At 39.4% G+C, this 65863-nt stretch overlaps 2 protein-coding genes across 2 annotated transcripts; one reads left to right on the forward strand and one right to left on the reverse strand.

Annotated features, from left to right (window-relative positions):
* Positions 1 to 2837: 2837 nt before the first annotated feature.
* On the reverse strand, positions 2838 to 14377 carry LOC104070494 (putative germ cell-specific gene 1-like protein 2). Its single transcript, XM_009586343.1, has 5 exons — positions 14068 to 14377; positions 12414 to 12461; positions 9915 to 10067; positions 7134 to 7245; positions 2838 to 3093 (listed from the first exon to the last, which is right to left on the reverse strand). Exons 1-5 carry the CDS (start codon positions 14375 to 14377, stop codon positions 2838 to 2840), a joined length of 879 nt encoding a protein of 292 aa, XP_009584638.1.
* A 3912-nt stretch (positions 14378 to 18289) lies between these two features.
* GLP2R (glucagon-like peptide 2 receptor) lies at positions 18290 to 60684 on the forward strand. Its single transcript, XM_009586354.1, has 13 exons — positions 18290 to 18394; positions 25340 to 25448; positions 29907 to 30011; positions 32130 to 32251; positions 34681 to 34787; positions 35032 to 35188; positions 36117 to 36276; positions 41471 to 41531; positions 42782 to 42851; positions 49319 to 49407; positions 51500 to 51638; positions 58116 to 58157; positions 60346 to 60684. Exons 1-13 carry the CDS (start codon positions 18290 to 18292, stop codon positions 60682 to 60684), a joined length of 1605 nt encoding a protein of 534 aa, XP_009584649.1.
* Positions 60685 to 65863: the final 5179 nt, after the last annotated feature.

Consider the following 65863-nt stretch of genomic DNA (forward strand, 5'->3'; position numbering starts at 1 on the left):
TCTCTTATTCCAGTAATACTGCAGCTCATCGACTGCATGTGGAAATCTAGTTCCTCCCACTTGTTTCCCAGGCTGTTTGCATTTGTATATGTACACTTGAGGTGGGTTTTTCTTTACCCTGTTTTATCATTCCTGAGGTCTCATTTTTTCCTGTCACCTTGTACCTTTTGCTTTCCATCACTGTTGATATCTACCTTATGACAAAATCTCCCTCCTCCATTATTCCTAGTTTAAAGTATTTCTCAACAGGTTGGCCAGCCTGATCACAAAGATGCTTTTGTCCAGCTTTGCCAAATGGACGCTGTTTCTCCGCAGCAGTTCCTCATTCTCTTAGAGACACCTACGGTTGTCAAAACCAAACCCTTGTCACCAGGACCAGCTGTGCACAATCAAGTGTTGACCCACAGGATCCATGCCCTACTCCCAAGCCTTGTCCTTGCCAAGGATCAATGAGAACCCCACCTGGGCCCTCATGTCCTACACCTTCACCCCCCAGAATCATATAGTCACTCTTGACATGTTCAAGGTCACCCCAATAGTATCATTGGTGTCCACATGGATAATCAGCATGGAATCACAGTCTGAGGGCTGGACAGACTGAAACACCTCAGATCTAAGCCACCAACAATCAGCAAACCTCCCTGGATAGCAAGTGAGGTCACCAGATAGTGGCCTCCAACCCCTGAAGGACACAGTTTCCCACTACTGTCAGTTGCCATGCTCCCCTGGTTCTGCTGCATGTTTCAGGCTCAGCTGGCTCTGAATGCTCCCCAGACAGAGCCTGTAGCCTCTTGCCTGCTGACAGAGAGACCAAAATTGTTCTGCAGTTGCAGTGCTGCCAATGGAGAAACAGTTGTCCTCCTCTTACCAGAAGCCACAACATCCAGTGTTCCTGGTCCTGGGAGTCTCCAGTGAGCATAGTTTCTGGCTGCTCTTCCTTCTGTGCATTATAGGGGTTCAGGTCTCTGTGAAGATCTTGTCAATCTCTTTTTCATCATCCCTTGTGCTATGCAGCTTCTCACCTTCTCCCACAGCTCCTTAACTTCAGTAGAGCTTCTCAGTCACAGCACACCTTCTACAGGGGAGGATGCTGCCTTCACCTGCTCCAGCTTCAGCAAGTGGGCCCAGGCACTCCCTGCAGCCCCAGACCCAGAGACTTGCATCCTTCCTTGGGAGCCCAGTCTGGGCCAAGACCTCTGCTGTGCCTGGGACGGTTGCTCCAGTTGATGCTTGGGGCAATGCCCACTGACATGTCACCACCAATGCTGAGTGCTCACATACTGCCTTCAGCAGAGTTTCTGCTGCTTTGAAGAGCGACACTCTGGGCCCTAGGCTTGCAGTCCAGCAGTCACATAGCTCTCTCCCTAGCACTAGCTGCATGAGTGCTTGAAAATCCCTGATCGGGAGTCAGCTTTTCCCACCTGCAACCTGGACCTGAGGAGCCTTGAACTTTCTCCCAGAAGAACTAGAAGCAGAGCCCCCAACTGTTGCACAAACTGCAAGCACCAGCAGCCAGCAACAGTCCAAGCAGTGTCTGAGGCCCCTGCCTGCATCCAGCCTGAGGTCACAGCACTCCCAAGGGCCAGTTAGATAGCAGATGGAGGCTGGGCACACGTGCCTGCCACCCCTTGGTGGGCTTCCCACCACCTACCACCTCCCTTCTGAGGAGACTTACGTGTTGCTTTGTTATCTCACCTTATTGTCTCTCAATTTTCCTCTCTTGCCACTAATGGCTCATGGTTTCCTTCTGAGACAATTGTTTTAAATTGTGCTACTCTCTTATCAGCTCCACCTTATCACTGGCCATAAATTGACCTACTATGGATCCTGCTGGCAAAACAAGTTCAGACGATATTTATGTTAGGATTGTTTTGCCTGAAAAAAATGTATAGCAATTTTTCTAAAGCCCAGAGCTGCTCAGTAGACTGTGTAAGGCCTCTGCCACCCAGTGCTCACAAGTGCATTTCCTAGTGGGCTCATTAGCAGGAGGATTCATAAAACAATGAAGAAAAACTGGTGTCCAACAGAGTAGGCACACACGGGTCAGTTCCATGGGGAAGTTCCACATTGATCCTCAGAGTGGAACAGCTGTATATTCCTGATCTATGAGGATCATAATAATTTCTACTTTCCCATCTTTAACGTGATTGTAGATTATTCTTCATGTATAATAATCACAAATCAAATTTTGATTCTTTCTGACACTGTTGTCAGAATGATACCTAGAGAATTTCATCGGTAAGTTGTGTGCTGTCTACAGCCATGTATCTTCCAGATTTCTATTTGCCTTCCTAGCCATTTTAAATGAGTAGTATTTACATTGAAAGCCTCTTCCCTTTATTAGCCTTTCTTTCACAGCAAATCCTACCACTATGCATATGGTGAAACTCTTGAATCATAAGCTGTAATACACAAATTTTCCTGGAGAGATTGTACCTTTAATAACAAACAAATTATTCAAGCCATGCCTTATTTGCTGCCCTGCTCTTTGAGAGTTTTGGGTTTGGGATGGGATTTTTTACAGTCTTTTCAATAAAGAATTAGGGTGGAAATCCATAATGCTCTGAAATTCTAACAAACTCGCACACTTTATATTACCATTAAAGACTGCTTAAAAATCAAAGTTGTGGAGGACCTGTGTCACTGTCTTTTTCTGAACTGAGACACCTGAATCTGCTTTTCCAATACTAAGACTTCCTTGAAACATCCATGGAAATATCATTTCTTTATTAAGAAAAATAACTAATGCTACACAAATATACATTTTTATTAATTAATACTGTTTCATTCTGATATAGTATTATGATTTACAGGATGCCTTGAGATACAGTTCAAATTTACAGAACTGAAATAGTGGCCAGGTGACGCAAGCCTTTTATTGGGTGTGCAGGGTCCTCTGTACTGTTGTGAAAAGAGTTCACATACACATTGCAAACTTTCTCTGGAGCTGTATGATCAGGAAACTTGTATTTAACCTTTAAACTCCTTTCCAGCGTTTTTCTTTTGTGCTTGAATTCCAAAATAGTTTTTGTATATTTGTTAATAGTGGTGACAGCTGCAGCCATACAGCAAGCGAAGGAAGCCCATGCGAGGCTATAAACAAAAAGGTTTATCAGAAATTAGCAGAACACTTTCATATCCACATCCTTCAATTTTATTTTTGAAAATACTGCATACCTGGGATTGTATTGGTGTGTGTTAGGGAAAAAGGAGCATGGTGGGGGAGGAAGAAGATTCTTGATTAATGACCATCCACATACCTGATTTACGTAGTTGACCTCTACTTATTGGTTATAATATTCACATTTAACATTCTTGTTTAATGAAACCTACCTGCAATATCTCTACTTAGAGCATAATATCAGAAAGAGGAACTACAAAAAAATGAGGATGCATAAAAAATTAAAAGATGCAGTTATTGAGACTACAAATCTCACAAGTGACACTAAGAAAAATGTGTGCCAATTATCTAAACAGGTTAAAGAGAAAAGAGAAGGCAATTAAATAGCTGACTAAATCAGGCTCAGAGCACTGAAATGCTTTTCTGAGAAAACACAGGTCATGACTAAATAGAAAGAAAAGGACATCAACTCTGAAATGTTAAAAGTAAAACGTAAGAAGACAGAACTAAAAAATTATGTTGAGGTACAATTTGCTAAAAATGTGTGAAACTTGCAGCCTACTGAGTGGGCAATGCATGCTGGAAGTGTAAAAGTAGCATGTAAAAATATGGCCACAGTGGAATGAATTGGAGTTCACAGTGAAGGAACTTACTCATCGGAGCCTTCCTTAAAATGGCAAGGTCATGATTATCTAATGAAACATGTGCTTTGGTGGAGAAATTAGTTTAAGAAACTTCTGCTTATCTCTCCTGTCCCTCAGAACTGTTTGTTCCCACATCCTTGCTGTAGTTCAACAAACTCATTTAGGTTTTTAAATAATTCCTCTTTTTTTTTTTTTTTTTTTTTTTTGTAGCATTATTTTTAGCCAGGATTGGTTTCTGGAGTGATCAGACAACCAGATGTGTTGGCACAATTTGAGGGTGGTGGACTATGACACGTAGATGTGAAGGGCTCCTAGAAGCAGGAAGAAGGGGAGCAGCTTAAGCTATTTTTGCTCCTAAAGTCAGTCAAACTACACCCTGACTAGCTCTCAGATGTGGGCAGCTGCAGAAAAGAGGCAAGAGATAGAGACAAAGAGATAGCAAGAATAGGGGAAAATCACCAGAAGCAGATAGATTTACTTCCCCATGCAAATGGAGCAAGAATGGGACAACAGGCGTACCTATGGTGGTATGTAACCTGTGGATTAAGCTAACCATGGTAGAGAAGAGTTGAAGATTCAACCTCTGGAATGAGATAAAAGTGGCAGGTCTGCAGTAGTCCTGACTTATGTAGTAGGCATATTTGGCTGAATAACTGAAGCACGGTAGCATTAGTAGACAAATTGATAGAACTGATATTATGAAGCACAACTTTTGTTGAAGATTTTTTCCTAATTCATCTGTTGAAGCCCTTTGAAGGACTCAGTGACATAAAGGTAAGAAAATTATTTCAAGAAAGCTTCTATAAAGGCCTCCTAGCAAAGACTGAAAGAAATTAATCTCTTATGAACAGATTCTCTTGTAGACTAATACTGTGTTAAAAGAGAAAAAACAAAAGACAGAAATAAATGGTTTCCTTTGACAATACAAGAAGGATATCAGTGTGATTCTTCAAAGTTTTTGCCAGAAATTTTGCTTTTCCATAAACAATTTGGAAAAAATGGGGAGTCCCCTATCTGACTAGAGAGAACTGAGGAAGGATGTGAGCAAAGTCTTGTCACTGAGAGAGCCAGAGAATAAGGGGCAGTTTGGCTGCAGTGGAAATTCAGCTTCAAGGAGAGCATTCAATTTGAATTCTGCCCAGAGACAAATGACAAAAGGGGAAATTAAACAGGTTGACTCAACAAGGAAGCAAACTAAAGCAACCAGTCATTCATATGCATAAGAGAAATGCCGATAGAAGCTCAGCTGGATTATGGGTTTTCCCTTTACCGCATGGAGTATCCCATATGAGGTGTGTTATGGCAATTTAGCACAGGGCAGCTCTTTAGAGAGAAAATGTTGTCTCTTGATGTGAGGATGTGTCAAGCTGAGAAACACAAGGAAAGTGAGAGATTCACCAATAATAGAAACATCTTTCAACCTCCAGGAAAGCTGCTGAAGAAGAGAAAAGAAAAACATGGAGGGATTTATTGAAGAGATGTTCAGGGATACCACAGAGTGAGTCTACCCATCATTAGCAATTCCAGCACTGTAAAAGAAGAAGAAAGGTCTTCATGCTTCTTGGGCCAGGTGGAAGAAAAACCGTGCCCACAACAGCTGGATGTGAGGACAGAGGGGGAACTGTGGCAGGCAGAAGATCCATGACACAGGCTCAGTAGTTCTTGCATGATTAGCTGCTCTACTAGGTCTGGTGATTGGGATGAAAAGCTGCTGCCATGGGCCCAATTCTTTGTTTTCTTTGGCTACTAAGGAGATGATTGTAAATCCCAATGAAAAAGTAACAAAGGCCTGTGCCTCTGCCTGCCCATGCCCCTGTCATGGTCTTGGTGACATTGTTGGCCACAGGTCGGTGCTGAGGTAATTAGAAAGGGAGTGTCAGTTATAATCATTAATGCCCCTTGTTTTGGCATCTGTTCTCTTTCCTCTTGTAAAAGACAAATAGCTTCAGCATCCTTCCTCTCTTACCATCAGATGAGATTTTCTCATGCAGTCAATAGGAGAGCAGCTAAGGGAGGCCAAAGATGAGAGTTCATACAACAGGAAAGGAGGTACAAATGTAGATTATCAGAAGAGAGACAACATTATATATGAAAGGAGATAAGAGGAAAGAAACCAAGGGAGAAGGAGGAGGAGGCTGGGAGGAGGGAATGAGGCACCTGTATGTATGGCTAGCTTTATTTTTAGATTGCTATCAAACAGGGTGATGTAGCTGCCATTTAGGGTGAAAAAAGGAAAGAAGAAAGTGACTCTTGATAGAAAAATGGAGCATACAATTGATTAGAAAAAAGGCACCATGCAGACCATCCTCCTCAATGTCTTCCTGTGTGCAGGTACAGATGGCTTGGAAAGTCTTGAGTTGGTAGAAGCATTTATTTGGGCATTCAATGGCCCAGGCTGAATCATTAGAGGGTAGCCATGAAATCTTCAATTCCTGAGTGCATGCCACATGGTGAAGGTCATTAGTCCAGGTGCTCAGGATACATCTGGCTGTAGTGGCAGCAGTGATAACATCAGTGATGAACATGATGGTGGTGGCAATAATGGCTACCAATGGAGTTGTGTCAGTAACAGCAATAGTGACAGTGATTTGAGTATTTTTCTTCTCCTCCCAGTGGGATAGAAAGGAGGGAACAGGCTACTCAGTACCAGTCTGCAGTTTTCCATTTCCATTCCCACAGGAAGGGGAAAGTAACGAAGAAACACTCCCCTTTTTTCCACTGACCACTCTTCTTACTGATTTTAGAGTAAAAACAGACCTAAACCCATTCATGAAAGAAACGGAAAGAAATCAAAGAAAAGAGATCAGAGCCCCAAACCAGGGAAACCAAATTGTTATTGCAAGAACAAAAACATAAATGAATGGAAGTGAGAGTCAAAGAAGCAAAAAGTATCTAAGTCTGAAAGGAGAGAAGAAGACACTATTTGAGGATCCTGTACAGCTCCTATGATACCCATTGAGGGTATCCAAGTACCTCCACAACGTGGAACATATATCTGATAAGGAAAAATTCAGCCTTAATGGCTAAAGCTGGAAAAGTTTTAAGCAAATTATGCAAGGCAGTTGTCCTGGGAGATGAGGGTACTAAATCTGGGTCTGATGTGCATGGAGAAGAACCTCTGCTTCATGCAGAGCGGTTGGAGGCCTCTGTACCGTCTAAAGGATGACAAATGCAAAACTGACAAGCTTATACATTCTATGCAATAATCTAAGACAACTGACTTTAGAGAAAAACAGCTGGTTACTAAACTGCATCTCCAGGAGTGAAATAAGGTAAACCCATTCCTTATAAATAAGGTCTACATTCCTTGAACATAGGGTGAAGTGACTGAAATGTAATGGAAGAACCAAATATAAACCAATAGGTACCAATAGGACCAGCCATAATCCCATGTGTGAGGTCTCCAGTCTTCAGGACCGAGATTTACAGTCATTTGAAATACGGTTGTATACATCATGTGAGCAACCATGCCCAGAAGACCTAAAAAATATATTGTAAGAACATTAGAAAATGTAAATTGAGGACATTCTTCTTTGTCAACTTATTGCAGTTGCCCCTTGAGCTCCTGAAGAGTATTTTATGAAGTATCTAAACTCTATAAATCATTCAAAAATACTGGACGTTATAATCTAAGTGTATTTATGTGTCATGTATTTGCCAATACAATCACTAATACAGTTCCTTGACACCTACTCTGTACGCTAGAGGAATCTAGGAGAGCAATGGGACATGCAGCCCAGGGATTTTAAAAGGCAACAAGTTGATTGGCTCTCATCCTCTGAAAACTTCTTAGTAATTTAACCCTGAGCAGGGATCAGCCATTATAACAAAGTATCGCTCAGTTGCATTGCACAGGACATGTTTCCCACAGTTTCCTATCATTCAGTGGAAAGATTTTTTAAAGGCATGCAGTCATATGCCCTTTCCCAGTGCCTTAAATGCGGCCAGATTTATCAACATCATGTAGGTGAATGAAAAAGTGAACAAACACTTAATGGCCATTAAAAAGCACTGAAAGTCTAGATTATGAAAGGGGCTTATATTTAATAATTTAATTTTCAAAATTGCTACTAGGCTGCTGCCTAATCCTAAGGGTGTTTGTTTTCCCTTAGTATTTTATCTTCCAGTAGTGAACTTCCCTGTGAACATCTATTTTTTTTGTTTCCAGCTTCATTTACAAATCTATAAATACCCTTGCAGTGTCAACTATCCCACTGTCTAAAATGCATTAGCTTCTCAGAGCAGACAGTCCCCCACCAAACTCACAAGACCCAATTTGTTAGTTTTTCCTAAAGTAGGTCTGTTTCATGAATTCTTACAAAACTTGTTAGCTAGCACACAGTATCTCTAGGACACACGTCCTTGGGCATAACAAGTCAGGGATGACAATGACCTGGCTTCAGTAATCACTGGGAAATGGTCTTCCCTGAAATACTGGTATTGCCTGAAACACCATCAATAGGCAATTAGGAAAGCCCTTTTGTGTAGCACAGAGCCAAGAGGCTTTATGCTGTGAAACACAGCATTCGGTAGTTAGCTGGCACCCAGATAGCATATTCCTTAATAAACTGTTTGGAAAAAGTTGTTTGACTGTTGATGTGGCTATTAGAGAACGGAGACCAACTGTCCATCTCTCACCAGAGAGGTGGTATGTCATAGCCATTTTTGAGTTGCATGAATGTCTGTCCTGAATCCTCCAGTCTGGCTGCACAGAAATGCGTATAACTGGAGTGTGAACATGAGCTCCTGTGCTGGAGCTCTCCTCTTAGCTCTTGTACAAGGATTAAATTCTGAGTCAGGCTCAACATTTCAGCAGTGGCATCAGGGCAATTTGGTGCCAGAGAAAGGGTGAAAATTTAACTAATATAGATATAAAAGGCAAGCATCGTCATAGGAGTGCCTGCCAATGTTCATTTTTATCAAAGGCCACTGAGGGCAACAGGACAGTGGTATCAATGATGTGTATTTCATAGCAGTGCACATGTATTTAAGAGAATACACTCACAAATTAGAATAATAATTTCTGTAGAGTTGAGTTGCATATGGGACATTATAAACCTACATACCTATGGTCAGAAAATTTCACACTGTGATTCTTTTAAGTCACCATGTTCTGCACAAGTTAGGACATACATTTTAGGATTTTATTCAGTCTAAGCTAAAGACTGAAGGAACTGAGAAATCAAACACTAGCTTTAATGTGGTTTTTTTTTTTCAATGGTTAAATACTGTAACAGGTTTTTTAATTGTGTGTTTTCAATATAGCTAGAATTATGCAGCTACGGTTTCCAGTAGCTGAATCTTAATTTGCATTTGACTTGCAATTAGGTGCCATTCTGAAAGATATGCTTTCACTAAGTATAGATCACTTTGGACTCTAAACAATCCTGACCATACGAAGCACAGCGGCATGTGTTCCACAAGAATTTATAGTAAATAAACGGTATGATTGCTTCTGGCTCTAAAATTAATAACTCTGAAACATTGTTCATGTTACCCATAATTGCTGTTTTTACTGCAACATTCTTCAGTAATAATTCTATAATATAGACAGAATCACAGAGTACTTCAGGCTGTAAGACACCTTCAGAAGTCTCCTGGTCCAACCTCCTGCTCAACACACAGTCAACGCTGAATTCAGACCAGATTCCTCAGATTGGACTAGGGACCCTCTGAAGTTTCTTCCAAACTGAATTTGCCTAGGATCCTATGATTAAATAGCACTGGATTAAGAAGTAATACGCAGAAAATGAAAGACAATTTGAATGACGATTCTCTACTAACAATTATCCAGTTACATTTTATTCCCTCTTAAAAGTGCTCTTTTAATTTGGCTAGTGCTAATTTTATACTTAGCATGTTGGAAATAAAAAAAACAAGTGACATGGAAGAGTATGTTACTTTTTTATCTTTGACAACCAACCTGACAATGAAATTAAAAATTATAAAACTAAAATAATGAAGTTAAAAATTGTAAAAACTATAAATATAAAATATAAAAATAATCATATTACTCATAATAAATCATATTACATATACTTAAATAGGTATTGTAATAGTTTTGAAACTTGAACACTTATTAATTTTCAGCTGGAAGTCTATCAATGTTGCATTTTCTGGATGTAATAAATCAAAATCCTTAACTGTACCTGCTAATACGGTGACTACTGCAGAAAAGGCGTTGATCTTCAGCCCATCAATGACAGTACTGTAGTAGCACATTTCTACTGACATAAGAATGGCTCCAGTCAGAAGCAAAATGATGTACAGAAGCTCTGCTACAATAGACAGCCATAAAACCCCTGGAAAATCAAATCAATAACACTGATATTATAAGCAGTCATTTAGTATTTTCACCATTACTTTCTTCTTCTTCTTTCTTCTTCTTCTGTCTTTCACCATTTCTTCTTCTTCAACATTAAACAAAAGTTCAAAGGCTGTGAGGATGCTATTATAACATCTATAGGAGGACTTCAAGGTCAATGGACACCCTAAATTACAATTCCCTCTACTGATTTGGCCATTTAGTGGAAGACCACTTGCACATAAAAGCTTAGAGTACAAAGTGGAACAGTATGGTTTTATACTCAGTAGCTACCCTAAAATTACCATGAACCAAAGTTAATATAAAAAGAAGAATTACTATCCAATTATCTAGTTGTTGACATCACGGTTGCTGAGTCCAGAAAGAAGTGTACCAAAACAGAAGACTATGTTACCCAGCTAATAAACTGCAAGGCCACAGACACAGCCTCACGGCCTGAAGGTCTAATCATTAAATAAAATCTTCCCTGTGGGCTTAGTTTTCCAGCAAACAGGATCTTGATTTTTTGGACAGAGAAGCCTTGATGAGCCCAGACACTCTCCAGGTTTCACTGAGATTCATTTCTCTGGTTATCTGCTAATTCATCTCTTTGTGGATATCTGTTAATTACATCTTATGCAAGAAGTTAATCTTTCCATTAAAGTTTCTCAGCCTGCTGTTTTACTATTAGCGCGCTGATGTCCCACAGTCAGGAGCAGGAGGTCTTCTTGTGTCCAGATCATAGCAAGAACTGGCCAACAACCTTCCCAAACCTTGTTAAAAACAAATAAGTATGTCCTGAGACACCTGGTTGTAGATTCAAATAGTGATTTCAAGTGAAGGTATATACTAACAATCATAACTTAAAAACAGAAACATTGCTAAGACATGTAATTGATTACTAAACACCACATATGGCAGTAAACAATGTTTGTGTGGTAAATATCCCCTACTGCAGGCTTTGACAGTGTCTGTGGGACTTCTCTAATTCAAAGGCCATTTTGACATTAAATTCTTGGGCCAGGTTATATGTGGGTGTTCCTGGGCAAGGTTTATTTCTCCAGCAAATCTTTGTCTTAGTAAAAAATTCTGATTTTGTTCAGGAGCTTCAGATGTTATGTTGCCCAACAGTATTGGCTGCTCCAGCTACAAGAGCTTGCATCTTAACATTTCTGATAAGTGAGCCATCCTTACATATGCACTGAACAACTGTAAAAATCCCTGTGTATGATGCCTAGGGATGATAAATTCAGCAGGATGAGTTTTGTGCATGCAGCAACCATATGCACGTGCAGAACACAAACTTGCTCTTCTCCTCTGCAGGACAGCAGTTTGTTTCCACACAGGATTTCACTACCCTGGGATAGCTTCTCAGTGTGAATATCAGGTACCTAGATGCTGTGTTACATGTCTTGATCTGATCTGCAGATGCCTGTGGCTTTTGCCGATGCTGTTCACAGAGTTAGTTTCAGCACTATGTCCACCAGTGGTTTCAGGTGTGAGGAGCTCTCAGGGCAGGGCCCATAATCCACCTTTTCTTTCTGAGGACCATGTCTGTGTGACTAAGAACACATCTCATTTATATTTTTTTGTCATGCTATAAAAATCTTGTATTTGTGCACAGTGTCAAGCTGCAATAGAGGGAAGGAGGAGTAGCCTTCAGATACTGAGTCTGTCTTCTTCCCTAGGGGGCTGAAAGTACTCCAGTCCCAGTGTCCTGGATATGCAATTTCAACCCCCTGGGGAAGAAGGAAGACTTTTTTCTGCATCAGCCACTTGCGAAGTGATTGGTCTAACCACATCCGTGATAGGGTTTACATTGGAGGGGGAGCGCTTAACAGCATCTGCAGGCATGTTTTATAGGAACATGAACCATTCTTTGAAAGAAAGAGGGTAACTCTCTGCTTTCAGGAGAATGGAAATGCCTCCTTATAGCTCTGTGTAAGGTACAGGGAGAGGATTCAGACTGTAATCAAGGTTGGTTTGGTCGACAACATGACTCCCCCAAGTCACCTCAGCATACTGCCTATCCTTCACACACTGCCTGTCCCTCTGCAGGTCCCTCCTAGGCCGTATGGTGCAAGCCACAAAATTCCTGACTCTGTGAATATGGAGGTATGAGGAGAGAGGGGGCAAAAACTTACAAAACTTGACTTCCAGTACCCACATCAAAGTAATTTTAAAAAACATTTGTATTCAAATGGAATGTTTTCAAAAACTAAATAAAGGACAAAAAACTGTGTGGGGTTAAAGCAAGTATTTTTTATGTCAAAATACAGAATATTTATATTGGTAAATGCAATCAGGAAAGTTTTATTTACACAGAAAAAACATGCATATCTACCTCGATCAGCAGCTGGAGTCAGGCTGATGAAGCTTCTACATTTCTCACCTAAAAAAATAAAATTTATTTTAAAATAAAATTCAGGATTATTTTGTATTCTGTAATGATCTAAAGAAATAGATTAATAGAAAGCAGAAAATGCAAAATCTATCACAAAAGCACAAACTGAGATGATCAGGAGAAACTATTATTTCTGATGTATATTTGTACACACAGAGTCCCTGGTACATTGACCTACTCCTGGGACTTAGCTAGAGAATCCTTCCAGACTTTTTCAAGGCAGAACCAGAGTCTGGGAGACTTAGAGAAAGGCTATGAATTGATTTCCAAAAGGTTGTAGCTGTGAAAGCCAGAATGGGAAAACGATCAATTCCTTTGAAAGACTGTATACCATCTTCCCTGTGAAGGAAGACCTGCTCTCCTTACAGCAACAAGGCTGCTGCTCACGCAGATTTCTTCTAGGCTTGATTCCAATTTCTTTCTGTAAGCTTTGATTTTCAAACCCATGTGACCTCCTGACCCCCACACAGATGCTGTAAACAAAGCTCTTGGAATTAATTCTGCTCTGCTCTGAAAATACAGGGTGGGGTTTTTTTCAGCTACTAACTGCACCAAGTTGGAAAACAAGAACTGCCTTAGCAGATGCATAAATTAAACAACCCTAGTATCCATAGCAATCACCACCTGGAAGATGTCTTTCAGAGATGAATTTTGCTCTGATTTTCGACACTTACTCCCTTAAAATTGCATAACTTATAAGACCTTCTGGTAGAACTAGACTTTCAGGACAGGTGACTGTGAAAATACCTGCGTTTTATAGCACAGATGACAGCTGATTTGATTTCTCTGAAGTTTTGTTCTAGTTGTCATTTGTAAACTGATCAGGACAATAACAGGAAAAACTTAGTGTTGATTTGTATTTATAATAAATGCCCTATTTCTTGAACCAGCTAAGCAATTCCCTTATATTAAGATGCAAAATTAACTAGAAGCTTTCTTTAATCGCAAGCTAATTTCATTCTACTGACATTTACATACACAGAGTGAAACTCAATTAAATGCCAGTACTCATGACTAGTAAGTCTCCAAATTATGTTTTAGCAGGGTGAAAATAACCTTATTCTGCTTTGATTTATGAAAGGTGAGATCACAGTGAGAAAGTAGAAGTACCTGTGCTTAAGAGGAAATCCATGAAATAACTTAGATCTCACAGATTTAATTGCTCAAATGATTTTTAAAACAAAAAAAAAATCACATTGTGCTTTTTATATTACGATAGGGGATCATAGGCAATCATTTAAGGCAAATATGTTCCTTTTTGCCTAAGGGACTAAAAACATCAGAAAAATAAACCACTTTCCTGTTAAAGTAACTTAACTTGCTGCTCTGGTTAGAAGAATTTTTTTTAAAAAAAATCTTCATCTGTACTACAACCTGTCACTCTAAAGTTCTTTGCAGAATTTATTACGAATATTTTTAGGAATCAACTAGATAGTATCCTCTAAGATTCCCCTTCCCAGAGAAGAGCAACATTTTAAGGATACTTTTTCCTTTAAAATACATACACAATATTGCAGCAAAGAGGAAGGTGACACCAAATAAGTAGGAAGAACTCTGATTATTTTCTTAAGTAAATTTACATGGTTTTACTCACCTTCTTCACTTACAATTTCTTCACAGGAATACCAAATCCCAGCATGAAACTTTCGGTCAACAAACTTGTCATCTCCTGTCTCCCAAATATACTGCACAGCATTGCTGTTGTTGGCATCAGGGCTATTAAAGCGGATGCAGTGATCCCCTTTGCTCTGTCCTGTACAGAAAGGTTTGGCAACTTTTCTCATTCCTTCACACCAGTAACTGCTACTGAATGCTGTAATAGAGAAGACTAAAGAGAGAAAACTGAGAGAAAATGCTGCTGAGGCTCTCTGCCGTCTGTCTGCAGCTGGGACTGAAACTGGCATCCTCCAGGACTGCACTATCAATTATTCTAGAAAGAACCTTTTACAAAGCTGTGTATATATCTGCCTGGTGAAATACCTGCCTGTATTTAGAATCATTCTTCATTCCTCTCAGAAAATTGTACCAGCTTAGTAGTTAAGACAGAAATCAGGGATATGGACATGTGGCAGGAGAGATTAAGGATATAGGACAGTGTTGTTTGGCAGTAATGTCTTTTGAAAGAAATATGAGGAGATGGGACAATAAATTACAGTTTGCCCCATGAGTAAAGATACACGGAACACAGAAGCATTGGAAGTATACCAGTATGCGATCAAAAAAGTTTTATTTATACAAACAAAATATGCATATTTACCTTGAGTAGGTGGAGTCAGACTGATGGAACTTCTCCATTTCTCAGCTAAGAAATAAATAAAATCTTGCGGTTCCAAATGCTCCTGTTACACTGAACACTGATTAAATTGAATACAGTTGTGAATCTTACTATAAAGAAATTCTTAAGGAGATAAAACCAGTTGCTAAGTTAGAGCATTTCACAGCATTACAGCACTTCCCGAGACCACTGGGAAGGTGATTGCACCTGTTCGAAGTTCCATCAGTGACAAATGAAAGTCATAAGTTATATGTCACTGCTATTGATGGGCTTCTGGGCACTGTCCAGTCTGCCTCCATGAACACATAATAGAAGTCTTGCCCAGGTTAGGTGAAACAGTAGAGAAAAAGCTGAATTATCCTCATTTGGTCTGTCCATCTGTTCTCTCTGTGAAATAGCATTTTTTTTCCTTCATCTAAGAAACATTTCCCACCTTGACATGTTATATATATGTTGCTTTTTCTGCCTGTTTGATAATGCAAGTAAGTGATGCAAAGAACCAGAAGGAGCAGGAGTGTTAGTAAACAATTTCTTCATTTTACAACTGTAAGGTCAAAACACACGCCCTAAGGGAGAGTGATACCACAGGACAGACACTGAAGTCACATATGTATCTTTTAATGAAAATCATTCTGATTTTTAAGACAACTCTCTACCCAGAAGATGTCAGGGTTGGAGAAGCATGTGGCTAGAGCAGTCCCAGAATGAAACTCAAAGAAATGGGATAAATGCCTGCTTTAGACTGCTATGAAGATCTCAGCTTGAAGAGCTAGCCAGCAACAGAGTGAAAGACCAAGCAGGTATCTGGACTAAAAAGGCAGAGCAAATCTCACAACCTGAAAAGCAGACCGTAGATTGAGCCAGAAGTTATTTTTTCCTACAGCTTTGTGTAGCTGTATTTTCACAAGGATGTAGCACTCATGAAATCCACTTGAAGCCTCTGTGTATTGACACTGCTTCTGGACAGCGTTACCAACTGCCCAGCAAGTCTCAGAACACGATCAATAGGAGGGAAATTTTAAGGATTAAACACTTATCTATGTTCCTATTCCCAGGAGTAATCTGCATATGGCTGTATTCAAACATATTTTGAGGCCTGTGAAACCACTGACTCAAGGCAGTTGAGTTCACTTGGGAATAACACTGACACTCTTCAATATGTACAAACTTTACAGTTTTATACCCATTATAAAATTTAACCAGCATAATTGTCATAGCATTGTTGACTTCTTTGACTAAATAGATCCTGTGCTAGACTATGAATCAGTCTCTGGCGACTTCAGAAAAACTCTGTCAGTTGATATCTTCTGGTTGACAACTGCAGTCTGAGATTTTTCATTGAGCCCATTTTCTGCTTATGCTCTATCAATGCTGGTACCACAAAATTTTAAATCAATTTGCCATGTAAGAATGCACATATAATAGAAGAAATGTATTGCATGCGCATTTATTGGTTAGATCTGTCATACTGTGAAAAAAGAAAGAAAATAAAAGAAGAGCAAATAGATTAGCTGTACCTTCCTTCAAAGTGTTATATTCAGTGATTTTTGCTGGAGTAAAGTTGAGACTGATTGAGAGTGGGAAGCTGTGGCTAGCGTTCTGCATTATGACCATCCTGATTTACGTTGTTCTAGTAAAAACTCTGAATAGTAACTCAGAAATTCAAACTTCAGCTCTGCATTCTGTCTTTACCACCTAGTGCCACAATTTATTAGTGTAATTACAATATGGGGATACTTTAATGTGGATCTTCTGCACTGACCTAGTCCTGGGTAGCATTAACTCTAGAGAGGGACCACAGAGCTTGTTCAAGTATAAACTTCAGATGATTTTTAAAAGTGAGCAGATAAAAACTAACAACTTGTAGAAGTCAAAAACTGAAGACAGAGCCTCAGCTGCTGGGTGCTAGCTATCAGTGGAGAAGATGAGAGGACTGGCATGCAAATGAGCAATAGTGAGGATGTGCTGCAGGAGAGCCTGTGGATCTGTTCATCTAGGGTCTAGGCAGACCTCAGGGTTCCTTGAGCACTAGGACATTTCTTATAGTGATCTTAGAACAGCTCCAATGCTAGAGCACTATTCAGGTCTCCTGGTTTTAACCTGCTACAAGGCTGATCTTACTCATATGGCCATTAGAAAATGTGCTTTTATCCCTTGCAGCAATACACAGAGGAGTAGTTGCTACGGAGGCTTTGAAGTGCCTCTCCCTGGTCCCCAGAGTTGCCCTTAGGTGTGACAGGGAGGAATATGTATACTGACACATCCACCCAGGAGCCACAGTAGTGCAGAGCAGCCAGTGCCCTTACTGCCAGGCCTCTAGAGTGGCTAGATGCATTTCCACCCTGAAATACTTGTCCCCAGAGCACTTCCATACCCCATGCCCCAGTACTCTTTTTTTACCACATCCAAACATTTTCTATCATGCCCTTCCACCTCCTGGATTCCTCCAGAAGAAAGTTTTGGCACATGTGTAGAGAGGGAGTCAGGTCACACTGCTGTCACAACTGTCAGGTTGATGGGGTGGGCTGCAGGGTGTATCTGTCACACAGTTTGGGTTTAGCCTATGTCTGGCATTGAAAACTGTGCTAGTGCTGGCCTCCACAGTCCTAGTGTTGCAACTGTGCCTGTTCTCCAGCTTAGTTCTGGGAAGGGCCATCCTCCCATACAAATAGCTGCAAGTTTCATTTCTCCTGGAAATGGAGGAGGCAACATCTTCTTGACTCTCCATATTGCCAACTCAAAGCATGACAATCGTAAGCTAAAATTTTTATATTATAAATGGTTTTATTCCCTAAGCCTGTATAACACTTAAGATTTATTAATGTTTTCAGGCTTTCCTCTGCAACTAGAAAAGTTGCAAACAATTTTTTGAAAATTAAAGCTGAAATTCATTGGCAGTTCCTCCAACCTCACAGCTGAAGCTGTGAAAAAAACACTGAATATCACAAGAATTGTAGTTAAACTTTAACTGCTAGTAACATAATTTTTTGTACATTTAGATTCTCCCTGATCCTGCACTGACTGTGTATATTTGACAAAATATGATCAGAAAGGATAAAAACAGTTATTACTGAGCTGCTTCCTAACAGCAAGCTTTCTACACAAAGTTTTTCTGTGTTCTAGGGCATCTTTTAATGGTTTCATGAGGTGTGTATAAATATATATATGTATTTATGGAGCTGGATTGAATTCTTGCAAAACCACTGGCAAAATTCCTATGGAGTTTCAACGGAACAGGATCGGCCCTTTAATGTTTTAATAGTTTTCTGACTTCTTATTGGCTAAAGGACAAGCTACAGTAAGCAGACTTTCTGTGAAGTTTAGAGAAAATTCTCCCTGCCTTTAATCAGAAAAAACAAACATAGTTGGAGTCCAGCAAGCCTAGACACTTTAGTAGACTTCCTTACTTATTTGTAAGAAGATTCATGAAACAGTTGCACTCATAAAAGACAATGTTTTTACTTTTTTTTCACAGGACAAGGTGATATAATTGATCTATAGCGGAGTGAAATAGCAGCACATTGGGGACAAATTTATTAGAATGGACATGTTGACACTTTTTGGTCTCTGTTCCACCATGGGACTCTGGTCCAGAATATCTCCTGCACCTGCCAGCTCTGTCATTATATTGTTTCTAGTGAAACAGGTAAGCTAATTTAATAATTACTAATGGACAGTATAAAAGTGGATTCCTATCACATAACGTTTTAACCTTCACAAACAACATGTTTGTTTCAAAAATAGTTCTGACATAACAATTTATGTTTATTAAAAATTAGACTGAGAAGCTGTAGAATTTTGTATTAGAACTCACTCTGACTAGGTAATTTATTACAATTTTCTTCTATTCATGCTTGTTCATACAGTGAATAAATTGTGTTTACATCCATTTATGCAATCTCTTTTCATACCAATATTGATGAGTATTGAATTATATTTATTTTTCAGTTTTCCTACCAGATATCAATACTATTACAAATCATGTCTATTTTCTGCTGGTTTTCCCCTGTTCTAAAACCAGCTTTGCTTTGTTTCTAGCACTATCTTTTAGCTTTTGACTTGTACAAGGGGTAAGCATTGAATCTCATATTTGTGAAATCTGGTGTTTTTGGTTTAATTCTGCACCTCAGCTTCTTACTGCGATTGCTACTTTTATTTCTTGCAGAGATCTACTAAACTATTCACTTCTTTTTTTTGTAAATCTATAAAAAAGATATCTGAAAGCTTACTTCTTTGTCTATATTGTCATATAATTTGGAAGAGTTTTAGGTATTTAATGACAAAATATCTCAGTGTAATTCACTTCAAGGAAATTTTCACTTATGCTTTTAATCATTATTATTTATTAATATCAACCTTGATTTTGATAAATTTAAAAAAAATTACTAAGTTATAGTAATTTTCAATTAATCTGAATAAAATTCATATATAGATTTAGGGTACATTTCTATGAAATAAGTGTACATGAGAATAAGTGTAATTGACAGGCTTACTTTAAACTGAAAGTAATAAGGTATTTCTATGCACTTGTTCTCCATTAAGCTGGGTTACTAAGGAAGTGGGTTTGCATTTGTATGTGCTGTAGAGACTGTAATTGTGTTCCTAGCTTTTTTATGAAGAAAAAGTTACCAGGAGACACATATTCTGTTTTTTTTTAATAGAAAATATTCCCAATGCTTTTGTATAATTCAAATCTAGAGCTTCTCTCGCATAAATGAATATAGAACTGAAACAACTCTCAGGTTTGTGAGACACCTTAAATCTGTAGGACATCTCGACTAAAGCACTGGTTCCATCAATGCTAACAAAAAATCTCCCAATTACTTCTGTGAGACCAAAACTTTACAAGACTATAAATCACGGTGAATTACTTTGTCATAGTGATTCTTGTAACTTGTTTAAAGAAATATGTGTTATATTTCTTCATATTCTATTTAATAAGAAAGAAAATTTTAAAGAAATAAAAATAATAAATTACTGTATCCATATTTTCTAGCGAACACCTAATAGATATGAAAAATATCAATCAGAATAAACCAGGATCATAGCTGAAAGAATAAGTAACTATTTAAGCTTTTATTTCTAGTTTATACCTAAATTGAAGGTTTTTTTCTGTCCATAATAGTATAGTCCGAATAAACAGAAACATTTCATTTCACCGTTAGCTTAGTATAAGAAATTAAAAGGATGAAATGCTGATTATACTGTGGTCAGTTATGAAAAAAATAAATTTAAACCAGTCTGTTTGCAACCTTGGAGGTTTATTATTATAATCCATTGCCTAAGTGAGAGCTTCAGGCAGTGTTTTCTGCTGCATCCAACATATTTTTAAACAGTGGTGTCATCTTGGTGCAGTTTGTGGGCTCTGAGCAAACCAAATGAATTGAAAGACTCTTCCAGGGAAGTTTGATTAAATTTCAGTACAGGTGAACTTTGGTGAGAGCAGGGTGAGGTGATTCATTTGCTACCAGTGAAACTTCAGATAGCCTGAAGTGAAGAAATGTCCAGTGTAGGGTAAAAGGTCATGGACTTTCTGAGCTTCTGTCTTGGACGTTGGAGTTTAATTTCTTCTGAGTTGGAAGTCCTGTTTAAATGCTAGTGGCTGAAACATAAAACTGAGATCAAAAGCCATGCTGAACTGCATGTTGCCACTGCTTGAGATCACTGTAAATTTACCTGAAAGCTTGTATTTCTACCACTGAGCATGCATTGTATCTAAATTTTGATAGCACTGAGTAGGCCAAAACTTAGATCATAATAAAACCTCACTGGGATTTGTAATCACAGACCCATGTCAGATGCAGAGAGCAATTTGTCTGTTCTTCTCAGAACATACCCACAGGACTGGACCTTTTCCCACACATGCAAAAGCAAGAAAAGCCCCCGCAATCTCAGCAGCGATTGCTGTGCTCCTCACATTGAACCAGCCTGCAGACCCTCCTCTTTCTGAAAGAACCTGTGCCCCTCTCTGAAGAATAATAGCGACATGGATGTAAGATACAGAGGCAAGCTTGTCTCTGATTTTTCTGTTGAATCCTTTTCACTTAGTTAAACAGACGTACGACATCAAGGTGTCCCACTTCCTTAATTTCCCCTTCCCTTTGAAGGCTAGTGCCTTATTGCCAGCCCACACAGTTTGCCTTCTCACTGGACAGTGAATAGCTCTATAGTGCACTTAATGCAGAAGAGCTTTGACAGGATGTCCCACTGCAGAAAACACTGAAGTCTTCTGTCTGGGGCACCTGCATCAATCTCTTTCAAGCCAAGAAGGGAAAGAAAGCTGATTTTCCTCACTCCAAGGCACTGCCAGCATTCTTCAGCCTTTCTCTCTATATATGTCCTTATAGATTTTCCCCAGAGAGAGGAGAGAGTGGAGACCACTGCAGACTGAATAGTCACATACGAACAGCAAGTTTGCTTTTTTTAGCTACTCTTGGTAGTCCCTGTGTAAGTAGCTGATGGTCAATTCACAAGTTGCTGCCATTCAAGTCATCATGGTTTGCTGTTGAATAGCTGTTTATCATTTCTTTGATAAGATAAATCTATGGGGATTTCTTAGTCTTTTAGTTTAATGATTAAGGCCACTCAGCACTTTCCTTACAACTTGCAAATTTATCGCCATATCTTTTGAGGTATGACCATCGGAATTAGTCATACTATCCAGGCAGAGTTGTACCAGGGACAAATACTACTCATTTATATTGTCTTGTACTCCCTTTTCAACATCCTCCTTTGTACGTACAACTCCAGAAATGTCAATAGTCTCCTGTACTGCAACATTGTCTACAGGTGGCTCATGTCACTTCATTTCTACAACTAAATATAAATTCTCAAAAAGTCTTGACATACATCCTCCGACTGTGGCTTCTAGGAATAAAACATTGCATTAGGTCTATCATGGTGCATGCTCTGCAGAGGAGTTCATGTTTCTTTGTGATCTAAATGGCCCTTATTAACTGCTCACCCTCACTGTCTGCTCACCTGTTAATTTCCAATCATCTGCACATTTTTTGATTAATAATTTAAATAATTTTCTGTGTTCTTCTAACGATATTTCAAATTAATTTTTGAGGTCAGCTGACTGCTCTTAATTTTTTTGTCACGTGCAGCTCTGATTTTATATAGACTTGTTTTGTTTTTTTCATCAGAAAGTCTTATGGTAGAAAACCAAGCACCTCACAGGTATTTACATCAATAATGACCAGGTATTGTCTATCTGACTCTGCCTGCAGCTTTGCAGAAACTGACAATTACATAAGAAAGTGATGTGAAACTGTCATTTATGGCTAAACTGCTCCTCACTCTCATTGAGTGAGCTTCTTCTTGACTGTATGTCAACCTCGTCTCCAAGAATGGAACCAAACAAGCAGCCAGGTAGCCGCTGTGAGGCTTTCCTTGTATTTCCTTGGCTGTTTAGTGCATCTGTTTATCAGAAACTGAAGTGTTATCCCTTAAATCAAGCAGTCTTTTCTACAAATGCATCATCTCCATGTCTTTGCCTCTTCAAATGAAGTTCACTGAGCCCGGAGTGTCTGAAGAATCTCCCCTGGCTCTGAGCATTTTGAGGCCTACATGAGGGAAATGTCAAGATGCTTTTTATTTTGGAAACACACATTCCTTTCTCATGGCTGCTGTAAATATTCTCTCCTTATCTTGCAAACCCATCAGAGGAAGAATAATTACAGTCTTTCTACTCCCTGGAATTTAAAGTACGGTGTCTGGAAATTAGCTGAGAGACTAAAAGCAAACTATTGGACAGGCAACATTTTACACAGCAAAAACATGCATTAAAGAATGAACTGATATAACAGCTAGCTAATAGTCTCCACTGTTCTTGTTTTGAAAATAAATAAATATGATTTTCTTTATTTTTCAAACAAACATAGGTTTAAAGAAAAAGATACAGGTGAAATTCACAGCCATACATTGTCCTGGTTATTTATCTCAACCCTTGGCACATCACGAAGCTCAGACAAGCTCAGGACATACAGAAATGTATGAAAGGCAGTTTCCAAAAAGGGTCTTGTCCAGACAAAAGGAAATTGATTTTCCCTGGAAAGCTGAAGAACATCGTTTGCCATAAGGATTGTTGCTTTTTAGAAAATTTATATTTAGTCTGCTCTCCAAAATTTGGCTATTATAATTGGTAACATTTTCAACCAGTAGTGGATTTTTCGTTTTTGGTGACTTATAGTGACAGTGTTCTTTGACTACTTGCCTGCCACTGGCTTCTCAAAGCCCTGGTTTCAGAAGACCAGCTGGCATATTACACAGAGACTGCTTAGGCTGATGTTCTTTTCCCTGGATAAATAATGATCAAGTCATAACGCTGATACTGAACTGTAAGCAGTATCTAGCATTATCCTTTCTCTACTGCTTTGCTCCTAATTGGGCATTTCTTCAACAGCCCAAATCTAACACATCACCAAGCAATTTTGCATTTAACTCTTCTATTTTTACCCATTCCTTTCCTAAACAGTAATTATCAGTTATAGCCCTCTTAAAGGCCTCTGCAGTCAGAATGTTGTGTGATAAAGATGTGTCAGAAAGATGGATATTTACAGAGAGCACGTTAAAATATGAGAGTCCCCTCAAGACAGTTGCAACCCTTACATTGATAAGGTGTATGCCACAGATGTCCACCACATCTTAAACACATCAGTCACTATATATAAAATCATTATTAAAATCTGTCTATAGCTGGGAATTTAATTTTTTAACAGCAGAGCAGATTTTATATTAGGAGTAATTTTATCAGTGGAGACAAATTTAATTCTCTCCTCTGTGCTAGCAACTGTTGATCTACATCCCTGATCTCATCCTTTCATGCTAACATCTAGGTCTCTGTCCTTTCTGCTTATCTGCTTCCCGGTGCCAAGGGAGTGACTCAAGGTCAGTATGTCCAAGCAGGGCTCCTAAGCCTCTTCTCTCATTCCCTTTTCAAACACCATTGACAATCCCCTCAACCTCTGTGTTTCTTCTATGTGCTTCTGCAGCTGCAATGCCGTCCATGTCTTATAAATGCAGCGGTCCTCTCCCATACAACCTGCCAGAATTTGTCCATCAGAGCAGGTGCCCACTTAGGCACCGACACTTTTTTTTTCATTTGTGTTCTCAGCCTGTCTTCACATGGAAAAGAAGAGAGTGGGTGATAGGTCTGGTAGGACCCTGTGGATTGAGGGTTAATTGTTCTTGCCTTTAGGAGCAGCTAACAGAAGCTTCCAGAACACAGTGCAGGGTGAGTGGCCAAAGAGAAAGAGCCAGAGCAAGGAGCCAGGAGCCCGCAGTGTAGGAGCAGCCAAGAGGAGAAGGCAGCTCTTGTAATCATGGGATGGTTGATTTCCAGACACCAGAGGGGACTTCGCAGAATCTGCTGTCCTTAAAATGACTAAATCCAAAGTTGAGCTTGTCTTCAAGGCTACACTAGTAAAAGGGAGATTGTTCTTGAAGTGCTTTTATTTCTATTCTCTTTAAACAGATCACATCAATGCAATTGTTCCAGATCATATTCTTTCCAGAAATCTAGCTCTTCAGAATTTAAAGGAATTCTTGATCTCTGGGGTTGTCACTATAACAGGAAGGCCTAGGCAAAACCAGCTTTGAAAATATCTAAAACAAAAAAAAAAAAAAGAAAAGAAATGTACCTACAAAAGCTCAGGATATAAAAATCCATTTGTGTGACATGTTTTATATGGAGAAAATTTTGGCATGGATAAAAATAATGCTCCATTTCACTATGTGAGAGATCTTGAGGGCAAAGACTCTTCTCCCCTATGGATGCAAGAGGACAGCAAAACTGTACCCTGTCCAGGCACAAAGGGCAACATAGTTTGTATAGATGGGCAAGTAAAACAAAGATTTACAATTGTGTTTTCTCAAAAAAAAATATGCGAAAGAAAAATGTCTATGGCACAGTTGCAACTGTTGGAGAAGGAAGTGATCTTTGAAGTGTTGAGCAGGAGCACAGAATGCACTGAAGAAAAGGTCTTAGTAGCTAAATAGTATTGCTTATTCATGACTCTCTTATTCAATTTTTTACCATACTACTCAACAAGGTGTGCTTGATTATCTTTAAAAATACTCCAAAAATAAACAGCTCTCAAAATTATCATCAATCAGATCCTTAAATTAATCTAGCGGAAACATAAATACATGTGAAGTATTAGCTGACCTTCCATAAATTGACTTCAAAAAAGCCTGGAAGGACTGTAAAATTTGTGAAGATAAGCACCCATTTTCTACAGCGCAGGAATGAAATTTCACTATTTTTGGTGCACCCTCACAGATCCTAGCAATTAAATATCTGGATTTTTTAAAAGGGACTTTACATAAATTGAATAGATTTCTATGGTAATATAGCACCACGACAATACATTTCTTGCTCAGGCAAAGACAGCAACGGAAGAAATATCACTAATAGTTTCTTGGAGAAGAAAGAAGACTCTCTTTACCTCCCCGCTTACCTACCGTTCGTCCATTCTCCTCTCCTCTCCTCTCTCCTCTTCTCTCCTCTCCTCTTAAATTTCTTATAATGGAAAGAAACTTGCCACTAAAAGACCACAAGGTTCTAACTGATTTTCCTCATGTTCAGTATTTTCACTCACAAGCCAAAGGATCTCTGCTGGAAAAAACCACTACTGGATGGAACAAATATAAACAAGAATGCTTGAAAATGCTGCAGGAATCAACTGTAGATACTGGTAAGGAAACAAACAGCACAATAAAGCAGTTTGTTAAGTAACACTGATGAATATGCAAATATTTTTTACTTGCTTTGCAGAAGTGTGTGTCTGTTTATAAGTTCTAAATGTGGAACAATCAGCTGTAATGAGACATGCAAACATGCGATCATGAAGTTAATGGCTCTCTTTGTCCTGAAACATATTAGGTTCCTATATGTAAAACCAGATGATATACAGAAATGAACCATTGAACAGCTGGTGCTGAGCTACCACTATGGTGCAGCACTGAATGCCTGGTCAAGAGGTAGCTGCTACCCATTATTGGTAAGAACCACATCCTTTGGATGAAGGAGACCAGTTTTCGCTTCCCTTTTCAGCCTGAAGGAAATCAAACCCATATTCCTGGAAATTATGCTAACCACAGGAGAAGAGACCATCCAGGGAAAAGAAGATGTCTCCCATTTCTATACTTTAGAAACTGAGCGATGGCAGACAAGAACCCAAAACACACAAGGCAAGACAGAGTCTGGTTTCTGCCTAGTCAAGGCAGCTGGGGAGCTGCTCTCTTCTCACAGGACTGCTTATGCATTGTGTGATACAGTCATTAGGTTAAGAAGCTAAGACACAGAGACCAGGTTGCCCCGTGTTCACCTGGCACTTACAACCATTAGCTTGAAGTCCCTTATTAATTCTCCTGCCTCCGTGACTTTTGGATTCTTGGTTGAAGAGCAGCATAGCTTCAGAGAACAGTGTCTTCTCCTGCAAAGTGGAAGAGGGAGGAGTCCACACCTCCTACCTCTGCTCTAAGTTTTATGCTGTTTGGCAAAAGGGGAGCTTATAATCTGTGATTATTTCACTCTTAAAAGTCTAAACTCTGCTCAGCTAGGTGTCTGTCCTGAGGAAAGGATGACACAGGCTTGGTTTGAGTAGTTGGAGAAGAGGTGCTGGGAGAGAGGTGAATGCAGTCACCAAGGAAAGATTAAGTGTGAAACCGTGCTCTATGTTTTGTACTCCCTGGCTATAGGCAGGTCTCTGCTCCTGTGTGCAAGTGATACGCTTATGGTCATCTTGCTTGGTGGCTGCCTCACCCCATCAACTGCACAGGTAGACTCCAGGATGATATTATGAGCTCTGACTCACTTTGCTAGTGGCAGAAAGCTGCATTTATGACATTGCAGTATGCAACTTTGTTGGCCAGAACATGGTCTGATTAAGATCAATGTGTGTATTTTTCATCATTCAAAATTCATTTAGAAGTTGGAAATCAATCCAAAGCATTGGCCTGGGAATTTAAAACAGCAGAAAAAAAGGAAAAAACCCAGAGGTTTTCAAGCCTAAACTATTTAATATTTTATGTTTTAAAGTTCCTTAAACTTTTCCCAAAATATTGAAATCTCTAACTTTCACAGGCCTTTGAAAAGAAAAAGGGAAGATATACTCTGTGAGTCAAGGAAACTATTTTTAGTGATCACATTCAATAACAGGCTTTCTCTTCTTTCAACTGAACTAGGAGTTGCTGTTCTGCTTCAGCATGGCAGCATGCTGAAGGAATGAATCTTCATGCTCTCCAGCCTTCATCACTGACCTGCTCCAGAGGCAGCTGCAGCTCCTGGCAGTTTCAACAGCATGAGCTAATTGCCTTAGCTTACACTGTGAAGCTGTAACAGCTGGGGAAACAAAGCAAGACTCCATTCTCACTTCTGACCCCTATCTTCATCAAGAACTTGGTTCAGCTTTCATAGTATACATGGGGCAGGAAATGCCCACTCATTCTTCCTGAGCTTTAGGGTGTGCTTAAAAGAAAAAAAGAAGCATATCAGCTATGCAAAGGCGGCCAAATACCCATTGAGGACTACCAGAACTTTGCTAGGGCATGCAGAGATGCAGTCAGGAGCTAAGGCTTATCTAGAACTGGAATTGTCCAAAGATGTCAAGAACAACAACAAATGTGAGCAGATGCACAGAGAAGACAAAGACTCATTACTAAACAGGCAGCACATTGTTTCTGAGTCCTAAGCAGTTCGAGGCAGGAAAACCAGGCAGTTACCTCTGTCAAAACTGTTATGCTTCTAGTACAACACAGTGTCAATTTGAGCACATAATGAAATGTCTGTCAGCAGTATGATGCATCTGGGCTGTCTCAGGTCCCCAGAAAACACAGGTAGGCAGGTTTTGGATTTATTCCCTTGGAAGCAAGCAACTAACTGTTCTGGTTACCATGCAGGATGTTACCATGTAGGAGAGTCACTGTACCAAGAGCACATGCAGGAAGGATCAGGGTGTCACTCAGCTGAAGCATTCAGTTATCTAGTTCGTCATTGTCCACTTCATCATGCTGGATTTTTACGTGATGATAAAATAATACTTGTTGCTAGATACTGACAATCTAATTATATGTTTTCCTTCTATATTGTGTAAATCTTTGTCTGACTTCAAGGTTTCAAAGGTGAATGACCAGAAGTCAGAAAAATACTAATGAAGATATGCAGTAGAAATGTTAAGCAGACTTTCTCAGAAAGAAAGGTGTATTTGTGACAGAGGGGTCATCAGAACAGCATGTATGGCCAGTATGATAACAAAGCTGAGTTACTCTTATCTCCAATAAAATCCACCTTCGAGGAAGTCTGATCATCCCTAGGCATGTGCTTTCTGGTAGTAGGACACAAGTACCAAGAAAAGTATGATCTCACGCCCAGAGTTTTGTTTTTTGTTGTCCTTTGACATTTTGAAAATGCTACGCTTTTCTCTTTTTTCTTTTCTTTTCTTTTTCCTTTCCTTTCCTTTCCTTTCCTTTCCTTTCCTTTCCTTTCCTTTCCTTTCCTTTCCTGTCCTTTCCTTTCCTTTCCTTTCCTTTCCTTTCCTTTCCTTTCCTTTCCTTTCCTTTCCTTTCCTTCCCTTTCCTTTCCTTTCCTGTCTTGTCTTTCCTTCTCTTGTCTTTCCTTCTCTTGTCTTTCCTTGTCTTTTTCTGCTTACTTTGTCTGTGGGAAATAAGGAAGGAGAAAACACAGAAAGGCCAGACAAAGAAGGTGCCATAAATTACAGACTATGTGACTACACTCAGAGAGGCAAGAAGACAGAATGATGAGGATTGCAGAGGGGCAAAAGTTTTTCTGGAAAGCAAGGGAAGCAAAGCACAGTTCATCTCAGCCAGTACACCTGCAAGATAGCTTACAACTAAAACTGACAAGAAAGAAAGAGAAACAGTACTGAGAAGCTAGAGATCAATGACCTGTGGTGAAAACCTGGTGTGCAGAAACCCTTAGCCCGATGCAAAAGAAGAGTGTATTGTGGTGGGAAGGCAGAGAATGGTGGCAATTAGAACTAAGCCGGATGACCCAAGAGGCCAAAAGCAGTGACATGTGGCAAGATATTAGAGGGCAATAGTTTGTAGCAGGTGATCAGGAGAACTACAGGGACTCAAAACTCCAGTTTTCATGAAATGGAGAAAAAACTATTTTTCACCTTGCAGCCTACCTAATCCACACTTGAACAAACCTTCATCAAGTGTTGGGGAAAGGAACAATAAAAATGCAGCTATAAACGTTACAACTACACAGGTCATAAGGCAGATGGGGCCACAGATATTCAGCCTCAAAGATACAAGGGAATTACTAAGAGTGCACATACTGTGCTCTGTATTTTAGCAGAAGCACACCAAAAAGATGCTGGTAAGAGAGCACACAGCTATCTTTGTTGCTTCCTGTATTCTTCTTCCCACACAAGTTTCTCAAAGTATTGCTAAGCATTTCGGAAAACAAAGCAAGATATACTCTTCTAGCTTTGGATGAGCAAAAGCATTAAAGTTAAGAGAGGAGAACTTCAGCTTATCCTAGAAAAAAGACAGAAACTAACCAAGAGATTAGTGCAGCCATAAATGCGTTTTACTTTATCTTACTGTAACCTGACTGCACCTTCAATTCTGCATTATCAAATGTTTTATTTTAACCTTAAGTCCTGTGAGTGATGTGATGCCTGTGAAGCTTAAAACTGAGTTAGTTTGAGACATTACCAGCTCCCTAACCTCTATCGCCTGAAGACTAAGAGGAGTCACTATCTGAGAAGCAGGCAGTGGTCTGAGCTGAGAACCAGTGTCACAGAGGTCATGAAAGGTGGAATATCTTCCATTTACCAGCAAAAAGTCTGTGGCGTGTACCAAAAACAGTCAGTGAAAGCACGGCTGGAATCTGTCTATTACCTTTGGAAACAGAAGCCTCAGGATGATTTTGAGCAATACCTTTATCTCATAATGAAGCATGTAAAACCTGCTGCTGTTGTGTAGATCCAGGGAAGAAGGGTAGCAGCCGTTTCTGCACTGTGCACTGAGCATTGCACAGTGAATGCACAAAGTATATCTGCTACATCTTATAAATACTCTGGAGTAGCTTGCAGGTTACCTGGAACAGTATACAATGGTTTTCATGATTGTCCATTGCCTGAACAACTTTTTGTTAAACTTCTATTTGCTTCTCTCCCCAGGAATACATTGTAATGGGACATTTGATCAATTTGTTTGCTGGCCTTACTCACCCCCAGGAAATGTCTCTGTTCCTTGTCCTTCATATTTGCCATGGTTCGAAAACGGTAATGTGATAGTGGTAACTTCTCTTGGAGTTTATGCTGGGAATCCAGCTAAAGGATAGATGGTGCTGGTCTCTCTTGTCCCAGTGTCCTTTGAAGTGTCTGAGGGCTTTCTTGTCTCACCTCTTTTCTGAATTGAGGCACAAAATTTTTGTCGATGTTTAATTATTTACTCTTTCTCTCCATCTGTGCTTGTTACAGCTCTATGTTGTCTGCTATAAAGCAACATTTCCAAGATCATGTAATCGAACTGCCAGGCCTTTATTGGCAGTAACAGATTTGGGGTTCAGCTTCTAAGGTTCAACTTCTGGGGTCCCCACCTACCCCAGACAGGAAGTTCTCTCCCAGAAAATTGGAATAGCCAAACAAAGCAGCGGTCCAAGCAGTCAGCCCTCCAGTAGGACATACTGCACCACCAGCAAGTGGTGTGGTGAAAAAAAAACTTTCCAAGCAGCCTTTTCCTGGAGGGAGTGGAGCAGGGAGGCTCTCAGGAAGGGAAAAAGAATAACATCTGCGGGAGCAAAACTGTCTAAAAGTAAACAACATTCCCTTTCTCCTAAAGAAATGAAAGGACATTTCTACCACCACAGCCTAGCATTTCTGAATCCTGCTACATAGCCTTTCTTTGCTACATGTGGCTTTCTGAGCTGCATTTCTAATACCTCTTGGAACCTCTAATACCAATTGTGTCTGAGTCCTGTAGTTTATGGGAGACGGGATGCTTATCCTAGCTTTCTCCAGTCTACCCCACGCATGGTTTGGTCTGTAACGTCATAATTCATTCTTTTTTGTGCTGCTAAACAGAAAGAGACCCACCTTCTATCTAGTCTCTCAAACAACCGCTTCTGCCAAGCATTTAGAAAAAATTCAGCTCTTCATAATAAACATAAAAGCGTCTTCCTTCCCTCTATGTAATGGAGAATCTTTTTTTTTTCTTTTTCTGTCTAAATTTCTACAAAAGCAAGATGTAAGACATTGCACCAGGTTATGAAGCTTTTAATTGTGTTCACAGTGGGGAACACAGTGGGGCTGCTGTGTTACCGTACCATCTGGCATTCTCATCCATGCCATAGCACCTTAGGAGAAGAGGCATTAGAGACGGCTCAGCTGTCTGTTTGCCCTAGATACTTTGTGGGACTGGGGTTAGGGTTGATTGTGGTACCCATTTCCATTGCTGGTCCCATTTCCAAGGCATAGCTGTTCTGGGACACCGGTGGACTCGGACCAGAAATGCTTGGAAGCTTGATGTAAATTTATCGTGGTTTATCATCATTGCCAAGCCTGAGCACTGAAAAATTAGGGTAGTCTAGAAATGAGATTTCTGATCACGTTTCATAGATGCCTTCAGATTTTTTTCAGTTCTAGTCTCCACACAGAGCTCTTGCTCCATCACAGTGCTCTCAAAGCAGTTCTCTCAGTTCCAGTTATCCTAAACAAAATGAGATATTCTTGTTGTTGCTGCAATCCTTAAACATTTTCTAATTCAAAAATGAATCAAAAAGCTCAGGTCTGATTAGAAATAAATGGAAGGCACCTGTTGAGGAAAACATCAAACAAACATCAGCCAGGGTCCCCATACCATTCTTCTGATGTTATGGGCAAATTCGTAATTAGTATAAACTAGGACAATGCAGTGAAAGCCAAGAAAGCTTCACCAGTTCACACCACCTGCTGATCGGGCCCCAAAGCACGTAAATAAAACACCAGCCACAGGTATTTCAGAGAAAGGTCATTCCCTAATCAAACCATACTCTTCCTCCTACAATTTTGACTGCAATGTGCTGTCAAATGTGCTACATTTGATGAAACTTATGAGCTTAATGAGGAAAAAGGAATAAAGTGAGAGGTAGGCTTTTCTTTTGGATGTAGTAACTATGTATTTTTTGTAAATACCAGGTACATTCTGGGAATTTATTTCTGCTACATTACATTCCTACTTTGTCCTATGTAAATATGAAAAATATGTTGTCAAAGACAAAAAGAAAAGTGGTTTTTATTCCTTTTTTGAGTGGGGGTGGGGTGGTATCTATTGCTGTGGTGTAAAGGAGAAATCTTTAAAACGTGTATGAAAAATAAAATCTTTATTTTGATCTTTCAGACTAAACCTCTGTTTACTTTCAGGAAGTGTAGGAAATGTATACAGAGTCTGCTTGGATGAAGGGACTTGGCAAACAAAGGAAAACTCCACAGACATTTGGCGTGATAGTTCAGAATGTTCTGAGAAAAATAATTTTAAAAAAAATGTAAGTATGCGTTATATTATGGTTTAACACTTTAATCTTCTTAATCCCTTCTTGAGTAACTGATAAAACATTTCCACTGAATACCTGCAAAAGATGTTCAGATTTCATTTAGATTACCAAATGGAAACCTGTTATTTTATTTAGAAGGAGTGGAGGAGGAAAGATTAAGGAGGGGAATTCCTGCTTTAGATGCCACAAATTATTTTCTGTTCAGAGTCCAGTGTTGACATGTGCTGAATTTCTCCTAATAAAATTGAAAAAGACTGCAACCTGACAAGCAAATAACTTAAATTCAAAGCATCCCATCGTCTGCCCCAAATCGCTGTAGTCTGCCAAGGCCAGACAACTTCTTTCCCTGCTGCTTCCTGAGCCTTTTAGCATTTAATGAGGACCGTTAACTGGTCCTTTCAAATTTAGCTAGTCACAGACTGGAGGATTCATCATAATGCAAATGCCATCCTTCCCGGTCTGATACAACATGCAGCGCAAGCGTTGGGCTTTGTCAGCAGCGGGGAACGGCTCTCCCGAACTGAATAAAGAGCAAACTAGATACTCTCACCTCGACAGCGCTCAGCTCTTTGTACTGAAGGTAAAATGAAAACAATTACTGATCAGCTCTTGTTTGTGAAGCTGGGAATCATGCTCTGTATCTGCAAAGAAGCCTGACTCGTGTTCTCTGCGAGAAGGCAGTTTGCAACCGAGCAAGCTCACTTCCACCACCCGAGTTAGGTTTAAGGTATAGGACAGTTCAAGCAGTGAAACAGGGATCTTATCCTATTGCCTGCTTGCACAACTGAGGAATGACTTGCAACGAATGCAGCAGTTTCAGATAATAATAAAGCACACATTACTGTAACTTCTTTTGCCATACAGTTCAGTTTAGCTGTCAAAATTAAGTCTCTTCAGTAAGTACTATTACTGTTGATTATTTTTTACTTTTTAGTACTTTATTGGGTGAGCACTGTTACTGTTTATTACTTTACTGAGTAACATTACTTTATTGATTACTTTATTAAACACTATTGGTTCAAGATCCCCATGTACTACTAAGTTTTTTCTAAACTCTTTATATAGTGAGTACATGAACTTCCAAACTTACAGTTTATTTATACAAGTGTGATAAATATTCATAAGTACTGAGAGTTTTCCATGGTTTGTTGACCATTCTGGATCGCAAACTTGTGGGTGGGAGACACATTAATTCATCTTGTGTGACAGCAGATGATTTCTCTGAAAGCTTTAACCAGCTTTCCTACCAACACTAAATGTGGTTTTGTACCTGTTTGTTATACTTAGTAGAAAGCCCCAAGATGTTAGAAATAACCCAGAGCTAGTATCCGCACACATTGGAGGAATCAGCTTCATTTCCTTTGTGTTGCAAAATTCTCATTGCCAAGATGATAATTCATGCTTTTTATTAGGTTCATGCCTGTTGGAATGTTTTCATGGAGCAGAGTGACTAAAGGCTGTGCTATGAGACTCTCCTGCACCCACACTGCTCTCCCTGGGCACTTTCACCCTCTCCAAGAGAGTTTCTACCAGCAAGCACAGCTCACCCGTGCTATCCAGATAGTACTCATTAGCATAAATTGATTAGAGACAACTATTGGCAGGAAGACAGTGCTAAAATCCCTGGCACTGAGCAGTAAGACAATTCACAAAGAAAACAGCAAAATCACTGAGGAAAAGACACAGGTTCCAAGAAAATCTTTGCAAGCCAAACATGGATTATGAAAGTCGCATATCCTGTATCTCTATGTCCTTTTTGCAGAGAAGCTTTTTTTGAGCTAGAAAAGCAATATGAAGGCATGAGGGGTAGACAAGCAGATAAATGGAAAAACTTAGCAAAAAGAAATATTAAATGAAGCAAAGGGGAAAGAAAGTGTGAGTGCCCCCCTTCCTCCTCTGAGGTCTTATTCGTCATTCAAAGACATTCTAGATAACTCTAATAATTCTGATTTTTTTCTTTGAACTCATGGCAGAAGTCAGTCTATTTCAATGATTCTAGACAGAGCTGACTCAAAATTGTACAGACACAACTGATCTGTAACTGTTGTTACAGATCCCTAGGCCACACATAGAATAATTGCAGTTGTGTGTACAGGTTGAGTGAGTTGATCTCTGCAGTTATTAAACCACCAGGATCCATTTGGTGCATGTAATCATGGCAATGATTAGCTGTAAGTCAGACTATGAATGGTGTTTGTGCATGAGCAATTTGGAAATGAAACCATGAGTGCCTTCTAAATTAAAAAGAAACTGTCTGCAAGTGTCTCTGTCATGCAATGTTTTCATGAGGCAGTGCAGGGAGCATGCATCAGAAACCTCCCCTGGCTACACAAAGAAGTTGGACTCAAAAGTTTCTGAGCTGTGTTCGTGCTCTGCCCACCTGCCTGCATGTATAACACATTTTTCTTCTTTGTTCCTAGGAAGAAGAACATAAATTACTTACCACATTACAGCTGTTGTACACTATAGGATATTATTTTTCTCTCATCTCACTTGTATTAGCTCTCCTTATACTTTCTTTACTCAGGTTAGTACAAATTTACATGCATTTTAAAAATAAAGACCTGAGTTTGCACATTCTTCTTTTTATGTAATTGAATTTATTGCTTAGCTTCCGATGTAAATAACTTGTGTTTCCCTAATAAGCATTATAAAAGCAATTCCTAAGCAAAATCCATTGATGGCAACAATATGAATACAACAGTATTTTTTTTAATTTCTGCAAATTAAATACATTCCAGAGGATTCATACATGATTTTTTTTCCCACAGAAAACTTCACTGCACAAGAAACTACATCCATATGAATTTATTTGCATCCTTTATCTTGCGTGCCACAGCAGTTCTTATAAAAGACACTGTATACTACAATATTTACTCCAAAAGACCAAATGATGAAACTGGATGGATATTATACCTCAGTCCTGAGGTAACTTGTTAGTTCATTGCGAATGGTAAATGTGTGCTACTAGTGGCTGTAACATAGTTTCAGAAGTTTGCCATATGGCAGCAAGTTTTGAGGTGTTTGTTAGTTGAGCTTTGAATGCTGAAATTTTGCTGATAAAGCCTGGGGTAATCAAGAAAAAAATTCTGATCTGATAAATTGTAATAGATTGATTTTATATAAAGCCTTGTATAAAAATAACAAATTAATCAATAGTTATATTTAGAAACATCCAATTAAGCAAAACAGCTTACACCTGTAGTTTTTAGGAAGAAATCTAGATATTTATTTGGCATTTATATAACACTATATTTATTCACTCTTAGTACGCATAGCACAATGCAATGCACACAAATCTTGCTTTTAAGAGAATGTTATCAAACAATGTATTCGCTGTGAAAGAACACTAAAAGAGAAAAAATAGTTTAAGGGCTTTTCTGTACTAGGAAAATGTGCTAATTTTCTTACACTTGTTTAGGTAACGGAATAACAACATCTCTCGTTTGCGACGACTGTGCATAAATTATACTTGTATGGTGTTGTATGAATATAGTTTGCCCATGTCAACAAGCAAAATTGACTGCAAAATGTTAATGGTGACTATTATTTTAATAGCTCATGAGTAAAAATTCTGATATGCAAATCATGACAAGGAACACATACCCCAGTGACTGTCTCCTCCTACTTGTCACCTCTACTTAAACTCTGTGACAATGTAGAAGCCTTAAATTGTTGCACTCCCCTCCAGCCTCTCCCAAACAGCAAGGAGAGTCTTGTGAGATATGTGACCAAACCACAGTTATATCACAACCATGTGCTAGTTTTGAAACGGTTGCTAAATTAACAAGAGAAAATCAGGATTTGTCAGAGATTTTATATATTAACAATGATTCCTGGTCTCTCATTTCTACAGATTGTAATCATTTGCAGGACTGCCCAGTTTTTCATGCATTACTTTGTTGGGGCAAATTATTTTTGGCTATTAGTAGAAGGAATTTATCTGCATACATTATTGATAACTGTTGTACTCTCTGAAAGACGACTACTACAGGCATATATTGTGATAGGATGGGGTAAGTACATAACAATTTCCTTGTTCTTGATTCTGTAGTACTTTTTTGAGTCAGTAGTGGATACTTTGTAATGCAGAAAGAAAAAATCTGAACTCTTTTTTGTTTGTTTTGAAGTCAGCGATTGTCAATAAAAGTATACCAGCACAGTGGTACATTCATTGCAGTTCAGCTTGACCTGCAGATATAGGAAATGGGTGAATTATTTCACAAGAAAACAATAGTCTAGTGGACAGAACAAGAAGAAATTTGACTATATTTGGCTGTATTTTCTGTCATCACTGAATGTTATGGTACTATCAGCACCTTTTTCTTCCTTTGTAATAGAGCACCTACATAGCAAAAATGTCTAAACGTTAACAATTTTCTTTTACATGTTCACCTTCCTAGCTCACCTTAAAGTTCTAAAGTGTGCTTTAAGTTAGAGGACAATCTGAAACACTGCATGATTCAGGTCTTACATTTCAGACATTTTTCATGGAAAAAAACCAATGTAAAGTTAGCTACAAGCATTTGAACAATTTTGTGTAAATTATGTCATGTAATCTGACAATTATGTTCATTGCTTACTCAAAAAGCATAATTATGTATCTTGCCTGGACAAAGGAGGAAATCAAGGTTTTCCAATTCCCAATAATCGTCTAAAATCTACCTGTAGAACTCACAGGCCTTTGAAAGATTTAAATGAAGATAAAACATGTACTCTTAGACAATACGTAGGTTTGTTGCAAGAGTTATTGATTCAAATCCAGTAGCCTGACTTAAGGAGGAGGATAGGATGGATGGCCATAAGAACTTCTGACTGTAAAACTTTTATCAATGTATGGTTTTACAAGCTGGTTCACTATCACCACATCTACGTCTATTGAACTATATTGTCAAATGTAAAACTGTATATCCAGGACTGTGGGACTATAGTGTGTAGTCCACTTATTGTTATCAAGGCTGTGGCAAACTCCCTGTCAGTTTGGCAGTAATTCATGTAATTCAGTTTTAGTTGTCTAAAAGTTGTACTAGGTCCTCTCTGTAACAATCACAGGGAATGAAGACAGTTCACTTTGCTTCTCTTTGACATCCACCTTACCTCTTGAATTTTGAAATGGGAATTGGATAGCATCTAAAAAAATAGTCCACTGGAGAAATTCCTAGAATTAAGTGAATTTCAAATAAGACCATTTTTCATACTTTCCTAATATGACTGTATTAATTTATTAACAAAGAACCATTGCTGTAGAAAAAAGCCAATGCTTAAAGCAAGATCCAAAATAGGACTTCAGCATCTAAAATACCACACAGGGGGAAACCTGAGCAAAAAAGTTTCAAAAGCATGATATAAAACCCTGTTGAAGTACACAAGATAACTTAATTTAGGGCAGAACTATTTGGTCTGAAAGAATAAAGATCTATTAAAGAACCCAGAAACATTAACTCTCTTTTATAGAAATGGCTTGTGTTTACTACTACTGAGAAGACTAGAAGATATCTGAATTTTGTCTCTTATAGCATTTGAACTAGGCTTTGAATAGTATTATATGTATTGTTCTGAAGATGTCAGTACAACAGATTGCTTCACTTTGTGCATTGTGTAATCTTGTTATAACAGATCAATAAAAAAGTACTCAGACATAGTAATTTTTGCAGTGGCACATTTAATTTTGGAGTATAAAATCAGTTATTTACAAGTGAATGTAAAACTCATAGTTGACATAGTGCCATTTTTTTTTTCCTTTTGTTAACAATAAGAACACTTATGCTCTTTTATTCTAGTTTTACAGTTTTAAATCCAAAATAATATATTATTTAGCTTCCTGCAACAATAGAAGAACTCTGACTGTTCAGCACCTCACACCTTTTAGTTCTTTAAAGATCAGATAAAAACTACCATATCTCCAGAAGTTAAGAAATTCAGGTTGTTTTAGTCTAGGCTTGTGAGAAACTGAGGAGTTCTGAGGCCCTGATGATAAATGCAGAGCCTTCGCTACTGATAAACATGACAACAGTTTAATAATGTGGAAAGAGCTGAAAGTACAGAACAATGATTAAACAGAGGTGTTTGCAATGGGAACACACATGTTCTCAGAAATGTCAGTCCATGCATACAAAGCAAGTGCTGCAACCTTGGGAAAGTTTCATCTGTCATGTTTAAAACAAAAAGGTTTATCTATTGTTTAAATCAAAATTATTTCATTGAATAGCATAACCTGACATTTTGACATCAGATCAGAAAGGAGCTTTAGGAAAAATCATTGCTTTTAATTGAAGAAGAATGTACAGTAAGGAAAGGCATGTTTTATTGCATACTTTGAAAAAAACAGGGTTTTTATACATCTGAAACAGAAGTATTGATCTTCAAGTTAAATTGAAGTTTAACTTCATCAAGTTAATGTAGTAAACAATTTGATGGAAATTGGTATTTAATAGCTATGATGAAGAGATAAGGAAAGCCTAAACAAACTAGTCATCGATCATTTGGAACATGGTACCTCAAAGTCAATACTAGATACTCAAATGCACTTCTTCCAGGTTCCAAGGCAGATGTGAAATTCCACATATGAAATTTTTTTCACCAAATCCACCAATCACATGTTTAAGGACATGTACATATATGTCAGTACATTACAGCTCAGGTTTAGTGACTAAACCTAGGTACATATTGCGACATCTCTGTGGAGGATAATGTTTTGTCAGGACAAATACAAAACAGAAACTGGAATATTCAAATATTGCATTTTGGTACCTGGATAGAAATCTGCTGGTTAGAATTGTCTCAGAAAATTGGTCTTGTCCCAAAACAAGTCTAGTTTCTCAGGGTAAAGGATCTTGATAAAAAAGAAGATAAAATATGTTCCTATACCCTTCACAGTCCTTGATGTATCCCAAGTATTCCAGACCAATTTCCTTATGTTTACAGGGAAATCAAGTATTTAATACAAAAAAAGTTAAAACTTTCCTGATTATCTAACTATGAAGTCAAGCTCCATATGATTAAAACAAAATTCTTAATTTTTTCATCCTCGTGACGTCTCCCAACCCCCGTCGCTCCTCTGCTCCCCAGTGTGATTTATGTTGTATTCATTGAGTGCTCTGAGTGGTGTTTTCATATCAGACTTCCTGTGGGTTCTTAGAATCAGGTAGTGCTTAAATCTTTAGTTTAGTCTACCTGATGGAGGAGGGGATTCTTTTTATCTAACAAGGTTAAATTTAGGTAACTAATACCGAGACACTCTCTAGAACCAAAGGAAGAAGACAAGTACTTTTGAAGAGTGAATTATTTCAATGTTTAAGAGAAGTGGGATATTACCTTAATCCTTTCATGCATCTCTAGATATAGTCACATTGGAACTTGTCTTATTTCCTACAGCATCCTTTTCTCTGACCTTACCTGTATTCATCCACTATGTTGCTGTGAAGATAATTTTTCAGGCTTGCGATTTTGATCATGCTGTCCCATTTTTGGCATCCCTCCTTTTCTTCTTTTGCTTCTTCCTTATCAGACATTAACTACTTTCCTTCACTTTCATACTCATTCCCATCCTTCCTCATCTATTAAAAGTTTCTGTCAAAGCATAACACCACACTTCATTGTCCATTGCCAAGCCTCTGGGCTTTCTCCTCTGCCGCACCTCACACTTTAGAGGGTCCTTCTCACCATCCATGCCTTGATTTCTCAGTTCCCTCTCACATTGCTCTTTAAAGAGCCCTTGTGCTATATTAATATGGCTGTACTAGCATATAGGCTGCTGATACACCAGGACCACTGTCTTTCACACTGGTTAGTGTTGTCTCATTGCTTCCTCACTCTTCCCACTTCTCTAAATCCATGTGTTGCTTTGGCTACCAGCTCATTGGAATAGGGACTAATCTTTTTATTCCTTGTTCAAATTGCAATAGGACAAGTCTGTTAAGAAATTTGCTCACTACTGTAAAAGTATAAATAATACTGATCATCTCCCTGTCAGTCCTCCTCCATTGCTCTCATATCTGTATCATATTCACTGATTTCCTAAAGGCCTTTTCCCACTAATTAGCTTAAGTTCTTATTTATATTTATTAGAATTACTACTAAGATGGGACATCTGGCACCTATCTTACAGACATTTGTAGTACTGCTGCTGCTGAGCCAGCAGGGGTGAACCATGCTTAACACCTACAGAGACACACTTCTTCGGCTACTGTCCAGGAACTGCACTTGATAACATCACCTCATCCTCCTGGATATTATTTTTCCCCATGGGACAACCTCATATTCCCCTGGAAGCGTAGCTCCCTTCCCAGGTGGTCCACGCCCTGATTGTTCTCTCAGACCCACTTGTTGCATGAATGCCATCTCCCACCCAAGTGAGACCTTTTCTATATCTTTCCCCATTTTACCCACTCAGAGGTCTACTATCTCTGAAAGTATTTTGCTTCTGGCCATTTCCCTGTATTGCCACACTCCAGCTCTGCCCATGACCTTAGCTAGTGTCCCAGAAGCCTGAATAGATCCTGTTCTGGCCCCAGTGACCCACATCTCCTTTCCTTTCTGCCACATCCACCAGAAAATCTCCTGTGTGTTACTGGGCTGAGAATCCAGTCAAACACCTGTCTTTTGTAACTCACGAGCCTTGGGCTTGTGATTGAAGCTTGTGCCTGCACATTCGTAGACCACTGGAATAGTGTAGTAATCCTTTATTTCAGGGTTTTTTTTTCAGTCTGCAGTCTATGATCTCCAGGAGGGGGGGAACAATAGGGGAATGGGGACCATGGATTATCTTTAAGAGCAGGAAATGTAAACCAGGAGACAGTTGTTTTAATTAACTAGACAGAGTACCATGCTGCCACTGAAAACTCTTTAAGGTTCAACAAATAAAAATGTTAACAACTGGTGCCTTAGGTAGTCTGTGAGGCCTCAAGTGCCAATTATTTTGAATTCTCAGGGTCAGGAATTTAGAAGATTTGGACAGAGCAGCAGTGTATGTGTGTATATATATGTACATATCAGTCTGAGAATGCAAAATTCAACTATACAATAAAATACCATTTTGTATTTGAACTAAGGGGAACAAAAGGGGAAAGTTAGGAACCAGTTGATTTTTGTACAATTCTAAATAGAAGACTGAAAAGCATGTGTCTTTGCACCATACACTACTGTAACATATCTGTATTTTGTATGAACCATTCTGCAAGCTTGGCTGTAATTGACTCTTTTTCTTTTCAGTTGTTCCTATCCTGTTTGTGGGCCCTTGGGGAATAAGCAGATCAAAACTGGAGAACACAGGGTAGGTTACTAAATAAAATGTGCCTTAGAATACTGGCTTTCTGTTTGCTTGATTTTTCTGGAAGCTCTTGACAGTAATTGACACAAGTGTTGACTACTAGATTATATTAAGATTATACAGCATCTATTAATACTTGTCACATTTTCTAGGTTCATTTTAGTACTTTTACATCAAACTACTTGTAGGAATTCTCAGATTTACTTATGCATAAATTCTAAAAGTAGAATGAACAGTCACTGTTCCTGAAATGAAAGCTATGGCATCCAATGTTCATCCACTTATATGAAGCAAATTTTCAGCACAAACATGTTCATGGAAAGCATCTTGAAGTAAGAAAAGGAGACCAGTGCTGTCCTTGGAGACCTTCTACACTTTGAGTTTAATTAGTATTCACTGCCATTTTGAGAAAAAAATATTTGTTATGGAGGATAATAACAAAAACTGATTTCATTAAAAGCTGATATTAAATGAATGTGTTCAGTATTCAGTGAACGAATCAGTAAGAGTAACTTGCACTAGTAAGCATCAGTTTTCCAGTCTTCTGGTCTTCAACGATGCTGTTAATGATATCACATAGACTTTGGGGTTTATCTTTGATTTCTTTTGTTCCCCTTTTTTATTCATGGTTCGTAGAGAGTTTTGTTTGGAACACCAATATAGTTATTAAGCAACAACATCAGGAACCAAATCACAATTACAGTCTCATAGAGTTAGATGTTATATGGACCGTAAATGGCAAGCCAAGATCCTACAGAGTTTCAGGCTAATTAGCAAGAAGCAAGATGTGCATAGGACAAATTAGAAGGTTAGAGCAGGAGAAAAGGAGACAGCTTCAAGGAAATAGTACATTACTTTTTAGCCAGTCAAGAACCATAGTCCCAATTCATAGTTTACCCATTTCCAGTTTCCAGTTTCAGATAGATAAATTTGAGTAGGATGAATTGTATTATGAAGGTTTGGTGCCATGTACAGTTGTTGTGTGGATCCAAAGACTGAGTTTGCCAGATAGTTCTGAAATTTGCAGTCTAGGGAAACCTCTCTCAACGTTCTGGTGGAAAGATCTTCAGAATAAATACAATTACAGTTGTTGGTGAGACTCTTCCTAGGTTTTTTTCATTCCATTTCTCCTGAGTGCCACCTGAAAAAGTTGCACTTTGTCAACTTCCTTTTGAAATATATACATAGGTTATGTAAGCTTTCAAATTTTTTTCTATGAAAATAATGTAATTATACTTTATATTATTCTTCAGGTGCTGGGGAACAAATGAACACATGGGAATCTGGTGGGTCATCCGAGGACCAATGTTGTTTTCCATTGCAGTAAGAATTATTTCATCTGTTCCTAATATCACGCACAAGTGTGATTGTCCTTTGTGACCCTTTCTTCAAGTATAATCCTATTCTTGCATTAGAAAAGATGACACAGAAAAAATTGTAAATTAAGTTTCTTACTGTGGGTGCATGGGCATAACTTCCTTTCTGTCTATCTACAAACAACAAAAATTTCAGTGTCAGCCTCTCAAAACACTGCTGTTTATCTGTGCAGTGAATTCTGCACAGCTCCATCTGTATCAAAGATGGAGCCTTTTGCTTCTCATATTTTTTACTTCTCATATTTTTACCCTCATTTTCTCAGTAAGCAGGTTACTTAGGAGAGTGCTATCATGTGGTGAGCATCACTAGAAAGCTCCAAATTCTCTATAGAGGAAGATCTTATGATAACAAGGATGCAGAGAAGTAACAACAGAAGTACTGATCGTCATGGGGAGAAAGCATTCACGTAATGAAACAAAATGAAGCATAGCATGACAAGACTGAGTTACGATTTTTTTTCTTAAACAAATGCAAAAAAGTGTACACCTGAAATGCGGTGATAATGAAGAGATGGAAATAGCATGATCAAAACCACTCATGAGGACATGATTATGAACACAGAATTTTGATAGGTGGGACTATGGTGAGTGTCCAGAATACCTTATATTCTCACGCAGTCAGCAAGGCATAAAAGGATTAGAGGAATAAGTGATATGGTTAGCTAGACAGATAGCAAATGTTGTAGAGAAAAGATGTGCTTTACTCGTGCAAATATGTACGGGGAATAAAAGAAGGACTGCTCAAAGTGTAATATTGAGGAATTGATGCATTCAATGCATCAATTGGAAAGGAGAGTATTAGTTTCTGTCACACTGGAGAAAAGATGTGGCAATTAAAACTTCAGAGAAGAAATAATGGACTTCGTTTTGCTGCTCCTGAGTTGGAGAGAACCATGTGAGAGAGAAAGTGGGCATAGTTGGGATTGAGCTATGAAACAGAGAAACACACTTAGTAGCCATCAAAAAAGTAAATAATTGAAAGGGAAAAAAAAAATTGCAGTAGAGAGAAGAGCCAGAAAAGAAAGCAAAAAGGCCTGAGAGGTGATAGGAGGCAAAAGCCAAAAGGGAGCATTAAGAAAGGCTGAAACTGTCCCAAAATTGAGGACAGTTTGAGGGAAAGGTCAAGATGGACGAAGTCCAGATCTGAGGGGATCTGAACTAATTTCTTCCTGGATATGTCTAATTCTGAAAGAAGACTCAATCATCAGTTTACTTTATGAGGTCCTAAGCAGAAAATACACAGCTAGTGGAAGACGACAAGCGGAAACAAATAATAGCATTTCTGTTACATCAAAGAGATCAAGTGTTTTTGCTTTTGTTGTAATATTAAGTTCACTGATGTTAGTATGCTCAACCCAGACCAAGTCGCCTGAATCATAGGAAATTAAACAGACCTAAGAGGCAGGAACGCATTCCAAAGTAATTTGAAGACTAATACTTGAATAGAAACGATCAGTAATTTAAAAATACCTTTTAATTAAACTGTTTCTGCGCAATTTCCTTTTAGCCAGTGACCCAATAGGGCATAATCTTTGCTGGTGTAAATCAGCACAAAGAACTGAGTATGTGAACCACTGTTTTTAGCAAGAGAAGTAATGTCAAAATTGCATGTTACATCAAGAACACAGCATGTTGGAGGAAGTGATTATTCCTCTCTGTTCAGCACCCATGAGAGACCATCTGGAATACTATATCCATTTTCAAGACATTGACGTACTGGAGACAGTCCAGCAGAGGCCATCAAGATTATTGGGGCCTGGAGCACAAGATATACACGAAGAGGCTGAGAGAACTGGGTTTGTTCAGAGCTAAGAAGAGAAGGCTAAGAGGGGATCCAGTTGCTGTCTTCAGTAGCAATAACAATGGGGGCATACAGGGCCAAGAGGGTACAGCAAAAGGATGGCAGAAAATAGCCAAGAGCTGTAACATACAAAGTTCAGACTAGATATAAAGAAATTCCTAAAGATAACTTTATAACCTTAATTCAGATGTTCGTGTCACTACTTGGAGAGTTCCTGTCATCATCACCCAAAACTAGGGGAAAATACTTTTTCCTCATTTTTTTTTTTTCTTCATTTTTCATTGTGATTAGTGCCATTTTTGTCCTTCAACATTTTTGAACAAATAATATATAGTTTGCTACTACAGACAAATACACAGAAATATAAAGTGACAGAAGGGATAAGCTTTTGTTCAAAAATCCCTCTAACTAAAGTTGGCAAAAAGAGAGGTCATCTTAGATTTATACGTAAATAGATAGATACACATATATGTTATTCCTCTAAAATAATTTTTAATCTCTGCTTTTTTATATTACATTTTGGGATCTTCTGCCTTGGTGCTGTTTCACAGATTCAGATAGCCCCAGCAGTTTAATTTATTCTGCATATAGCCTCTGATCATTACCAGTGCTTATAGTCATTAAGTATTTGAAAATACAGAAAAAGTGTAAAAGATACAGCATTATCAGTTAGACTTTATGGACATTTTACGGAATCTGGTGAAGGGTCCAGAGCACTAATCTTATGAGGAGCGGCTGAGGGAACTGGGGTTGTTTAGTCTGGAGAAGAGGAGGCTGAGGGGAGACCTTACCGCTCTCTACAACTACCTGCAAGGAGGTTGTAGCGAGGTGGGTGTCGGTCTCTTCTCCCACGTAACAAGTGATAGAAGGAGAGGAAATGGCCTCAAATTACGCCAGGGGAGGTTTAGATTGCATATTATGAAAAATTGATTCACCGAAAGGATTGTCAAGCATTGGAACAGGCTGCCCAGGGAAGTGGTTGAGTCACCATCTCTAAAGGTATTTAAAAGACATGTAGGTGTGGTGCTTAAGGACATGGTTTAGTGGTGGACTGGCAGTGCTAGGTTAACGGTTAGACTTGATCTTAAAGGTCTTTTCCAACCTAAATGATGCTATGCTTCTATGATTCTATGACATCTTTCTACAGAAGAGCAAGCAGCAGCTAGAGGACAGTTGAAGCTGTTTCACCTCCCAGCAATGTGTATACAGGACCAGGCTCAGCTTCTTTCTGGGATGACTTTCTTAAAACTAATTGCCTGTCTGTTGAGTCTTGTGGTATTGAGTCCTTGAAGTGGTGAAGGAACTCACACATCTTCACCCACTGCTTCTTACCTGTGGATTTTGATACCAATGCTCATTTTAGAAGGAGCCATATTGGACCTTATTCCACAGTCCTGTTTTGTTTAAAATAAAACGAAAAGAATCATGGGGAAAGCACCATGCTATTTGTATGTTGCTATTTCCTCAGCAGCTCTATTCACACATAGTCAGCCTGGAAAAGAATGATGGCACTTCGTTTTTATATATATTTTTGCCATCCAGAAATTTCAGAGTACTTCAAAAAGGAAGTCATTATCTGAGTTTGGTGGTGGAGAACTGGAAGAGACTATGACGGATGTAGTTCTTAACACTGATCTTAAATACTCCATATACCATTTTGGTTTCTTTGTCCCACATTAGGCAAGAAACAAAGTATTAGAGTTCTTGCACATAGCTAGAGTTTTAGGTTTTATATTGAAATGACTGTTTCTATCTCTAATCCCAGGTTGCTAATAAATAGTTTTACATTTTTAATGTGGGGTAGGAGCTAATTTTCATAAGATCAGTACTTATGATAGGATCACCCTGCTGAGACCTTCAAAGTGCTGACATACGGACCATGGCATAGTGACCAATTCAATGTATAGGTTGGATGAGCAGACAGTGAGGTGGATTGAAAACTGACTGAATGGCCAGGCCCAGGTGGCAGAAAGTCTAATTGGAGACCAGTAACTAGCAGTACCCAATACTGGGTCCGATCCTATTTAACATCTTCATTGATCATCTGGACAATGGGGCAGAGTGTACCCTCAGCAAGGGTGCAGATGACACCAAACTGGAAGGAGTGGCTGAGATGCCAGAGGGTTGTGCTGCCATCCAGAGGGACCTTTCCAGGAGAAATGAGCTGACACGAATCTCATGAAGTTCAACATGGAGCAGTGCAAAGTCCTGCAGCTGAGGAGTTACAACCCCAGGCACCAGAATATGCTGGTGTCTGCCCAGCTGGAAAGCGGCTTTGCAGGAAAGGACCTGGAGGTCCTGGTGGACACCAAGTTGACCACGAGCCAGCAATTGCCCTTGTGGGGTAAAGAAGGCGAATGGTATCCTGGGCTGCCTTAGGCAAAGCATTGCCAGCAGGTCAAGGGAGGTGATCCTTCCCTTCTGCTCAGCATTGGTGAGGCTACACCTAGAGTGCTGTGTCCAATTCTGGGCTCCCCAGTACAAGAGAGACATGGACATACTGGGGAGACATCAGCAAAGGGCCACAAGGATGATTAAAGGACTGGAGCATCTCTCCCATGAGGAAAGGCTGAGAGAGTTGGGAGTGTTCAGCCTGGAGAAGAGAAGGCTCAGGGGGATCTCTTCATTGTGTATACCTGCAGGGAGGGTGCAAAAAGGACGGAGCCAGGCTCTTTTCAGTGCTGCCCAGTGACAGGACCAGAGAGAGGCAATGGGCATAAAGTGAAACAAGAGGTTTCCTCTGAATCAGGAAAATGCTTTTTCACTATGAGTGTGACCAAGCACTGGCACAGGTTGCCTGGAGAGGTTGTGGAGTCTCCATCCTTGGAGATATTCAAAAGACATCTGGACATGGTCCTGGGCAACCTGCTCGAGGTGGCTCTGCTTGAGTGGGAGGGTGGGACAAGGGGACCTCCAGAGGTCCTTGCCAACCTTAACCATTCTGTGATTTTGTGATTTTGCTTCCATGTTCTACTGAAAATTCTGTCTTTTCTATGAAGCATCGAAAGTACAAATATTTCAGTCTTATGGCAATCATTTTCAATGAAGTTTTAGTGTTTTCTGTGAAAAGCGGTTCATAGTGGAAAATCATTTTTAGAATAAACCAAATTTTCCAGACAAAAGTAAGTTTGGATCGAAAATGCTCGCTAGCTCTACTTCTGAAGAACCTTACAGTGTTGACTATGCTGAATTCTTTGTATTTGTAAAAACAAAAAATTATAGTAAAAGGAGAAGTAAAATTCTGAAAGTTAGGAAAGACCAGAAGTAGAGTCATCCATTTAAAGGTAACTCACCCCCTCTTGTACATGCGCACATCTATACCTCCCCTAACTTGTCCAAAGAGATGCCCACAAGATGAACTGTTGCTACAGAATAAAGCAGGAGAGCACAGTCTGCAAGACATGCACTTTAGTAATGGAGATGCGAATGACAAGAGGGTACTTCATGAGGAAAAAGGATGATCCTGACCTTAAGGTAGTTCAATGCTGCCTCAGAAAATTGCTTTCCAACCCTGTCTTTGTTCCCAAGTTCATACACAGTGCTAGGCAAAATATCACAACTGGCTACTAACTTCTGGTTTTTGCTTTCTGAATGTCCAGACGGCCAATGGGGTAAGGGTTGAGCACTTCCAGTTGCAGCTAACTAAACAAGTATGATACTCTCAGTAACATAATGTTGATGCTAATTGCTCCGCAAAATCAAACCAAAGCACCTCTAACTGGTGAGATCTTACACTTTGGACCTCCATCTATTTATGCTTTAGTTGTCTTTTTTTTTTTTAAAGGGAATAATATCCACTTATCACCCTGTGATGTTTTAAATATACATCTGTGCACATTTGGAGAGAACAGCATGAAAAGTGTTCGATTCTTTACACAGAACAAGAACTAGGGTTCCAGCAGTAATACCTACACATCAAAAGAAGACAAGAAAAGTAGTCCTGAATAATTGTCCATCCCCAAAATGAGGAGCAGGGTTCTGTGTTAAAATTAAAATGTAATTTTGTATGGGAAGATCATGTATCATAATGTATATGTAAATCAGGCTGAATAAGGCAATGCTAAGTTTCTCAACTTTGCAACCTTAATAACTTTTTTGCATAGGGCTTTTGGTTTGTGGAAGTGAAATAGTTAATGCCTCACAGGCATTTGCAGGCCTCATTAGAAAAGAAATATTTGCAGGTTGGTCTTGGCCAAGTCAGCACAATTTAATTAACAGAGGAGTGAATGATTTGTAAAAGAATGCCCAGGGCTTCCTTGTCTGGCTGTCTAGAGCCTCTTTATCTGAAGACTTGCAATCACTGCTGTTTTTCACCACATCCTGCTTACCTGTCATGGTTTGGTGAAGACTTGTATGACCTAAAGGTATATAAACTCTGTTAACTGCCTCCTTTGGAGAGAGTTGATACCAGCAGAGTCTGTCACTGCTGCTCTGTGCTCTCTGTTGCAGCTGTGGTAATAACGTCCTTCTGTTCCGACCTGATCACAACTGCTTTCTGGTTATTCAGTGACAGGTTTTACAAGTATTTAATATCAATTTTACATTTCTTTAATAGCTATATAAGTAGTGTCATAGCATTTATTGTACATAACCCATATGTATTTTCTTTCAAGGTTAACTTTGGCATCTTCTTAAAAATTCTCAGGATGCTGATTTCCAAACTAAAAGCTCAGCAAATGAGCTTTCATGATTACAAATACAGGTATGTAATAATGTTGTGGTTTAACCTGGCAGGGAGCCAGAGACCACACAGCCACTCGCTCACTCCCACACACACAGTGGGCTGGGGGAAAGAATCGGAAAAAAAAAGTAAAATTCGTGGATTGAGATAAAGACAGTTTAATAGAACAGAAAAGGAAGGGATAATAATAACAATAACAATAATAATAGAATATACAAAATCAGTGATGCACAATGCAACTGCTCACCACTCGCCGACCGAAACCCAAGCAGCGATCGCTACTTCCTGGACCACGCCTCCTATTTATATACTGAGCATGACATCATATGGTACGGAATACCCCATTGGCCAGTTGGGTTAGCTGGCCTGGCTATGCTCCCTCCCAGCTTCTTGTGCACCTGGCTGAGCATGGGAAGCTGAAAAGTCCTTGACTAGCGTAAACACTACTTAACAACAAGTAAAACATCAGTGTGCTATCAACATTATTCTCATACTAAATCCAAAACACAGCACTAGGAAGAAATTTAACTCTAACCCAGCCAAAACCAGGACAAATAAATAACAAAGAAGTCCTAGCCCTTTTTTTTTTTCTCACAACATCAGAAGGTTGCCAGTTTGCCCTTGCACCTAACACCACCAGGTGTAACAGATATTCAGAGTATGATATAGGAAAGCCACCTGGGGAAACAGGTTCCACAAACATTTTCTTATCTGAAAGGTAAAGGCAGGTCAGCGCCTGTGTGCTGAGTATTATGGGCATTTTCTCAAGGACTTTGCAATGAGGTAAGATCTCTGCTCTCAGGTGTCCTCACTGTACACCTGTGCCCTCTACTGCACACATTTTTGTGACACATTTTTGACTTGAGTGTGACAAAAGATCCTCAAAAGAAAAGGAGGTGTAGAAGGTTTGTGGGACATTCCTAAGTGACATTAGCATTTCTGATCTACCTTTTTTCACAGACGCAAACACTGTTGACTCAAGAATGTCCCTGGTCTTCTTGTAAACCCAAATGAGGACATTATCCTTAGCCTGCACTCTTGCAGGCCCTGGGCTCTCTTGGCCAGAGCCTCAATGGTACATCATGTCTCACATAAAGTCCTGGAGTTGACCTTTGCACAAACATCTTTCCACTTCGTGGGAACAGCAAGGACAGGCTGCTCTGGAAGGAGCTAAGGGTGCAGTGAAAACTGCACTTAAATCAATGGAAACCAGAGGATTTGTTAGCTGCTTTCCACATCCCAGTTCCTTCCAGTTCTTAGTATCTTTAAACAAAGCATTGTGAATCCCTGTCTGCTACTACAGTCCTGCCTTACTGAGATGAATTATTTTATTGTCTAACAGGACTGGGCAGGGGGAGTGGGGATGGAAATTCCACTACTAACTTCCTATTAAATTCCAGTATTAAATCCCTAACAAGAAGCGTATTTCCATTTTTCTTTAACATTCAAGGTCCGAAAGATCTCAGCTATATTCTCTGACTGCTACAGGAAGGTTGTTGTGATGATAGTCACAGACAGCAGTGCCTGTATTTAACAATGCCTAATGTTTTGCGTTATATTCTCTTTTCTGCTGCTTATAATTTTGCCAAACTTTCAAAGATTCAAGCTATTCCTCACATTGCAAGTCTTCCTCAGGACTCTCTTTCTTTTGAGATCTCTTCTTTCATCCATGCAAACATGCTTTTGTTAAAGAAGATTCTCTTCCATAAAAATTATTGTGGTTGCATTTTTTAAAAAGTAGAAAACTGCCGACAGTACCGCAGAAACTTTCTATGCAGCTACATAGTTTTCAGCAGTGATAGGAAGGTCTAAGAACACTGTTAACAGATCAGTCATATTTAATTTGATGATAGTGGCCTTCCTGTTCAATTTGTTATCCCTAACTTTTCACCTTAAACCCAAAGCCAAGATTCCCTCCTGTACAGACTTTTCTGATAGTGTGCTCCAAAATGCGTATCTGGGAATTTGTCCTCAAAATCACAAAATTACTAATACCATTTCAGAGTCAGAATATTGAGGGAATATTTCTGGAATTGTTTCTTTGTAGCTGATTTTTTTATTTTTGCACCAAGGATGTTGAAAAAATACTATAATCAAACATTTTCTTTTTAAGATTGGCAAGATCTACACTTGTGCTGATTCCATTGTTGGGGATCCATGAATTTGTATTTACCTTCATCACTGATGAACAGGTGGAAGGACTTTCAAGACACATAAGACTTTTCATTCAGTTGACGATGAGCTCATTTCATGTAAGTACTCTTTTGCAAGTACTGTTTTTAGGGGTCATAGATCCACATATATATGTTGTTCACCTATGGATACCACAGGTATACAGTATTCTTATTTAATATTATGCTCCAACCTATAATGTCTCTAAATGCACTATTACAGTGACAAGATAAAAAATTCACAAACTGCATATTCAAAACACTGTAGTCCCAAAGACCAAAACAGTGTGTCCTGTGTTCTCTGGTGATGGGTGACAGTTTGTCACAGACCCCTGTTCTGAAAACAGGATTAAAGTCGTCTATTTAAAATACGTGTTTCACATAAGCACTGGATGGCTTTTTTTAACAAGTTTTTCAGGTAATCTGTTGACTTTGCAGTCACAGTGAGGAGAGAGTTCGTTCTGGACTCATCTTTTTCTGTGCATAGTACACGTCCAGCATACTTCAAACACACCACAATGACCTTGTTGTCATGCCACTGTACAAACAAAAACCAATCAAGACTCTTTGTACTGGGAGATACAAGGATCAGCTTCACTTTAGCTTGGGTAGTCGGGGCAGTCAGTTCATGACTGACACATCACTGACACAGCAGGCCTGTGGGGCAGTCCTTACCTTTTAGGACCTTTTCCAAAAGGAGTTGAATGTAGACTATATGGCATTTGGGGCAGTTTGATGAAAGGAGATGCAGATCTGAATACTGTGAGAACAACAAACAGAATTAAAACATTTGTAGTGAGGAGAAGCATGTGAAGGATAAGCAGGAACTGCTTTGTGTGTGGTTCCAGCCTAGAGGACACACTCTGGGTACGCCTACCAGACTAATGCCCTTGAGCAAGTACAAGAACTTTGTCAGGGTCATGACTCACCTGAGCTGTGTGCTGTTCAACAGTTACAACAGAAGTAGTTCCATGCAAGCCTAGAGAAAAACTCAAAGACATCTTTTATGTCAAAACCACACCTATATACTTCAGGCACCTACACACTTCCTCCATAGTTCATGGAAGCCCATATGCCTCCATAGTTCACATATGGGCATCAAAGATGTCATCTGAGATGCCCTTTTGAGGACCTCAGCTTGGGGCTTCTGTCTCTTTCATGGGTTTAAGTATAAATTCAACAAAGCACTTAATGCATCAGAAGTGAAACATAGAAACCTACCATGAATTCAGTAAACAGGCACCAGTAAAAAAGTCCAATTTTGCACACTAGACCCCTGATTAGTGCACTCCTCTGGGAAATGGAGACAACACAGGCCCCAGCTAGGAGATAGTTTAACTTCTTCCAGGGAAGTGCCCAATAAGGCAGCTTCATTTCCTCCTGCCCAAACAAAGCTGTGTAAGCCAGCAACCACAGATGCAAAATGAACTGAGAGAAAGGAGGATGAAAGAGAATCTGAATCTGTGGCTTAGTGGTTAGAGCAGGTGGCTGGGAAAGAGGCGCTTCGAGGCTTCAGCACCTGCACCTGAGTGTTGATACCATTTACATTAAATAACTATAGATTTAAGGGTAAGAGAAAATTAAAGTAATCAGAGGAGCAAGGACTAGAACATCTCAGCACTTGCCTTACTCATCCTTTACTTCCATTCATGGCCTCACGAGATATGGCAGTAGTCAATATTAACCTGCCTTGATTCAAGAGAAGCTGCAGATGTGTCTCCACCCAGAGAGGCTGGTAGCTGGGTGACTACTCTAGGGCATGGCTGTGCCTGTGGTGAGGCATTAGGTATTTCTTGTACTGCCAGGTTATTGAGCAAAATATGGGATATATCACAATAGCCAGCTTCTCTTCCTTTTAAGAAAAGCACATTGACCCACTGACTATAGCTGGATCCTTAACACAGATGTCTAAGTCCGTGTAAGGAATAACTGAATCAGCCGCATTTTCTGCTTTGTCATTTTTTCCTTGGTTGCTTTGCATCCCAGCTTCCAGTTACTGGGTTATTGTGAGTCCCAGTCTAGGTGCCCAGTGCCCCATCTTCCATCACATTCAGTATATACAGAAGCTTAGCACTTAACTTGACGCTCGAGAAAAATTGCATTTGTGTAGGACTGAGTATTCAACCTTGGGTCACAGCATTTAACTCCCCACTGAACATAGTTTCCTAACCCTTAAATGCTTGTATTTGCCATGTTCCTACTGATTAAAGGACTTCTGGTATTTTCTCTCAGCAATAAAAACATCACCTCTACATTTTCCTCCCATGGTTCCCGAGAGTTAAGTCTGGCAAGGTCAACACCTGTAACACCCGTGTCTCATACCTACTCCCGTATCTCTATGGGGAGCTGTTTTTCCTCCTGGTAATCATTTCAGCTTGACCAACAGGAGAACTCTCCCCATTTTGGTTACAAATAACTATAAAAGGAGATTCCATAAAGTTCAAGTCCTTATGGGATGCCATTCATAAATTCTGACTAAGATTTTGGGAGAGTCTCTTTTTAATGGAGTTGCCATATATCCACTTTTCTCAGAAGGCACACAAGGTAAATCAGGTAGCAATTTAACTTTCCTGAGTAGACAAAGAGCTTTCTTGCTGTCTTCTGAAAGAACTAGGCAGTTCAGGAAGTACCAACAATTCTTCCGGGGAAAGAATAACAAATGAGGTTCATTCCTGCAATACTCCATTTGAAATGTCTATGTATCAAGCTTTTCTACCCCCCAAAAATCATAACTATGAGAATGTTTGTCCGGATCCAAAGTTTGGGTTTCATTTCCCTAAAGGACGTGTTCATTCACCATATCTGCAAAGTGACGCTATGGCCTCCTATATACTCTCATATCCCATATATATATATACACATATATATCCTATACACTCACAGAAAGTACTGTACTCATGAACAATTTTCTAGAGCTAACAGAAAATTTGTCAGAGTACTCACATGGGTAGAACAGATAGATGGACTAGCATCTGCAGGTATAAAAGAAGTTTCTCACCTACACAGTCAGCAAAGTGTTTTAGAGGTGCTTATGCACTTGACTCCCCTTCAGTCACCCTGCCTTAGTAGCGTGTAAGTAGGCAGAAACTTGAGGTAGCGAAGGAATGAGAGTGTAGCTTTGGCAGCTCTGCGCCCTCATATCTTGGCTGCCAGTATGAAGGTGTGAAGGAGCCACGCTCCATTACAACGGTCAATCCTAAATAGTCCAAATTCCACAGCAAGCTGTTGCTGAAACTAAACGGTGATTCTCAGATAGCCGCTTATGCATGAGTATACATGCGTTTCACTGTAACTATTTACTCTCCAGTTTACAAAGGCTAAGAACTGGACACACCAGTCATTCTGTGGACACACCAGTCATTCTGCAGGCACAGAGCACTGCTGTCTGCTTCAATCTGTGTTCTGCAGAGTTGCTGGGTAATGTACTCCCATTAAACTACCTGCTTACAAAGTTGTCCTTTACCCTTATCTTCCTGCCTTCACCTTCTTAGTGAGACAGGACAGTAGTTTCCAGGTCTCCTTTTTTTAAAGAGGTGCCCAGCAATATCTCTGGCTAGAAGTCCTTACTACTCACTAATTCACCACTTTGACATACATCTGCCCTCTTCTACAATCTGAGACATGAAGTCATCAAAGCATTATTGCACTTTTCCCACAATTTATGGTGATTCTTGTTTTTAACCTGTATGTATGCACCAGTGCTCTGGTGTATGTATGCATCAGTGCTTTGACACTGTTATTGAGGCTCTAATGAAAAATTTCCACTACAGCTTGAGGGGAAAAATGTCCAGGCAGGCCCCCTAAGGGGGCCTGCTGACATGGTGTTGAAGTACATGTTCCTCAGTTAGACATATCCTTACTTGGAGAGGTTGCAGTGACTAGATGCTATTTTAAGAAACAGAATCATTTTAAGTGAAAATTTTATTTACTGGCTTGTACAAAGAAATCTGATATAGAAGATAGCTTACTCGTCCCTGCTAGCAAACACAAACTTCATTCCTTTTAGAGGAACATGCACGCGTTTGGCTACATGGCATGCTTTAGAAGCAAAACTTCTTCTAAAAATACCCAAAGATCTTAGGCAATGTTTACTGCAGATTCTCCTTTTTAGCTACAGCATTATTTGTGAAGGGATTAGCAAAAAAAGCACATAAACTGTACACAATTACATGTGTTTAGTCTGTAAATCTTCTCAGTAGTTTTAAAAAGCAGTTAAACTGTTTTGTTAAAGAAAAACAATTACCTCTGGGATCTCATCTGGAGGTTTTAACTCAAACATTTTCAAGGAGCACAAAATTAAATTCTAAACATGAGTTCTGCTGTAGATATGATGCTTCTTTGCTTTAGAAAGAGGAGCAATCTAAACATCTTGGCTCACTGGTGTGTGCGAACTGTTAGCCACAGGAAAAAATGCCGGTTTCTGGTGGATAAAACCCCGTTATTTAATGAGTAATTTATCATGTTGCCATTGTCAATAGAACTGAAAACAATTGTGAGGCTTACAGATGCATCTATCCTTTCCTACTGATTATTATGCTAATGAACATTTCTTCTGAATTTCTAATTCTTCTTTTTCCCTCACACTGTGATCATCTTAAAAAGGTATGCCTCAGAAGTCATGGGGAAGTCATACGGGGGAAGTATGGGGAAGTATGAAGTTCCATGTATTGCAAAAAAACAGAATATGAGGAAGCATTAAAGAAATCAGGATATAAAATGAACATCAAACATGAATAATCAACTGAATTTTCCACTTTCTGGTATGATTTTAGAGTGCTTCTGCCTGTCACTGCATGTTCTGATCTTGCAGCAGCAGTGAACTAAATTCACATAGGGATTTACAAACTTATGTTCAACACAGAGGTGCCACTAATATTCACAAAGTCCTCTCCTAATCTGGTGAGTTTCTACATTTCTGGCAGTGGGTATCATCAGGCTTAGCAGTCACAGGACTTAACAGCACCATGTAGTTTAGATCCTATTTCTGCTTGTGGTGCCTGTGAGGCCAAATTTAGAGCTCATGCTCAGAACACAAAAAAACCCACCCAGTAGAAACATTTTCATGGACTTTTACCCAAAAAAGTAAACTATCTCCAGGTGCAGAAGCAGTTCTGCATAAAAAGCTGCTTTTGAACCTATTAAATTTGTATTTATCCATCAGAACCTCTCTCCATGGTTTCTGAGTCTTCTATAACTACTATTCTAAAATTTATCCCCATAGTAAAATATCATCTGTTATAAACTCTAATGACCACAATATGTTGTGATTTTTTTTTGCATATTTCTGTGAAATAATTCAAATGCAGAGGATTATTTAAAATTTACATTAATAAATGACATGTCAAAATTACCTATATCTTGCTACCATAACCCAGGTGAAGCATGAAATGTAGTAGAAATAAAATACATGGAAAAAGCAATTGTGTTTGTTATTTCCCCTGCCCCCATTTCCACTGGTGTAGCAGATAAACGGTTCTTTTTCATACTTACTGCACATATGCTTAAGGAATTAAGGGCTCCAAACCTTTCAGGATTGCTAGAAAATTAACAGTAGGCTCAAAATACTATTGGTTGATGCTAGATACAATAAAAAATACTAAAGCTGCTGTGTGTGTGGATTTCTTTTTAAGCTTTTGTCTGAGAAAAACAGAAACATTTCTGGAAAAGTATGAGTGTGAAAACAGTTGAATGATGTCAGCTGTATTTTAATATGGTTATGACACCTTTCTATTTGTGATGTGAACATTGCCTTGGGACTGATAGTCAACACTATTATTCTCTTCATCAGAACTTGTATCATAGATGTGTTTAGACATACCAAAAGAAGTGCATTTCCTGAAGCAATGCTAATAAATCTGCATATCTGTGCCAGACTGTTACACTGAGATGCGTGCATGTAAGCTGTTTTGATCTGAGATCAAATACAGACAGAGAGGAGGAAAATGGAAAGAGTAATTTTGGGGTTGGTTTAAAACAAGTTTTATCTCTAGGGTTTAATTTTTTTTAAAAGGTGTTTATTTAAATCCATTTCAAAGGAAAAATGGCAATTCAAAATAGCATAACACTTAATACAGCTGAGCCTTAAACTAGCACTAATCACTTAATATATCACTAATTTTTAAAAAGCACCCAAATGAGATCCCTCTCAGTAGTCTCATTTGCAAACTCAAGCAAGCATGTGGATAACATGAGACTGAGCTGCATTTTTTTGTTTTACCATGTTTAGAAATAGCAGCAGTCACAGTATAACAGCAGTAGTTTGAAAAAAAAATATTATGTGGTAACAATATGAAGATAACATGGAAGATCAAACTGGGTTGTATAGTCTCTGCTCTTCAGCATCTGCACCAAATGGGCCCTACATTTGCTAAGGCACCATACGAAAACAAGTTAATGGGTACTTCAGTAGTAAGTAAATACAGGCAACTAGTTTCCTTTTTGAAAATTAAGCAGCATTGTTTATACTTATGGCTTTAACACTAATGTAATCTTTAAACTAAAACTTCAGGTATTTCCTGTACACTCTAACTTTTTCCTCTGATTGTCTTTCTCTTACAGGGTTTTTTTGTAGCAGTTTTATATTGCTTTGCTAATGGAGAGGTAAGAGACAATGCTACGACAAAAGTTTTTAGTTGATTAGTAAAGCATATTAATGACACCAAGGAGGATGAACACACTGACTAGCTCTGCTTATTCGAGAGCATGAGTGCATTCTTTTGAACTAGTATAATTGTTTTGTATGAAGAGAACAGCAAGACCTCTCACAGGTTTGGGATTCAAATGCAAAGTATTTCCACTGAAACCTGAGTGGCTATAGCACTGTGGAGGTATGGATACCCTGGGGTGTCTGAAATACCAGTAGAAGCTTATGGTCAGCCACCTAAACACCGCTCCTTTAATCAGCTGGAATCACAGACTTCATGTTTGGCCAGGCTACACCCTCTCTTAGTTTACCCCTAAAGTCCATGTGAAGCAACAAAACTTGGGATGCTTTGATATCTTAGACAGCAACATGTTGAAAAAATAATTTCATACATGCACTGCTCAGGACATCCCTAAACTTGATGTGAGGGGATTCCTGTCTGGAAGTTGTCTCCTGCTATGCCCCAAGGGACAGCTGGGGGTTCAATTTGCTCCATGCCAGGATTTAGGCAGATCAGTGGTGGCTCTTATTCAAGGAGATGACAGCAGAGAAAGCTAACCTCCTGCCCTATGTAGGGTGAAGACTGAATTCAGATCAGGTTGCTTGGGGTTTTGTCCACCTGAGCTTTGAACCCCGCCCAAGGACAAAGGTTCCGCCACCTCTCTGCTCCTCTGTTCCAGTGCTTCACTGTACTCAGGAGGAAACATCTTTTCCATATATTCTGTTAGAACTTCCCCTTTTTATTTCAATTTATGATCACTGTCTCTTTTGTCCCTACCAAACACCTCGTTAGAGTTCCTGGTTCCATCTCCTCCATGATCTCATAGGCAGTATTTAGGCCTTCAGTGTGAACGAGCCCCATTCACTCAGCCTCTCCTCATAGGGCAAGTGCTCCAGCCCTGATCTCTGCTGATAAGTTCAAGCTTACCAACACAGTTCTTGTACTGGGGGCCCAAAATTAGATACAGTATTCAGAGGTAGTCTAACAGTTACTGAGTAAAGGAGAACAATCACTTCTCTTGATCTACTGGCTCTGCTTCTGCCCATACAACCCAGTGCCTTCATCATCGTCACAGCTGCATGCTGCCTTTGCCTTATCACACTGACTTGCTACAAGCTACCTCAGAAAATGATGCTATGTAGGCTGTGGAATTAATTTCACTTAATTTTAACTGTTTTCTAAGTTGAATCTCACTGTCTGTACTTCCCTTCTATTTGGTCTGAGTGCAGACCTCCACTACTTGCAATAAACAGACACGTCTCTAGCGTCAGCAGCACTTAAGAGCCTGGCACAGCCCGCCGGCATAGTACACACTACACTGACACAGGTACATGAATTTGGATAACTTAAAGGCACCAGTGAAACAAACGAGATGGGCTTTATACAAAAGGTAGGCCATATGTTTCTAATATTTAACAAGGCAACCTGGAGTAATTTCGGAACTACTTAAATAAAAAAGAGAGATGGCACTTGTCTGCAATACAGGAGTACTTGTCTAACATTTGTGAAGGGCACAGAACTGCTAGCATCCCTCATCAGCAGTTAGAAGTTACTCTTTTGGCTTTTTACCTCCTGGTCCAGCAGAGCTCTCAGGCCAAAGGGCCTGCCGGTTAGAGCAAGGGCACGTCCCACTCCTCTGTGCGGGCCTGGAGCTTGCCCCCTGCAGCACTGGCTCAGGTGATGCAGGCAGCGGGATGCTCAGTGCTGAGGATTTAAGGCAGGCTGCCAGATAAAAAATTTAACAAAACAAACCAGATATCGAAGCACAATACTCCAGCAAAGCTGCATGGTCGTAATTTCCACAGCCCTTGGGCTTTCCTCCTCCACACTTCATCAGCCTGTAAACATGAAAGTCACTTGAGCTCTCCCACGCACACGCATTAGGATCACAGTGTACCAGAGATTCAGGGGCTAGGAAAACCTTACCTAAGTTAGAGTGAAGAGGGTAGACTCTTAAGATTGACTTAGCAAACAAGTGTATTTGTACCCTACAAAGAACTCGCCAGGTGCGAGGTGCACCTCAAAGGGGCAGGAAGCTCAGCACTTCCACAGTGCCCCTCATTTTACAGCTAGTATTTGGATTCATGGACTACAGGGTGGTCACATGACATCACCGTGGACAGACTGTTTTCTTCTCCCCCCAGGTGAAAGCAGAGCTCCAGAAGCAGTGGTCCCGCTTCCTGCTGGCAGATCCCTTTGGCTGTAAACTCTGCTTTCTTGGGGAAAACATAAAATACCTCAGGAAATGTTCACAGAAACGAAAACAACAGCACCTCCGCAGCAAACACCACTTGTGCCTGGAGGCAAGCGAGCCCTGGGGCATGCAGCTCCAACAGGTGCTAGTGAAGCAGAGGATAGATCTCAGCCCAGAGCCAGGCTGTGCTCTCCCGTCTCGTCCACAGGCAAGCATGTCTGACAGCAGCGAAGGAGAAGTCACCGCTGGAGAGACAACTGAGGAAGTCTTCGAAGAAAGCGAGATTTAGAAAGCTGTCCACTAGGACAGCTCCTCCAACAGCCACAGTATTTTGAAAGATTTTCTCTCACCTCCAGACTGTATAGATCTCTGGGATTTGCAATGCAAGGAGGAAACAGTTAATATCCCAGTTGTCCCAGTTTTCTTAATCTGAGAGAAGTATTGAACTGAATGTTGCTAACCTGTGTGGCTGGGATACAAGAGGTGTGCTGGATCAAAAAATGCTTTGAGTTGACCAGTCTGCAAGATAACTGATGCTGAAAGAGACAAACACAGGGGAGCAGAATGTACTCTGGAAATGAGCAGACTCTGGACACACACATTGTGTCCCAGCAGCTTCATCCATACTTGACTGCCATTCTACTCACATAACAAAGTAGTGTTTTTCTCTTTCATAGGTGTGTTTCATAAATAGAGATATGTGTGTAGAAGACTCTGCAGACTGAAATGATCCCCCACCTCAAAAAAACAGTTTCAGACCAAACCAGACGCATTCTCTTTAAGCAATATGAAAGGATTTTTATATATTAAAAAAAAAAAAGCTTGGGAAGAAACAAACTTTTGCTTGCATTTTTGAGCATCTTCACTTAAAGTTTAGTGCTGGAAATGTCATTACGAAATGAAAGACCAAAATGTTTTCTTTTGAAAGTGCCCAAATGAAATGTTTTGATACAATTTTTGTTTGCTTATTTTTGTTTTCATTTTTTTTTTGACACAAGCCACACATTTTGATGCATCTGCAGGTTTGCCCTACCTGTGCCCAAATGACAAAATAGATCAGTGGTAAATGCTGCTTCCACCTTCCTCCCAGGGGACCCAAAATGGATAATGACATGGGATTGTGACAGCACTGAAAGAATATTGTGAAATCCTTCTTCCAGCATTTAACAAGAACCACGATGAAATTTTAATTGTCACATACAGCTTACCCAGAGACCTATGAAATTCAATTAAGTTTGTTAATATTTTATCAGCCAGTTTCCAAAATTGGGAACACAAGCCAGCTGGCATACTGAAAGGAAAAAAGAAAAAGGCAACAGAAAGATTAGCGGGCAATATTTATCTACAATATAAATGTATACCCCAGGCACACACATGTGTAACTACCTAGCCTGCAGCTAGTTACATAGCATTTGTTATGAATTTTTCCTGTACTTTACTGGCAAGCATTCTGTTTTAACCTAAATGTCTGCAAATTTAATAAAACATCCCGGACAACTGGCTCTAGGTGGCCCTGATTCAGCAGGGGGGTTGGACCAGGTGACCTCCGGAGGTCCCTTCCAAACTCAACCAGTTTGTGAGTCTGTGAAAACATTGTATGTCAACTAAACAATTTTCAGGGCTACTCGTGGGCTCTATTCATGCATCTTCTCTCCACCAGGTGCCAACACTGTGGCTGCCCTTCTGGCTTTCCCTGCTTCTACATCTCCCCATGGTGTGGCTTTATCCTTAGACCCCTGCTGCCAGTTTTACAACTGCAAATGGTACTTTTTTGAGATAGGTTGCCTATACCTTCAATGTATTGTTGGAGCACACTAAGTTTATGCAGTTTATATAACTTAACAATGCTTTTAAAAATTATTTATCAGTCTACAAATATTTAGACATGTAAACTTTACCAGTTATGATATACTGTTTTATGGTAAAGAACAGATAAATTCATTGACTAGCACTAGGTCAAAACACATTTGAGCTATTACATTTCTGGTACTTTTCAAAAAGGATTTATTTTACAGTTCTATCATCAGTGTTAAGAACTTAACTTATTTAATCAATATGAGGTTGTATATTTCAGTAAAATATTAATAAAATGTAAATATTTGATCCATTTAAAAATATATCTGCAGTTTTAAAAGGCTTTTTACCAAAATGTGCACTCTGCTTACATAGCATTTTACGGCAGTGGATTTCTCCACCACCCATCACAAGCACCAGACACTACGTATCTGTTGACCGTGTCTTCTCCAATTTAAAAAAGACTGATTTTTTCTAGAGCTGTTGTTTAAGATATTAAAAGTTTTGGAGTGGTTTAGAATGTGTTTTACTTGGGTGCTAAAAATGTGAAAATTGTAAGATTTTACTGTATCTCAGTAAAATAGTTTACTTCTTAATTGCATTTTAAAGTACTTCAAATGGTCAAGAAACCAGTTTTCTGTGCTTTCAACAGCAGTCCCTGCTAGGTGCATTTTCCCCTCTGTATTACGTGTATGACCTTTTTGCCTCTTTCAGTTCATAAAAGTCAACTTTTCTTATATAAGCAGACCCTGGAGGCCTCATAAAAACAATCATCACATGGATTCCTTCAGAAAGCATGTTTGTAAGTAGATAAATCAGCAAGTTTCATGATAAAAATACAGCATTATTTATTTTATCACTAAAGTACAGAAGTTGTTAAATCTGGATGGCCACACACACAATGTATTTTTACAGAAATATTACAGGCTCCCCAGTTCTAAATAAAATATTAAGCAGTCTAGAAGACAGCAGCAGACTCAACAATTCAAACATGTTAGTAGAGTCAGCGAAAACAGCTGATTCTCCTCCTAGGAAGGTGAAGGTCTGCAGCTAGGTATCCTCCTGGGATTTTCCTTCCGCGCTTTGTGGAGCCGAAGGGCCGCAGGAGGGACACTGCAGCCAGAGGACATGATAAGAAAAGCTGCAGCAGATCCATGGGATGTGAGACAGAATACGATCTTGCTCTGATGAAATGAGGTGGTGAGACAGATCGACCCAAACTGGTGTTTGCAAGTGGTATTTTGTGTAAACTACTTACCCAATTTGCACATAGATTAATTATCAGACAACAAAAACTTTAATGTTAGCCCAGGGTTTTATGCTTGTGTTAGACCTAGTAACAGGATTTTTCTCTTTATCAATCATTGCTCATCTTTACTCCCCAGATTTCCACTGCCTTTGCCATATGAGAAAGACTGGTGTGGGCTAAAGGCTTCTTCCCTCTCGATGAGAGAGCCCATCCTTCCATGGTCCTGGCGAGTTTGGTCTCTGCTGAGTCAGTCCATTGAGTAAGACAAGATGGGATAGTCATGCTCAGGACATCAGAGACAACCCACGCTAAAACCTGACTCCCACAGCTTTGAAGGTGTCTTTGCCAAGGATTTTGCTTTCTATCAAAACTTGTATGACAAAACATTGAATTTCAGGCCCAAAATAGCTTGTGAGGTTCAACAGAGCTTTCCCATTAGATGTAGTGTGATAACTGATCTGATTTGTACAAATAAGGTTTATGCAATCCTAATAATCTGCTGTAAGACATGCTATAAATTTTTATGTTTTACTACCCATAAAGCACAACCTTCCAGACACAATGGCTCCTTCTATGGCCAGAGATGTCAACTATATGCTAATTATAAATGTGTACTTACATTCTTTGTTTAAATATATTGCTTCTACATACCAGAGTTTGTGCCTCCAAGGTTCAAATAGTAAAGCACAAACACTCCAGTCTGGAGAGCTCTCTGTCAGTTACGCCTTGGAATCAATAATACTAGTTTGTATTTTTAAAAATATGGAATAAATCCAGTAGATTAAGAGAGATGTGCGAGTTCTGTCATGTTTGATGTGCTCACTTGCCAAGGCACCAAATAGAAGTGAAGTAAGGCAAAGAGTCACACATGTGCCACCTCATTGAATCCTATAAAAAAGACAAGTTTGGGAAGGTTGGATGTCTGGGAGACACTCCAGCGCTAATGTTCTGTTTTGTCCCAGTGCAAACATGAATTAATATAACAACCACTTTTTTTTTTTAAATAGAGAAAAGACAACTTTAATAAAATAGATAAATAAAGTATCCTATAACAACTTGTTCTTAAACTACAGTTATCTTCCCTCTAGGATGCTGAGGTTAGGATAGGAGGAGGCCTATCTTAGCTAATGACCAAACTATGGCATAGTAATGGTATCCCTACACCTCCAGCCTCAAGTACAGGAGATGATAAAGGTGATGTTGCGCCTCTGGGTCTATTTGGACATCCCATACACCTATGTCTGATACCAGACCTGGAGGAAGGGTAGTCATACCAGCAGGCATGTACCTTCTTCAGCAGACTTGATCTTTGTGAGTGCTCAGTCTTCAGTGGAAATTGAAGACAACCTTAAGTGTGTGGGACAGCAGCAGCATGAGAAATGCCAGATCATGACATACCTCCTCAGGAGGCTGTAGTCCACAACTTCCTGGGCATAATCCCCTCACCCCAGGCTGATGTCAGCTTCTTCACCTGCACAGTAGAGCAAACCACTTCCACTTGACTACATTTGTGTTTTGCCACCTGTTGTCTCTTGGTCCACCCCTCTGATATCCGTCTAGCATCAGCATCTGATGTTGCTGGCAGTCCCCATTGCAACAAAGCTTCTCTACTGGCACTTCCGCAACAGCCTTATGGCAGAAGCTGCATTTAAGGACCTGTGGTGTCCTCAGTTCACCAGCTGTCACCATCTTTGGGTCTCCCATAGCACTTCTCACTTTCCAAGCTACCCCAGCATTCCTATCTGCCATTGCTATATTGACTTATTATTTGGCCAGGATACCAGGTTGTTAGGCAGGCTGCATACATGCCTCAACTTTGCAGGTCCTTCCTTTCAGGATACAGCTTCTTCCTTTCATTTGATTCAGGAATTTTCTTGCTTTTTCTTACTTTTTCTTACTTTCTTACATCAGTCTCAGCTCCCAGAAAGAGAAACTCTGTGATCTGTAAAATTCTTCCTGACATTACTATTTTTTTTTTTTAATCAAGAATATTTTACTGATGTAATCTTTTTCAGCTTTCATAGCTACCACAATTCTGGATTTTTATTTATTTCTTTTGAGCCTGCCATTCCAAATCTCACAAACCATCTGCTGTGCTAAATGTCATGTTGTGTTAGGTATCTTCGCAGTCATTCCTGGAGCCACACAGAACTACAGTGAGAAGCAGCTGCTTGTAAACTGTGTCATTGCAATTAGCTCCAGGAAACGAAATTGGAGCTGCCACATAACCAGGCCTCAAAGGCTTGAAGGCTCAGTTTCCTTGTGTATCATGTTCATCACATTGTAATGATTATTTTCTCCCATCACAGCCAAATTCCCACTGCTCTCCCTGTTTGCTGTTCAGCGAGTTCCTTTGCCTTCTCTGGGGTCAGCTCTGATTTTAAGCCCAGCAGCATCTGTGGTGAACGGAGTTAAATCCAGTTGG

This window comes from Fulmarus glacialis, unplaced genomic scaffold (assembly GCF_000690835.1).
Source record: "Fulmarus glacialis isolate BGI_N327 unplaced genomic scaffold, ASM69083v1 scaffold2271, whole genome shotgun sequence".
Taxonomy (NCBI): Eukaryota; Metazoa; Chordata; class Aves; order Procellariiformes; family Procellariidae; genus Fulmarus; species Fulmarus glacialis.

Bases quoted from the DNA above. Each gene is read 5' to 3' on its own strand.
- LOC104070494 (XM_009586343.1), bottom strand. From the start codon at position 14,377: ATGCCAGTTTCAGTCCCAGCTGCAGACAGACGGCAGAGAGCCTCAGCA. The intron at 7,246-9,914 runs GTACAGTTAAGG...TATATTTTTTAG, and splicing joins AGTAGTCACCGTATTAGCAG to GTCTTCTGGGCATGGTTGCT. The intron at 3,094-7,133 runs GTACCTATTGGT...TTTTGTTTATAG, and splicing joins GATTATGGCTGGTCCTATTG to CCTCGCATGGGCTTCCTTCG.
- GLP2R (XM_009586354.1), top strand. From the start codon at position 18,290: ATGGACATGTTGACACTTTTTGGTCTCTGTTCCACCATGGGACTCTGG. The intron at 30,012-32,129 runs GTAATGTGATAG...GTTTACTTTCAG, and splicing joins TTTGCCATGGTTCGAAAACG to GAAGTGTAGGAAATGTATAC. The intron at 34,788-35,031 runs GTTAGTACAAAT...TTTTTCCCACAG, and splicing joins CTTATACTTTCTTTACTCAG to AAAACTTCACTGCACAAGAA.